At 29.1% G+C, this 72089-nt stretch overlaps 8 protein-coding genes across 12 annotated transcripts in view; 6 read left to right on the top strand and 2 right to left on the bottom strand.

The window, feature by feature from the left end:
* LOC114190714 (Zn-dependent exopeptidases superfamily protein) overlaps positions 1–2434 on the top strand; it is a 6951-nt gene extending 4517 nt beyond the window's left edge. The window contains exons 7-9 of the mRNA XM_028079696.2: positions 284–465; positions 1550–1662; positions 2050–2434. Coding sequence (XP_027935497.1) covers positions 284–465; positions 1550–1662; positions 2050–2158 — 404 coding nt within the window. The 3' untranslated portion in view covers positions 2159–2434. The remainder of the gene's footprint in view (positions 1–283; positions 466–1549; positions 1663–2049) is intronic.
* Positions 2435–4169: 1735 nt separating this feature from the next.
* LOC114191535 (uncharacterized) lies at positions 4170–10114 on the bottom strand. 4 transcript variants are annotated; one of them, XM_028080756.2, is made up of 5 exons: positions 9604–10114; positions 8062–8764; positions 6313–6682; positions 4847–4996; positions 4170–4440 (listed from the first exon to the last, which is right to left on the bottom strand). In XM_028080756.2, exons 1-4 carry the CDS (start codon positions 9869–9871, stop codon positions 4922–4924), a joined length of 1416 nt encoding a protein of 471 aa, XP_027936557.1. In that variant the 5' UTR covers positions 9872–10114; the 3' UTR covers positions 4170–4440; positions 4847–4921. The 4 variants fall into 4 exon arrangements, with proteins under 4 accessions (XP_027936557.1, XP_027936558.1, XP_027936559.1 ...); XM_028080757.2 differs by having other exon boundaries at positions 6313–6679; positions 9604–10112; XM_028080758.2 differs by having other exon boundaries at positions 4847–5238; positions 9604–10111.
* An 8541-nt stretch (positions 10115–18655) lies between these two features.
* On the top strand, positions 18656–24052 carry LOC114191397 (uncharacterized). Its single transcript, XM_028080568.2, has 14 exons — positions 18656–18962; positions 19502–19613; positions 20535–20647; positions 20726–20848; positions 20951–21123; positions 21227–21302; positions 22040–22126; positions 22312–22392; positions 22485–22517; positions 22754–22807; positions 22911–22952; positions 23429–23507; positions 23593–23663; positions 23748–24052. Exons 1-14 carry the CDS (start codon positions 18762–18764, stop codon positions 23853–23855), a joined length of 1353 nt encoding a protein of 450 aa, XP_027936369.2. The 5' UTR covers positions 18656–18761; the 3' UTR covers positions 23856–24052.
* A 1564-nt stretch (positions 24053–25616) lies between these two features.
* LOC146884864 (RNA-binding (RRM/RBD/RNP motifs) family protein) lies at positions 25617–28235 on the top strand. Its single transcript, XM_085675706.1, has 9 exons — positions 25617–26026; positions 26106–26203; positions 26409–26649; positions 26732–26829; positions 26903–26968; positions 27258–27347; positions 27655–27723; positions 27810–27916; positions 28057–28235. Exons 1-9 carry the CDS (start codon positions 25707–25709, stop codon positions 28150–28152), a joined length of 1185 nt encoding a protein of 394 aa, XP_085531832.1. The 5' UTR covers positions 25617–25706; the 3' UTR covers positions 28153–28235.
* Positions 28236–33036: 4801 nt separating this feature from the next.
* LOC114192581 (GDSL esterase/lipase At5g03610-like) lies at positions 33037–35208 on the top strand. The gene is made up of 5 exons (XM_028082343.2): positions 33037–33180; positions 33277–33471; positions 33816–34078; positions 34190–34499; positions 34830–35208. Exons 1-5 carry the CDS (start codon positions 33120–33122, stop codon positions 35039–35041), a joined length of 1041 nt encoding a protein of 346 aa, XP_027938144.1. The 5' UTR covers positions 33037–33119; the 3' UTR covers positions 35042–35208.
* Positions 35209–36572: 1364 nt separating this feature from the next.
* Positions 36573–38789, top strand: LOC114192354 (GDSL esterase/lipase At5g03610-like). 2 transcript variants are annotated; one of them, XM_028082053.2, is made up of 5 exons: positions 36573–36849; positions 36951–37124; positions 37228–37496; positions 37678–37987; positions 38416–38789. In XM_028082053.2, the coding sequence occupies exons 1-5, from the start codon at positions 36723–36725 to the stop codon at positions 38634–38636; spliced, it is 1101 nt and encodes a 366-aa protein (XP_027937854.2). In that variant the 5' UTR covers positions 36573–36722; the 3' UTR covers positions 38637–38789. The 2 variants fall into 2 exon arrangements, with proteins under 2 accessions (XP_027937854.2, XP_027937853.2); XM_028082052.2 differs by having other exon boundaries at positions 38413–38787.
* A 1924-nt stretch (positions 38790–40713) lies between these two features.
* On the top strand, positions 40714–43523 carry LOC114192100 (copper transport protein ATX1-like). The gene is made up of 3 exons (XM_028081683.2): positions 40714–40942; positions 41803–41878; positions 43095–43523. The coding sequence occupies exons 1-3, from the start codon at positions 40934–40936 to the stop codon at positions 43256–43258; spliced, it is 249 nt and encodes an 82-aa protein (XP_027937484.1). The 5' UTR covers positions 40714–40933; the 3' UTR covers positions 43259–43523.
* A 2164-nt stretch (positions 43524–45687) lies between these two features.
* LOC114190797 (serine/threonine-protein kinase D6PKL2-like) lies at positions 45688–48440 on the bottom strand. The gene is made up of 2 exons (XM_028079836.2): positions 47878–48440; positions 45688–46752 (listed from the first exon to the last, which is right to left on the bottom strand). The coding sequence occupies exons 1-2, from the start codon at positions 48336–48338 to the stop codon at positions 45954–45956; spliced, it is 1260 nt and encodes a 419-aa protein (XP_027935637.1). The 5' UTR covers positions 48339–48440; the 3' UTR covers positions 45688–45953.
* Positions 48441–72089: the final 23649 nt, after the last annotated feature.

Below are 72089 nucleotides of genomic sequence, written 5' to 3'. Positions count from 1 at the left end.
ATATATATATGTGTGTGTGTGTGTGTGTGTGTGTGTGTGTGTGTGTGTGTGTGTGTGTGTGTGTGTGTGTGTGTGTGTAGTAGAGAGTTGGTTATGTCAATTGTGTGTATTGTTTCTTTTAAGTATGGACTGGGAACTCATCTCTGTAAGAGTCTGCTACTCTAGGACAGCAACTACTGCTGTACCATTTGTATTTTATGTGATTTATAATATTATTCACTATGTATCTATTGGCTTTATATTGGGGATCACTAAAGTATCTTTTGGATTCTATGCTGAATAGTGTCCGCGGATATGGCCCATGGAGTTCATCCGAATTTTATGGATAAGCACGAAGAACTCCACCGACCAGAGCTGCAGAAAGGATTGGTAATTAAGCACAATGCAAACCAGCGCTATGCTACTAGTGGAATCACATCTTTTCTTTTTAAAGAAGTTGGAAAAATCTACAACCTTCCTACTCAGGTTATTCTTCTTTTTGGTTGCATTAATTTATACCCATGAAACACCTATTTATAAAGTCTGAACTCTGAAATGCAAATTATTTTATTGACACGTCAACAATATGAAATATAGGAGCATCAAACTAAGTTTAATCTATTAACTTCTCCTCGATTGAGTAATTTTTCCTGAATTGCTTCTCTCAATGTTAGTTAAAATTCTCTTGAACTACCTTAGTTATTTGAGTTACTACTTTGGATAATTTGTTTGGTTTAAGTTATCTTTAGTTATTTGAATTACTGTATTTAAACCTTTTCACTTTACAACCTAACTCCATCGCCAAGAATAATAGACCAAGTATCCAATGAAATTATCCGAGAGTATCTTTTACCTGTCTTATTATATCCGCCACCATCGGTGCTAGTCTTAACATTAACAATCTTTGTACTTTGCTCAGTGTTGATTAAAATTAATCTCTCGATATATATTAGCTTAAAGGTTCATCCATTACAAATTCATGAATCGGACATATATTTTAAACTAGAACTTAATAAAAAATAAAAAATTGCTTTTTAATTAAATCAAATTAAAGTAATTTTATTCATCTACGTGTACGATGCACAGAAATAAAAACAACAAATAAGAAGACTCAAGTTATGCTTGGTGGGGAGTATATACTTCTCTCTTCTAATTTGTTTTAGATCTAGAACTTCCTAATACGAACAAGTTTGTATGTCTGCATCAACTCCTGCACTTTTCACTAGCATTTTGGTGGATAGTTTAGATGTGCATGACAGCTTAGCAATATATTACCGTCCATTTATGAACTAGCATATCAGTTTCCATTACATCAATTATTTTATACTATAAGTAATATTGTTAATCACAGACCATTTGAGATAACTTACTAATGCTACTGTGTTAGTGTACTCTTTAGGAAGCTCTTTCTCTTTGCGAAAGGAACTTTTGAATCACTACAGGAAAACAGACAGTAAAGCGCATGAATAATCGAAAATGTAAATTAGTGTGTCGACGAGGAGAGTGTTGTGTCTTCTTTTCTGATTTGTTGATCGTTACATTACGTAAATTTTGTTTACTCAAATTGTAGGACTTTGCTGTTAGAAATGACATGGGATGCGGATCGACCATAGGTCCAATACTTGCTTCTGGAGTTGGCATCCGAACTGTTGACTGTGGAATTGCTCAACTTTCAATGCACAGGTATCAAATGATTTTTGCATGAAAACTTCTTTTAGAGGGACAATAAAATAAAGCATGTATTCAATTAAAGCCTTTGTCACCATGTCAAAAACAAGTCTGGTAGTCAGTTCAAATACATATTGCATATGAAATGAGCAAAGATGAAAGTCAGACCATAGGATTTGTTAGTACTTTTAAACAGAGTGGGGGGAATCAATTTGTGGTATTCGGTATTTACATTTAAGGCATTAATTTCTCTTTTAGAATAAAGTGCAAGTTGTTGGTATGTTGCCTATAATTATTGTTTTGTTATCATCCTGAGCACATTAGCTGTTATTCTAGTCACATTCTTGCCGCCTTATTGAAATCCTATAATTATAGTCGAGTCTGCTTTTACTTGGATTGCAGTATAAGAGAAATGTGTGGGAAGGAAGATATCGACATTGCTTACAAGCATTTTAAAGGTTTCTATCAAAGCTTTTCAAGCGTAGACAAGATGCTGACTGTGGATTGCTGAGCTATGTTTTATAACGTTTTCCCGAGTAAGTGCTAAGCACTATATTTTACGATGGCTTTGCTTCCCTGCTTCAATCTTTAGCACAAAACTTTGTTTTCCTCCTTGAACTCAAGCAGATGAACTTTCTTACCAGACTTTTAGATGGATTATGCCAGGTTTTTCTTTTGCAATTCTTTTTAATTGCCCAAAAAGGGGTACTTGTAAATACGTTAAATTAAAGCATGGCTTTTCTTGTCAGCGGTTCTTACAATGTCAGAGTAGATAGTTAGAGTGGCACCTTGAAATCTCAAAGTCTATTCTCATATTTAACACTAGTAGTCCTGTTTTTCACTTGGAGCCTAGTCAGTAATTGTTTTCCTATGAAATGCATATTATTTCTAATGAAAATGTTTCAAGCGATGCACCAGCAACACAAATGTATGGTGAGGGATAACTTTATTTTCTGGTAGAATTATAATGTGCTAATGAAATTGCTACCCGATTATGGATATTCGAATTTTAAACCTAAGAACTCAGACCTCTAACAAGTAATTACATCATGATATCCTGAGTCACCGACTTGGAAGCTACTATTTTGAAATAGGCTTATTTTATGTCCAATTAAGTGCAGACTCCATTGCTCTAACCTCAGTCGTTCATAAAACACAGGACAGTCTCCTAACAATATCGTTCTTTGTCCGTTATCAATAGTGGTTTAACTTTATTGCGGAGATCAATTTTAGGAGTCCCGTATACTCACTGATGTGGTATTTAAGTTTGAAATTTTTCTCAACTGAGACTAGTATTTTCAGTTTCACTTTTTTCTCTTTTTGTTTACATACTCGTACATTTTTTGTCTATGAACACCCAAGAACACTTTATGAGGGCACTTTTATCAAAATATAGTAAAAAAAAAAATCTTATTAGAAGTTATTTGACAGACTTTCAATACGTAAAAATGATTAAATTATTAGAAGTTAGAGGCTTTGATTGTTTAAACTGCCAAAAAAAAAAGTTAGAAATGTTGTAATTGTTTATGAAAACTTGAAACTGTTTCATTTTATTTATAATTATAGAAATACAATTAAATGGTGTCTAGAATTTCAATTTTTTGAGAAATTACTCAATAGAGCCTAAAATAATCAAAAGTATGCTGTCAATTCTTTTCAAAATCTCAAAATCTTGAACTTCATAATACGATAAAATATTTAAAATATAATATTATTTTTTATCAAAAGTATCAAACAAAGGGACTCTAAAATATGTACTTAAAATCAACTTTACTCATCAAGATTTTCAAATTAAACCACGCCCAAACACAGTTGGTGTTTTGTCATTTTATATAGTAAAATGATTAAATATTGGCTACCTTACAACTAGTTACTACTTGCAATCAACCCGGCAACACTTATCCCTTTGTTTGAACTATGAAAACAAGAAAATGTAAAGATAAATTGTTTTAGGCATGCTCTCCTTTTTTTACTTTCATTTTAATGAAACCAAAAAATAAAAACTTCTATGAATTCTTTCTTTTAGCGAAAAACTCAGACCACAGATAATCCTATATACGTTCCTGCTTCAACATGTAATACTGTAAAATGAAACACCAAAAGACACTTGTGAAAAACTAGTAGCAATCCCGCCACGTGGAGGAATCTTATGACGATACCTGGTTGTGGGTATGGACAACTCCTGGTTACACCTCCAATTCTGCAAGTTGTGACAGATGTGGCAGCAACCGAACGCGTTGAGCCAAACACACTCCGCATTCCATCACTGCTTTTATCTTTTATTTTATTTTACTTTTGAGGATGATCAGCAAGTTAATTTGGATGTTTCTTTTGATGCATTAATTGTACTAACTATTAATCTCGAAAACAATGAATGGGTTTTTTTTCATAAACTACATTGTAAATAAATTATCTATAAGAGACATCGCCAAGTTCAACATTCACCACCCCTCTCACTCCCACCAATACGGGGCATCGGTTATCTCATTGAATGCACATTAAAGAATGTAGGAAATAGGCGATACTCTAAAAAATTGATAATATATGTAAGATAATAAGGAAATCCAGAAAAAGAAATGTTAGAACTGAGTGAAATATACAAACTCAAATCTATAGTTAGTCATGTATTATACATGAGGTCAAGGATAATTCACCAGACGATATTGTAAATTATAGCGACTCATGACTAAAGCTTGGAAAATTCAGTTAAATCTCAGCATCAAAAGTTGCTGCAACCTCAAGGCAAATGACGTACTACTCTTTAACTGAAACCCCTAAAGCTTGTTGAGGGAGCTGTAGCCAAAACAACAAAATCACAAAATATAAAATTAAATAAATTCCTTCAAAGGTCGTTTTAACAAATGCTTCATTTGCAATCATCATGTGCTTGACAAGCGCTAAGCTAATGTAAAATTTGCTTTGCACTGTTAACTATAAGAGATTAAAGAAGATGAAAGAGAATGAAACACTACTTTATGTTTAACTGAGATGTATTACAATGTATTGATGCGTTCATAAAATCAAATGTTTACTTGCATTACACATAATCTTTAGCTAATTAATTAGAAAAGCAAATCATGGCACGATAAGTAAATATGATATCTGGTCCTGACAGATTATGAGGAAATAACGAAACTTAGAATACTCTATAAGAATTTAAAAGATATGATAAAATATTTTTATATATACTAACACATACCTTCATCCAAGTCAAGAACAAACTTTTTTGGCTCCGTTTCCTGTGAAGAAGTCCTCATGATCAACAGTAGACGCTCTAAAAGCTCCTCAAGAAATTCAATTGTCTACAAGAGACACATTCACGGACTGGTGGAAGATGCAGGAAGCATCCCTGTAAAGCCGAGATTGGAAGGATAGATCAATGCTGGTAGGATGATCTTTCGGAAATATGCAAATTCATTCCAACCAAACTCAGCCTATATGCCTGCACTCCAATCAGCTAAAAGAAAATTGGAGCTTCAGCAGCCCAAGATCTTACATCTTGTACCCTGGCTGACTGGGTGCAGGCATGGCCCATGCCCCTCACCGGGGCCGGGCCAATCCAAAACTTGCATCAGGTGGGGGCTGATGAGACTGCAGTATCAAGTAAATGAAAGAGTGGAATTTTCAATATCCAAAACAAAGCCAAAAAAACGACAGATTTCTACGCTATTAACACACGATGTGTAACATAAACATACATCATATTAGTAAAAAATCACATGGCATTATGGCAGCGTAGATGGAATTAAATTGAATTTACAACACATAAGAGAGAGGTGCTGCTCAATACACTTCTTAAAAGGACACCAATTAAGAAGACTAAACAGACAATTTTCAAGTGTAATCCAAGAAAAGGTAAAGCAAAAACTTGCTTTGTAATGCAAGATAATACATAGTTTAAATTGCAGTGTAAAAATCCTCGCAGTTTTGGGGATCCTTTAAATAAGTACTTTGACAGAACTTACCTCCAAAGTTTAAAAATGCCAAGTGTGATTGAAATTATATATGCTAGTACTGAAAGTTTTGTAATTACTAACATGATACATGGCTAATATCATTGTTCTAGTGTCATGTTGTGATCGATATCTGTGTACATAATGTAATATACAAAAGTTGCACTACCAAAGTTACTTTGAAATGCTGCATATGTCTATGAAATTTGCTTTTTATTTAAAAGGTTCAATCTGTTTACATGGTTAAATCAAATAAATTCTCAATTGAAAAGAAACCTCAACATCTTAAGGTTACTATTTAATTAGAAAATACAGTATCACTTTTCAATAGAGCTTTATTTCTCTATAACTGATCAAATGGTTCTATTATAATTTTATAGAACATTAAAATTTGCATAATTATGTCCATACATGTATATCAATCAAATTGGCAGACTATGGAACATAACTTGCATCACGGTTTTATAGACACTCATTTATTATTAGAATGCTGATCTACATCTCTATATAACTGCCATCAAATTCCTTTAATGGCTTTGAACAACATGGACATTTATGTAACTAAAGCTTTATACAATAATTTTAAATTGCTTTCTTTTTGTTCATGTTAGAACAAAACATATCACAAGCAAAACATTAAGCAACTAACAAGAAAACTATTGACCATATCAAAACACGGTACATAGATTGGAGGTTATGGTTGTCATTATACCTGTGCAAAGGGTTGGTGAACATGTTCGTGATGGATAAACGGCATTCCAGGGCGCTGACAGGGATACTGAGATGAATGCAGATACATGGTTGATGATGAGTGTGCACCAACTTGATTAGGATTAAATGGGGGCATCATGGTCTCAGGATGTCCATATCCAAGTCCAGCAGGTGCTGATTGTGCAGCCCATGGCCCGGGTATATGCTGTGGAAGAGGTCGTGGTTGGTGTTCAGCAGAAAGCTGGGGTCTGTGAGAGGATCCAAGTTGTGGAAACTCAGTGTTGTAATTCAATACTGCCGTATACATTGGCTGTATAGCATATGATCCTCCATTGAACCCAAAACCAGGATCAAATCTTTGCATGTACCTGCTATACAAGTTATAAGTAGATTACTAGGCTAATTCATGCATTAAATATAACTCAGTTTTTATCTTGCATACAATCACATGCTAAATAACAAAGAAACTGACAAGTTCCTTGGGACATCAGCCTGCCAAAAGGTTGATTATTATGATAGGTGATAGACACAAACGTGTTGTCCTGGAGTTGGAAATGGAAAAATGGATTCAATTCAACCCATTGAGTTGGCCTGTTATAACTTAAGGAATATCACTCATTGGTTAAACAAGGCAGGCTGAGTAGAATCACTCAACCTACTGACCCATTACAACCCACCCCGTGTACCCACATGCAAATAGCTTTGAGATGGGTTGGATTGGGCTGATCGCTGACCCATTATTAATTCATTTTTAGTTAAGTATGGCCTTTGGTATTTGCTTTATGGTTTATTGGAGAATTATGACTTACTTTTGACAATGGACTTAGTGTGTCAATGAACTATAGTATTCATGTATCTTTGACCTTGTAATGCCATTGGTGATGTTTCAAGAATTAGGATGTTTTTGATGAAATAATTAAGGGCTATGTTTGGATGGTTTATATTTTTTTCAATTATTAAATTTACATCTCTGAAACTATGGTCTATAATCAAGCCGGATGACATTGTGTGACCCATGTAGCCGACCTGGCCTGATGGGATAAGACTTTCTTGCTATTTTTGTAGAAGGGTCACCCTTCTGTAACCCATTCTTAAAAAATTATAGTCAGACAATTCAACTCACCCAAAGGTTGGATTTTCAGCCCAGCATAGGCCCAACCCAACCATTTGTGGCGGTTGGGATGGAATGAGTTGGCCTGTTCTGAAACCCCCCACCCGGAATACAGTCCATATTCAATAGTCACCACATTATTTCAAATTAACTGCAGAAATATTTCAGATTCCTGCTATAATAATATTTTAGTATCAAAATAATAACATAACAATCATTCAAATCTTTCTAGGTTTGAAGAGAACTTGCAAACAAACAGGGAAGTCTGAGTATTTTGTTGACTATACATCAAACTAAATCTTCAATACGAAGGAGGTGCTAGCTGTATGCATAGGACAGTATATCTTAATGTGAGCTAACTGCAAAGTCCAAATGTCGTGGTTATCAATTATTAATTATTCATTTGTTGTGCGGAATGATAAATTGACATCAGATATTCTGTATAAACTCCATAACTACAAGATAAATGAAAGTGTGGCCTAAATATGAAAAAACATACAGAAATTTATGATAATTTTGCGTGAAATCATTTATGCCATCAAACTCAAACCATTTCCATTTATTTTTTACAAAGAACAAAAAACGAGATCACAAAACATAGCAAACAAGTGTGACAAACAAGGTAAAAGGCACAAATACCTATCATAGCTCCTGTCATAATCAGGATCTTTGCGATCAACCTCACGGTCCCGAAATATAGCCACCCTATTATTTTGCCTATACCTACCAACTGGCTCCTTCTCTGTCCTACTTCTAGCCCTATTGGTATTAGTTGAAGACTCAACCAGCCCCCTACCAGAAGTGACATCAGATACCGAAGCTGATTTGTCTTCAACCCGAGGAACCCCCAACGAAACATGCAATGAGTTATCCTGCTGTCTTGACTCACACTCTGGCTTCCCAGCTAGAGTTCCACCATTATTGCTTGAACTAAAAATCCTAGCGCGGGCCCGGTTATATTCTTCTTTTCTCTCTTCCACACTTTTAGAGTTACTATTCTTCATTGAGTTTGAATTTGCATTACTAAGTATCTGTGTTCCCTTCTGTGGCCTCTGTTTGATTGCAACCTTCATGACAGCACTGTTTTCTGATGATAATTTCACTGGGATGTCAGCAAGGCGAATAACTGGAAGCCTACATTCAGAGGTTTTGCGAACAATAATTCTTGAGCCAGAACCATCTGGTAAACTATTATCTAGCAAAACCATCGACTGTAATGAGTAGTGCTGAGCCACCCGATGTGCAGCAAGCCTCAAATAGGATGTTGGAAGCTGCTTAAATTCAAGCTGTTGTTGAGTTGGATCACGTATAAAGTTTTCAACATCTTGCTCCATCCTCAAGACTGAATATCAAATTATAAACCTTAATCAGTGAGGAGCAATATAAAATTCTATGAAAACAACACTTATTAGATCCAAACAAATGATACATGCGTGATAAAATAAAATCATTGGAAAAGTAGCAAGCAAGTGAATCACGTGATATAAATAGAACATTTACGTGAAAAAATTTAAAATATAAATAACTACGTTTTTGCATCCTCAATTTTTATTTTAGGGAGGTATCATCACTCTCCCAGGAAAATATATCTAGAAAGTCCCCGAAAACTCTAAATCTGAAAGGCACAGGAAAAGGCCTCTGCGCAAATCCAGTCAAACAAAACACATTATCTTGCGATCAATAAATTAGATAGTTGAAACTCAAAATTAAGGTCAAGAAGCAGCTTGGTTGAGTTTTCATATGATTTGACTCCTCTCAAATGAGGCATTCACTACAGACGTGAGGAATAAGGAATTATATCTCCTGGTGAGAAGGGGGCAGAGAACGAGAAGCACATTCCAAATAAGAATCTTTCACTTCAAAAACCCAAATCCTTTCATAAGATAGCTACACTTGAAAATGCAGAAACTATGACGGAATTGTTTCTCTAACTACACCGCACAGGCGTAAAATTAAACTGGCATTTTAGCTAATTACAGCCCAGAAATTTTAACAGTAATCAGAACCTAATAAACTCCCTGATATACCAATATAACACCCAACAAAAGAAAATCTAGGATTTCAGAGTCTATTAATTCACGAAATATTAACAAAGTAAAAGTTTCTCTAAAAACGTTGAAACAAACAAGAGCTTATAAATGCATTCCCCCAACTAATTGATGTTTGTAAAGGTAAACCTACTTGAGAGTCGTTCGCGAGGGTTCTGAATGGCTTCCCGAAGGAACTGATCGACTTGATTGACGACGTCATCGGAAACCTTGTCGCCACTGGCTGAAGGGAGCGGAGGAGGCGGTGGCGGCGGCGGAACTTCATCGTCGGAGAGACGTTGATGAGGATGGTTGGAATCCTTGCTGGAAGAGAGCATGAGGTTCAAGCGGTTCATGGACTCGTCCAAATCCGCAACCTCCCATGACTCGGGGGCTCCGAGATCCTCTGCAGAGCCCTCCATGGAGAAACTGCGAAGAGATGAAAGGGGTTTGTTAAGGGGTTAGGGAATCGAACCTGATTCTGAAACCGTGGAGTATGGCGTGTCGAGTTTCATCAGAAGATTCGGTTTTAGGGTTAGGGTTGGGAATTTTGGAATTGGGGCAGAGTGAATGAGAAGGGGCAAAAGCGAAGCTAGATAGGGTTTGGGTTAGAGTTTGACGACGACGATAGATGGATGCACCCTCCTTCCCTCCCACGTGTCCCCCTCTTCTAATACTACGCTATTTTTTACGTTATTTATCATCATTCATCATCCATATAATATAAATAAATTAGATATCAAATTCTATCTACACTATTAGTTCATCGATAAAATATGAGTTTTCTAAAATTAACAAAATATATACGATGATTTTCATTAATAAAAAATTTAAAAAATATATATTTTTGGTCAGCAAAATTTTATTTTGGTCATCATGAGAAAGTTTTTATACTCTATCTCTTTAAAATTAAAAATATAAAAAAAAAATTATTTCGAAATCCATTCACTTTGCCTTCTAAATCCATTCAAAAAACACACAAATTCATTTATCCAAATCAACACAAATCCATCTTCACACTCTCCCATATCTATACCTATAAAAAAACACAGCCTTAATCTTTAAGACTAATATGAAACATGATATACAGAAATTAAATTAACGATTTTTTTAAATATCAACATACATCTTTTCAATTGAATGTTTTGGACTTTTTTTTCATAAAACTGATTTTATAAGTGTGGGTGGGAATCTAAAACTTTTGAATTGAAAGAAAAAGAAAATAACGATGTAACAGAATCACTTCCTTCGAGTCAACTCATTCCATGTATGTGTATAATTTTTTTTCGATTATACGAGATACGGGTAACTAAATTTTAAATAATAATAATAATAATAATAATAATAATAATAATAGTGATATATACTTTTGTTTTTCTCATATTTTTTAGAATATCAACGCATAAACTAATTTTTTTATTTTATTTTTAATTGCACTATCTAGCGACAATAACCAATCCCATCTTGTAACATCATCACAAACTCAATAATAATAGTGATATAATGACACGTATTAGTGATAATAGTTGTTTTCAATTTAGTTCTCTATTTAAATTTTTTGTTCAATTTAGTACTCATATTAATTAAAACGATCAAATTTTGTCATTTCCAATTTGATATCAAATTAGTAAAAAAGTTTAATTTATATATAAATATTAAAATAATTGTTTTGAAATTATATATCAAATCACTACACTTAAATATTCAAATTATTTTATTTTTTACAAGTGTAAAATTTCAAGTGTAGAAATTACAAAAGTAAAAAATAAAATAATTTGAGTATCTAGGTCAAGTGATTTGATATATATATTAAAAAAATTTGTAACATGTATATATAAGTTGTAATTAAGTTTATTTTTTAAATATTTATATTATATTATATTATATTATATTATATATATATATATATATATATATATATATATATATATATATATATATATGTGTGTATAAATTGATTAAATTAATATATAAGAGAGAAAAATGAGAATATAGTAGTGCGTGAATGTTTCCCGTAAAAAACTACAAATATAATAAAGAAATATAAAAGATAAATTCGTCATAATTTTATACAAAATATTTTAAAATAGTGGTCATTTCTAAAAAGTTAACGATTATATTTTTTTAAAAATCAGTTAATAATTATATTATAAAGGGTATAACGAGATAAAAATTGTGTATATAAAAAATAAGTTTTTTTATATATAAGTTTTTTTATATATAAATATAGATAATAATTGAAAATTTATGCATGAAAATGTATAATTTCAATATAAATAAATTAAGCATTTAAATTATTTAAATATTATTGAACGAAATTTTAGTATTTAAAAAGATTAAATTATCAATTTATATAATTATTAATATTAAATAATTATAATTAAAAAGAATTAAAAATGGTAAAAAATAATAATAAAGTATTTTTGTTCATATGTTACATGATAATCCGATTCCAATTTGTTTAATATAGTTAAATAAATAAAGGTTTAATTAGTCGGATGATACTCACTTTGGTAGAAGTGTGTCAATCGGATACCTGCTTTTAAAAAAGTGTCTAATGCATCCAAACTTTTGAAGAACTACTTCAATTAGGTCTCTTTCTTTTGGAGATGAGTGATTTTTTTGACTTTTTTTTTATTTTTCAATTAGGTCCCTTTCAGACGGAGATGTATCCAAAAAAATAAAAATGTTTCGGTCCCTAGTGTGACACGTGACAATGCAATGCCACGTGTCAATATCACCATCAGATGTCATTGTGTTGATTTCCTTTTAGTCCTCATATATGTTTCAATAATTCAATTTAGTCTCTACTTATGTATCTATGGTTTTAATTATTAAAATTCATTTATTTTATAAAATTAAAACTAATTAAGTATCAAATTTTTACAAAATTAAGTATTAGATATTTATATTAAAATTTAGTGGTAAAATTCATTTTAATAAAAAAAATTAGTATAACATTCATATAGTAGCACTAACAATGCGATGTGTCACACCAGGAACCTGATACGTGTTTTTTTTTTTTTCAAAAACTTAAAAAAAAAATTACAAGCTGACACGTGACACGCCGTTAACGATGTTAATAATTTATGTCTGGAAGGGAACTAATGAAAACATTTTTTCAAAAGTTGGGATGCAATTGACACTTTTTTAAAAGTGGGTACCAAATTGACATACCTCTCCCAAAGTGAGTACCATCTAAGTAATTAAACCATAAATAAAATTCAATTCAACTTACATTTTAAAAAAACTAAAATATTTTTAACTCAATCCAACTTAAATCCGTGATAAATTATAATAGTTCACAAAAATTATAATTCCATGACAAGCTTTAGGCCCTGTTCTTTTGAGATGAAGGATTAGAAGGAGAGGGAGAGGAAGAGATGAGAATGATTAGAAAGTGAAGTTGATGTTATTCTTTTTAAGAGATTAGGAAGTAATTTTAGAGTAGATTAGATAGTGAAATTCGTGAAAGTTTGTAATTGAATTGAGTGATGTGACATATTAAAAAAAATTTAATAGATAAAAAAATGAGAATGTCAAAATATCCCTAATGTTAAGAGTAATATAAAATGTTATATAAATCATTTAGAGTATTTTATTTTATTTCTATTAATTGTATGAAATAATAAAAGTATATTTATAAAAAAATGAATAATCAAATTTATTTTGTTTAAAATTAAATTTGAAATTTATCAATTTAATGTTTACATGAAAAATAATTTATTTATGTTATATATATATATATATATATATATATATATATATATATATATATATATATTTTAAGTCTTTGAAATATAATTTTTTTTTGTTTATTTGATACGAACTTATTTTTTAATTTGATTGTGTTTGTAAATAATATAGGTAACATTTTTTAATATATTTTTTTTCAAAATTTATAGAATTATATATTGTTTATATATTTTTAACTTTTAGATTTTTAGATGTTTATTAATAATAAAAATTTATTTATTTATATTAATAAATTAAAACTAAAATTACATATATTTATTTACTAAAAAATTAAAATTGGTAAATATTAATAAATTAATAGAACGAGGATAAAATAGTAATTTTGTATCCATTATCCTCTTATCTCTGTTCACACGTAGAGGGATGAAATTTTTTAGCCATCCCTCTATTCCATCCCTGTCATTCTCTTGCACCACCCCAAAAAAAACAAAGTAAATCAGCTTTCATGTCTTTCTCTACAATCCTCTTGAACAGTAGATTTCCTCAAAAAAATAGGATCTCAGCAGATATTTTTTAGAACATAAACAAGTTGTTAGAGTGAGTTATAGAAGATTTTTTTTATGATGAATAGCGGGTAAAACATTGAAGGTCAAGGTCAGAATTTTGAGAATTGAAATCCATAAATAGACTTTCCAAAAAATCATTATCAATATTCATAAGTGTTAGAGGTAAGATGCAGTTTTTTGGGATTCTTATTTCCGAAAGAGTAAAATTTATGATTCCAGAAAGATTAATGTGGAAGTAGTTGAGGTGAGCATGACATCCGGAAAATGAGTTTCATATTGTAAAAATATCGAATGTCTTCAGGAATATTAGTTCCGGAATGGATACGTTGTGGTCCCGAAAAGTAAACTCTGGAAGCATATATGTGGAAATGTTCATTGTGGAAGAACTTCATTAACCTTGCAGATGCAGATTCTGATTCAGGGTTTGGTCTACTAATGAATTTGTCGAATATTTTCCGGAAACCTTTTCTGGATTAAAATCCCTATAAGGTTTCTTTGAACATTCACATATTTGATGGGAGTGCAAGTTGAAATTTGAGGGGATGCAAGAAGTAATTACTAAAATTTAAATTTTGACCCATTTAAATATTTTACATTTACAGATCATGACTGTATAAATCAAAGATTGCAATGGATTTGAGGGATCTTCGAAGTGTGGAATAACTCCTATTCAACTGTTTTAATTTGTGATTAAAAATTATAAGTGAAGTAAAGAGACATACGAGTTTATGCACTTGATACATGCATTCAGATTAAAATTCACATATCATTTGATTTTTTTAACATTAAATAATGAAATTTCATGTAATCATCATCCATGGGTCTCCTAATAACAATTACATCAATATTAAATCATCTAAAATCATAATATCATATAATTTCACAATTCAATAAAGAAAAACAATACAAGTATATAACACTTGAAAAATACAACTTGGGCTATATCAGAAATAAGGATCGGTTTTTGTATGATTTTTATTTGAGGGAAACCTTCTCATTTGAAAGAGAACACAATCAAATTAAAGCCAAAAAAATAGAGAAGATTTAGCTCTATCTCACTTCTTCCTTAGTGAGAATGAATCCGAATAAAATTTTATGCATAAAATAAAATTATTTAAAAAATATAATAAAACAACTTATTCTATCAGTGTTTAGCTTTCTTAGCAAGATTTAAAATGTACAAATACAATTCTTCGGTGTTAAAAAACTTTACTCTAATCATTTCAACCGAAAATCACCATTCAAATCTCAATATAACATTCACTTTCATCGAACCTACACTTCAATACATAACACGAATTTATAAACTACAACTAATAATTTACTTGTGTTTGATTTAAGAAGGTAACTATTTTTGTTTTTAGGAATTTAATATGCTTTCTAAGAAAATATGTTGATTGCGTAAGGATTCTCGAAAGAATTTCAAATTAGAAAATTTCATTACAATAGTTTGGATTGCTTCAAATTAAATAATTTCAAATCCCACTAAAAAGCAAAATTTTAAAATTACTTTTATTCTCAAATTCAAATTTTGGTATTCATAATATGGATCGAGTTATATATAGGAGGATTTAACTTGACATAAGTCCAAATACATTAACGTGATATGGAATTAACATAACTTAGTTTGACATGACTCTAACTTGATATCTCGTCCCAAGACAATTTGACCAAATGTAGCTATTTTTTTTTGTTCCACTTGGATCCATCCCAAGTTAGACTCAATTGAATTTGACTCTGTATAGGCTTAGCCAAACACGGTTAAATGGGATCTTACCCTGACTTGGACCATGGTGGACTCAGCATGACCGGTCTGACTAACTCAATGAGATCGAATATGGGTTAATTTAGCTTGACTTAGACCTTAATCGACTTAACTTGATTTGGTCGTGAAAAGACTTAAATTAATATGGGTGAGGTTCGACTCAACTTGACCTAAGTTTGGTTTAACTTAGTCTTAATTGGACTATGATCCACTTGAACCTAGTCCAACTAGAATTAACATTACCCCACCCTAACTCTGTTTGACCTAAACATGAATTGACTCAACTTGACCTAAGCCTATGCCAACTTAATTTGACTTAGTTCGCTCGACTCGATTTAACTGAACTTATATGAACTTGACTCAACTAGGTCCAAACATAATTGACTAAACATAACTTGATCTAATTTGATTAGGCTACGACTGATTTAATCTTAATTAGATCAACATGGTTTTGATTAGTAAAAATAAACATTTATTTTCACATTTAAGAAAAAAATTACAATATTAGTAGAAAAAAATATTTAAGAGACATTTTAGACTAAAACTCTACTTACTCCAAAATAAAAATTGTTCTCATAAGAATCATTTTGAACAAATATACTGCTACACTAAAGAAGTGAAAAATGAATTAAATTTTAAAAGAAAAGAAACTTATGGGGAGAAGGAAAACTTTTGAGAGGAAGAAAATAAGAAAAAGAGAAGAAAATAAAAGAATTGAAAATAAGAAAAGAAGTGAGAATGAAAATGAAAGGCAGAATAGACGAATTGGACTCTAAAAAATCTGTATCGATATTTCTTAGTTTTTTCTAAAACACAACGCTACAATATTGTGTTGATTTTGACATTTCTTTTGAAAAAAGTAAGTTTCGCTATTAAAAGTTTAATTCTTAATCTTTCACAAGAAATTGAAGAAATTGACCATTTTACCCTCTCAAAACATTAACTGTCTTAGAAGGTGCATCTTTTTTTTTTTTTAAAAAAAAAAACTAAAATGGACTTTCTTTTTTAATTTTATCTGAGTATAATACCACGTACTAAAGACATTCTTAAAGCATTTGTTGTCTTGTATTTATTCTCACTTTGTCGTAATACATTAATTCTACCTCCTAAGCATATACTTAAACAAACATAGATTAACAATGTGAGAAAATAAGTCTTCAATAGAACTTTCTTTGAAGCTTACTTTTAATGTTATAAGAAATCATCCAAAAATTTCTCTTTCTATTTCTTTTACTTTATTTGTTTCAGAGAAAAATTAAGAGAGAATATTAGTTTTTTCTCTAAAAGAGGGGAGGTTAGTTTCTTTAGTTTTTCCTATTTCTAAAAGAGAGATTGTCATTGTTTTCTCCTCAAAATTAAAGATAAGAATATATAATTTTTCTTTTTCTTAAATAAATTAAATTCATTACCTATTATCTGTTTTTGTCCTTTTATTTTCTTCTTTTATTTTAGTTGTGAGTACTTGTGCTAGTAATCTGATACCCAACAAACAAAATAAAAAAATATAAATTGTGTAAAAACTGAAGTATGCAAAATCAATGAAAATGAGAACAGAAGGTTAGTTAGAGCATACAAAAGTAAATTGAATATAAGGAAGAAAAAAAAAACTGCAGTTTTCAGTGTGCATATTAAAATATGAATTTTTCATGTTTGGAAATTATACTCTGCAACAAGTTTTTAGTAAAAAATCACTTGAATCACGTTATAGTTTTCAAAATGAAAGGGTGTTTCTTGCTGTGTGTTGCATGCAAATGGGAGTGGCATTGAGTTTTGTCAACGTACGTTTAAGAGAGCATGTTTCTTGCTAAACGATTTTTAATTTACTAAGTTATATCCTCCATTATTATATTTTTTAAACAAGTAACTTCATACGAATAAAAGAAAAGAAAACAAAGTCTTATATTTATCAGAAGAAGTATAATAATTCAGTAAATAATAAAACTAATTAATAGTAAATACTCTATTCAGGCATTCTTCGTTAAAGCTATTATTTAATATTTATAAATAAATTTCAGTATATTGATTCGACTGTTGTGCAGAAATCAAATTAATTCAAGATAAGGTCATCAATTTGTTTCTTCATGTTGAAACTAAACCAAATTAATCCAAATAAGTTTGGTTTTTTTATTGTTTTAAAAAAATTGAGCAAACTCAATAACGCCATCAACATTTTTTTTTTATTTCAGGTTAATTATATTAGTATTTGTTACTTAATTTTCCTATTTATGTTTTTCTCCTTTTATCCGTTTTAATACCATCTTCTTATGATTTTATACTTTATTATTAAGTGTACTGATTTTTTCCATTTATTTCGATATATTTTGAGGAAAAAATAACGAAATTTATATAAATTTTGGTAGGAAATAAAAATTTTGTATATACACAATAAATTGGGAGAGTGACAACTAAGATCCACCACACCACTGAGGAGAGAAGGTTTCGAAATTCAATATGATTTCATTTTAAATTCGAATAATAAAATAGTTATCAATTCTTGATAAAAAAAACATCTTGAGTCCATAAAATATATTTTATGTAGTTACATATTTTAATAAACTTGAATCAGGAGTGAGTTGGAACAATAGTTACTGAAAAGTATATTTAATTAACTATATTTTTCGTAAATATATAAAATTTATGAGTCACATAATACATTTATGAAAATTAAAGTTATGGATATAAGTCACATCATAAATTTATAAATAAAAATAGACGTGTTTAGTTAAACTTATTTTGGATCACTCTCTTAAATTTCCAAAATTTTATTAATTTTAATAAAACATTGTTTTTAAATTTTTATTTATTTAGCTTTTAATGTTAGTTATATGGGTCTTTCCGTTGGAGTGACCACGACAAAACTTCTGAAACCAAAATGCTTGTTTGTCAGGTGCCACCCAACTACCAACTTTCTTCTTCCTGCAATTCGTGTTGTATCATCTATTTCAATCTCATAAAATCAATCAATCCATAAGATAAGATTTACAATTTATATGTTTTATTTCATTAATATTTTTGTAAAATTTCGAACACTACTTTTGAAATTTCAAAGATGCCGCGATACTACTTTATAACTTCAAATTATTTTCACAAAAAAGTTAATGTGACAGCTTAAATAATTTTAGAATATTAAAAATGATTTAATTCTTTAAATTTTCTCCAACAAACTCATGGAAATTATAGTAGAAGCAAATTATTTGAGAATATATAACAAGTACCGGTGTTGAGTTTGAGACACAACCATCCACTTTCTTGCATGCGGTGTCCCAGAACAGGGTACAACGTTTGATGTTGCAGAGCACAGACATGCCATGGCTGAGAGGTCTCAGAGAAATGAGGCCTTTGCTTCACTTGCTGCTGCCACTTACCATCCACTGGATTGCTGAGGAGATGACAGTTTCTGTTCTTGTTGATGTTACAACCTCTGCTTTGTGCCCTGGAGACTCAACTTGCTCCAAAGCTATTTATATCAACGGCCTTCAACAAACGGTACTCATATCCTCCTCCTCATGCATCATCTCTTGCTCTTTCTGTTTTTTCTTCCGTGATCTTCTGGGTTGGTGGGGGAATTGAACGGATGAGACTTCCGAGGCCTTGGAATCATGCAAGTGAAGAAAATTGGTATTACATTAAAGTTTGCAAGGGTTTTCTTGCTGAAATGTTAGTGAGTGGCAATTTGTCTGGTGAAGCATTGCATAATTTTACCCAAGTTTTTGGGAAATGTATGCTGAAATTGTCTGCAATTAAATATGAAGAAAGGGGAGAAGGGAGATAGTTTTCTGAGCTCTCATTTCAACCCTATATGTATTGCCATCTTTCTAGTTGAACCAAACTGTGACATCTGCTTCACATTTTGACTATGGCAGTTTCACCAATAATCGGTCCATTTCATTTCACTGATTCTTTATTTTCCCTAACATCGTGCCCTACTTAACACATTCGGTGTGTGTGTGTGAGGGGAATATAATGAAGAGGTCTGATTTCATTTTTAATGAGTTTTAGATTTAATGATGTAATTTCTTCTGCAGATTGTTGGAGTTTTCAAGATGGTGGTAATTCCACTGTTGGGTCAACTTTCAGATGAGCATGGTCGCAAACCCTTGCTCCTTTTTACCATCTCCACCTCTATATTTCCCTTTGGTATGCTCGTTGGTATCAAATGCATTAAGACCTTGACAATTTACCGCCTCAATATAAACTAATCGGCAAAAACTTTAAATTTCGTTGTTGATGAAGCCCTTTGTTATGCTCCGCTTTCAATCTCCTTTTGTTGTGTGTTCACAACATTGGTGCCAAATTGAACTGACGAGGCATTTATTTCATGTCATGTTATATGCTTTGCTTAAGTTTTGTCCGTCAAAGTACGGAAAATTATTTCTTATCGTTGTATTGTTCTAGACTTCTTGTAGTCTGTATTGTCAGCTTAATGTTGATTTAGTCACAAATGATCTCATCTAAGTATAGTTTCACCTTCTCATATTCAAAAGACATACATAAAAATATGTGAACTCAACATTTTTCTCAATCTAACATGTTGGTGATGTCAAGTTGTTATACTTTAAACAGTGACAGAACAAAAGATCCAAAAAATGCTAGAAGGTGAAAAAGATAATGTTTGACTTTGTGATCCTTTTTCTGTGTTCTCCGGAGAGATAAAATACTTCATTAGTCAACATAGCCCCTTCACAGGCACCTCAAAACTAGTTTCAACCAAGCTTTATAGACCATTGGCACATAGAATACTTTCCATCAACACATTCCAATGTTTATAATATAAACCATCAAAGTGAGAGTTTTTAGTTGAAATCTTTTGGTCACTCATGTTTATATCTCACCCTCTTCTCTGTTATATAAGTTGAGGCTTGACTGTTATATAGCCTTTACAAAAACATGTAACAACAAATATCTCTTCATCTCTTGATTTGTAGCATATTATTCATTACTTTGTAATGGACCTCCTCAGTAAACGTATTGAAACTTGTGATGATTTCTCTACTTCCATGGTAGTGTGTTTGCTTATGGATTTTCATGTACTCTCTTCGTTGTATATGCTTACTGCAGCTTTACTTGTCTGGCGTCAATCCGCGGAATTTGTCTATGCTTACTATGTGATTCGCACAATTTCAAACATAATAAGTCAAGGCAGTATTTTTTGCATTGCTGTTGCATATGCGGTAAGATTTTTTCTTAACTAATTATCTACATAATTCGGTAAAGGATTTTATTTGCACCTTGTATACTTTCTCTGTCAGGCAGATGTTGTCAACGAAAGCAAAAGGGCAGCAGTGTTTAGTTGGATTAGTGGTCTTCTTTCTGCTTCACATGTTCTGGGGGATTTACTGGCTCGGTTTCTTCCTGAAAAGTACATTTTTGCTGTATGTTTGTGTTGTCAATACTACATTAATGCTCAGATCATTCATAAATTTTCCATACTTGTCCTTTGGGAATGAATCTGATTTACAGTTCAACGGTTTCAGGTTTCAATAGTACTATTGATCATTTGTCCAGTTTATATGAAATTCTTCCTTGTTGAAACGATGACACTAGCTCCGAAAAATGATCAAGTGTCAGGTTGCTGGGCTAAAATTGTTAATGTTCCCCAACAAAGATTCAAATCTATGAGGACAGCTGCGGAAATAGTAGTTTTCAGGTTCCCTTTCTTTTTTGGATGTTAATCATTATTTCTTTATTGTCACACTTAATTATCTGTATAGTTTTCTTCTGTAAATACTGTGCTGTATTTCAATTTTCAGTCCCACTTTAAGGGGCATGGCTCTTGTCTCCTTCTTTTATGAGCTGGGAATGTCAGGCATAACTAGTGTTTTGCTGGTATGTTTCAATGCCCTAACTTATTGCCAAGGTATTTTATCTATTATTTTTGAAGTCCTTATGCTGAGTCTTTGGTTATCTTGACAGTGTTAGAGTTTTTCTAGCCATGATGATCCTTCTTTTAGGTTAACTGTTTTTGGATAGTAGCTTTTTTACTCAAGACAAAATAGGGGCTTTTTACTAAGTTGTTAAGAGAGTGATTAATGATAATTCTGTACTTTCAATTTAAACTATGGTTTGAGAGCAAGGTCGAATGTGTCTGTGATTTGTGCACATTTCAAGACTAAAGAGACTTTAAGCAAGGGAGCTTGTTCCAGATTTTGCTGAAACCCATTATTTGGCGTTTTCCTATTAACATAAGATTTTGGGATAAAAAATTCCTTGACAGATAGTGTCTAAAGTACACTATGCTTACCTTGCATGTGTTAATCTAACATAATTTTACCCTCAGCTTTGTCATTGAGACAGTATCAATTATTTTCTACTGACAACTGCATTGTTTTTGTTCGTATGTATATTTATATTGATCAATCAAGTACCTTTCTTTTTGGAATGTCACCATGGCATGGAGTACTTGTTCAAACGAAACAATAAGGGTAGCAGATCACATATTGAACAATATATATTGATTAAAAAGGATGCATTCTATCATTTCAATTCTTAATTTTAGTGTATATTGATTAACAAATTTCTTTTTTCTGATTCAATAGTTTGACAGTCTCACAATTCCCGTGCAGTACTATTTGAAAGCTGTTTTTGGCTTTAACAAAAATCAGTTCTCAGAACTTCTGATGATGGTGGGAATCGGTTCAATCTTCTCTCAGGTATTATATTTTTCCCAAACATTTTTCTTCTTTTAATTCCACCGTATCAAAATTGTATTTTTATTGTGCAATTAATATTCTGCATGGCTAAAATTGTTTGACTTAGTTATATTCTATAAGTGTTTGATAAGTTGATTATGAAGAGTCTTTATTTTTTTAAGAGCTTACCCTGAGTTGGCTTCCAGATGTTGCTGCTTCCAATACTCAATCCATTGGTTGGAGAGAAAGTTATACTCTGCTCTGGCTTGCTTGCATCAATAGCATATGTAATTTATCTTGTGTTCCTTTCCTTTTCTCTTGCTTCCTGAAAGCAAACTTGCAGATACCGTTGTGCTATTCATATTTCATTTCTGTGTAGGCTTGGCTCTATGGATTAGCATGGGCACCTTGGGTACGTAAATTTGATATCTTTTTATTTAGCTATACTGTTTATTTTTTTGACTCTTGTACTTCAACTTTACCACCTTATCTTCTTAAGATAAAAAAATTTATTACTGGAGTGTATCTTGTGTCAGGTGTTTGTTGCAATACCATACAAAATTCATATATATGTCTTGCTAAAAATCTTACAATTTGCAGTTAGTTCCTTAATGACTGTAATACAAATAAATTAATGCATCAATGCAGGTATCATACTTAAGCGCCTCTTTTGGTATCATCTATGTCCTTGTGAAACCTGCGGTGAGTAGTAGATTTAGTTTCCTCAAGTTTGACAAAATTATCCCACTTTTATTTCTCATTCAACTCTATGATCCTGGAATGGCTATTAATTTCTTTTTTGCAGACTTATGCTATTATTTCAAATGCGACAAGCTCAACCAATCAGGTTTTCTCTCCCTTTTATGCATCCAATTAGTATTGAAATATTCATCAAAGCTATACAGTCATAAATCAGTCAACTAAAGCAAAATCTTCTCAATAATATGTAAGTAATTAGATCTAAAATTAGAAACAGTCATAAGCTCGATTTAGTGAAGAATGAAAATAATGTCATTTTCAGACAGACATTTTCAAACAGACAGACAGACATTATTCCTTCTTAGGAAAATGTGATAGATGAACACTTTTCAAGCTAGAGAGACAACACTGGAGGACAATAGTATTCCCATCCCTTACATAAACTGTTTATATGCTCTTTGAGGATAAAATTTCTGCAATCTATTAGGAAAACCGCATGCTGAGTTTTTTTTTTTTTCATAAGAAAGCTAACCACTATAGTATGTAATAAAAATATCTTGGTTAGAATAATTTTTAACACATTTTATATGATTTTCCTTTTCCGATTTTATAACTTCATCGCAGGGAAAAGCACAAACTTTTATTGCTGGGGCACAATCTTTATCTGATTTGTTATCACCTATTGCAATGAGTCCATTGACTTGTGAGTTGAATACTGTCTTTGGTAGATGCTTATTAGGCCATTTGACTACTCTGAATGCTCACAACATATGTAAATATTGTTTCAGCATGGTTTTTATCTAGCAATGCTCCCTTTGAATGTAAAGGTTTTAGTATTTTATGTGCGTCCATATGCATGGTAAGCTCTCTAAATTTCTTCTCTTCTCTTCTTGTATTGCGCAGTCTTTCTCTTACTAACTTCGAAATCTTTCAATTTTTTCAGATAATCTCTCTTTGTTTTGTTTGCATGCTGAAGCCAGATAGTAATTCTAGTAATGACATAGAGGGGAGCACAGAAACCCCTCTTCTGAATCACACCTTGCCTCAATAATTTCTGCTCCAAATAGCCATCGTTTTTCTTTATTTTTTTCCTTTTATTTATGGATATGGCAGAAGTATAGGGAAAGGGTTGGAGAAAAAAGAAAGTGATGATGTCATAAGCTATGTTGAACTTAAACGAGGCAAAATCATCAAACACTGTTTATTTTTTGGCATAAAATAATAATATACAGTGGAACTAGTTTGTTAGATTTGAACAAAATGTAATTTTCTATCAACGTTTATTTATGATGAAAAAAAAAATAAAAAAAAATTCTGGAGTATTTTGTGCTTTTCCAATTATAATAATATAATATTCTACTTGTGTAAATAAACAAATTAAAATAAGTAGGATCTTAAGTTTTCTTTATAATTATGAGCAAAAACCAATTCATCCTTATATATAAATCTGGGTTTTCTTACTTCCGGTAAAGTCTTTCGATGAGTCATTTTATTCTTTGTAAAGTCACATTCATGAGAGGATACTTTTTCTTTTTATATTTTTTCTAAAATAATATATATTATTTAAAGTTACTTAAATTCAATTGGATTTTGGTACTTAATTTTTTATGAAATCTGAATTTTGATACATTTTTTCAAATAAAAAAATATTTTTCTCAGATAAATTATATTTTAAGAATATTGTAATTTTATCCCATTGCGATTTGAGCTTCATTTGTAAATTTTAAATATTGACATAATATGTCATTGATATGATGATGGGTATTAATTCATACAGTTTATTTTCATATTTACCTTTTACTTAAAATTTTCACATTCTAATGCACAGTTGTTTAACATTTTTACATTATTAATTGAAATTAATTTTATGTTTGAGTTTTAATTTTATACATTGTTAAATCATTATAAAATATTTCAATATATATATATATATATATATATATATATATATATATATGTGTGTGTGTGTGTGTGTACCAACTTAATTATACTTTATTATCATTATTTCAGATATTTTTATAAATCTAATTTAAATTTTAAATACTTGTATAATTCGTATAATATTAGTAGTATATTAATTGGAAAATAGTTTTTTATGCCGAGAAGAAAATACTTACATTGTGTGTAGGGTCCCGACATTATTAATAATTGTTTCCTACTATGATAATGAATAAAAAAATAAAACTTATATTTTTCTAATTTTTAAATGAAAACATTTAACACGAACACTACTTATTTTTTTCATCTTTAGTTTTTTATGTGTCAAATTTTAAAAGCTTTTATTTTATTAAATATTGCCTCCAAATTAAGTTAACGTTGCGTGTATCTAACTTATAATCAATTTACATACTTATTATTAAAAAAATTAAGCTAACATATAGTTAAGGTAAAGTATAAGTGAAAAAAACTAAATGGAAATTTTCATAGTTTTTCTGTTTAAAAGGTATTATATTTATTTATCCCACTTAACATCCCTAAATAACTGTTAAAAGATAGCACAATTATTTTACATAAACAACGTTATTATCTGTAGAAGCGATGAACACTCTTTGTATTATTTGATATTCAAAATGGGCGAGTCTGGTTGGTTAATTTTGATCACTTTAGAAATAGGTTAATCCATTCTGTTTTTCTAAATTTTTAAATAATTATTTATAGAATAAATAACTTTTAATGTAATGTTAGTTTAGTAATTAACTAATTTAATAATTTTTTATTTCTTTAAATTATGTAAACGAATAATTATTCCTTAAACTAAAGATACAGTATGTATATTTTTCTCGTAATCCATGGGATTAACAATTTGAAGTGTTCAGTAGTAACAACAGCGCCTTGAGAAGATAAGCAACTGTTCCCAGTCTTTGTAGTTTCAATTTCACATGTGACATGACCCAACACAAACATGGAGCTTCTCTCTGTGTCTGGCACACTCTGCAAAGGCCAAACATTTTCCTTTCACAAACCAAAGACATCCCAAATTATTGAACTTCCAATAAACCTAAGATTACCCAACACAATCAACCATTCCAATCTTTCTTCTTCTTCTTCTTCATGTAATTGGTCTATTACTAGGGTAGCAGCAACAACATACCCTTCCTTCATTTCTTCCACCACACAGAACCGCCATTGGATGGTGGTCATGGACACTCCTCCTCAAGGGCTCAATTCAAAGCCACAGGTCATTGATTATTATGTCAACATTCTACAAACAGTTCTCGGCAGGTACTTGTTTAATGGCTTCTCCCCTTTCTCGGACTCTCTTTTGTTTACCTGAAAACTGCTTTGAATTTGGTTTCAACAGGGAGGAAGATGCTCAGATGTGTATATATGATGCTTCATGGGACACCCACTTCGGGTTCTGTTGTGACGTTGATGAAGAAATATCCTCCCAGCTGGCCAGTTAGTTTTTTCTTCTTCTCTGATGGGATAGTCTTAGGAGTAAGGATGATATATGTTCACAATTTCAGATATGCTTTTTGCATCCAATGTATTATACTGTTAATGCAAAAATAGGTATTTGTTTGGAGTTTTAGTCCTGAGGAAATGATGTCGCATTTACGTTATTTTTAAAATGAATATGATTCTGATACATGCATCTTGCTAGGTTTGCCTGGGGTGTTGTTGGTTAGGCCTGACCCGGATCTCAATTCTTTGAAGAAGGACTATAGTTTATCAAGGGACCATGTAGTTCACCCGTCAGGATTACAAACTGTTACCAATATGTTGTTTCCTGCTCGAAATTCTAAGCATTGGCTTGTTAAAATGGATAAACCTGGGGTTGAGGTTGTTACCAAGGCTCAGATTGTCGATTACTATGCTCAAATTTTGACCAAGGTCATGGGAAAGTAAGAGCTGTGAATTCTAGTTCTTTTGCAATTGTTATTGGATTTCTCCTTTCCCTAAAAGTAATGACCATAATGTCTGCAGTGAGACGGATGCACAAATGTGTATATATCATGTCTCCTGGAAAACCAGCTTCGGTTTTTGCTGTGAACTTGACGAGGATTGTGCTCAAGAGTTAGCTGGTTAGCCTTGTAGAACCTTAACCCATGTGTCAAAGTTTAGAATACCTCATCAAAGTTGCTCCTTGTGGTGCAGGTGTGCCAGGTGTCTTATCAGTTCAGCCAGATAACAGTTTTGAGTCTGAAAATAAAGATTATGCAGGTTAGCAGTTTTGTAGATTCCCCCACATTTTTTTACTCGGGAACATGTTAGTATTATAGTGTTGCTTTAACAGAACTTCTTAGAGTTATGAGTGTGATTAGTGTCAAACTGGTTTTATGCATGCTCAGTAAAACTAAGTTAAAACTTGTTGCTAGACTAAGATTCCTGCGGTAATAGATGAAAATCTGGTTTGGTTTCCACTGATGTTCAATTATGCCATTCATGTTTTCCTGTACTTCGGTGTTGATCAATATCCAGTCTCTGATTTTCTACTAAACTATACATTCAGGTAGTACCTTAGAAAATAGTTGGAATATTTCCAACTCTTCTGAAGCAAGTCATGAAGCGCCCTTGAAAACAAAGAAACTGTTTGTGACAGGTTTGCGCACAACATTTATTCAGCTAAGAATTTTATATGTGAATTACTTTGTCAAGAACAAGTAATTTGTCATGTACCTTTACCAAAATACTAAGTATGGTACAAAAGAAAAAAAATACTAAGAAAAGTCAAATTTTAAAAAGCATTTTCATTTATTTAAAACTTATTAGGTTTCAGATGGTTCCATGTTTAGTTTAATTGGCCAACCTATTCTTTAGTTTGTTGGAGCTTTACTTATTTCATGGGACTGTCATTTTTGTTTCTTGCAAGAGATGATACTAATTGGAATTATTTGTCTCTTCAACAGGACTATCGTTTTATACATCTGAGAAAACCTTGCGTGCAGCATTTGAAGGCTTTGGTGAGCTAGTTGAAGGTAACTCATCTTCATTGCTCATCAATATTTAGTGTCTCATAACAGAATCAAATTCATCCCAGATTTTTCTTTTAAATGCTTGACAGTAAAAGTTATTGTGGACAAGATTTCAAAAAGATCCAAGGGTTATGCATTTGTTGAATACACCACAGAGGAAGCTGCCAGTGCAGCGCTCAAAGAGATGAATGGCAAGGTAGATCCATCTTTCTCACTTTCTTGAAAAAAGTTGTTTTGCTTTTGAATCAGCTCTGCTCCATAACTGTCATGGAGAAAGAATAAAAATGATTTAATAATTCAGAAATGATGGTTTTTGAAATTTTAATCTGTGTGCAGATTATTAATGGCTGGATGATAGTGGTAGATGTTGCCAAGCCTAACCCGCCAAGATACAACAGGAATAGCGCTGGATCATCAAGATCTGCTGTATGAATTTAGTTAAGTTTCTGTTTGTCAATCTTTATGCTATATCTTAAAAATTTTCACAATTAAGTTTGTGCATTTTTAGATACCAATCTTTATTAGTATTATCATACTATTCTATTATCAAGATAAAATAAATAATGTAAAATAGAATAGTTACATCATAACTCCTGTAGAAATGATAGAAAGTAAATTTTATAAATATTTAAAAGATAATAAAAGGGCAAAATACAATAAGCTAAATGTTTAATACTAAAACACTATTTGAAATAGTATATTACAAAATATCATGTTATTAAAATGAGTTTGTTAATCAAATACTGTTAATTCGGTCAAACAAACTTTTAGTCAAAAAATTGAGAAACGAAAGTAAAAGGATCTCTTTTATTTGTATTAGCTTGCTTTGTAATATTATTTTAATGCCTCTAATGGCAGTACTAAGTTGACATACCCATATTAATTATATAAATGTTACAGTAATTACTTTCTTTTTATTCTGAATTCCTTTTAATGCTCAAATTTTATTTCATGATAACTAATGCTCGTGTATAATCATCATACACTTTTTATTAATATTAGTCGATGTTCGTGCTTCTTTGAACACCTTTTGTAATCATATTGTATTAATACATATTTGACTTGAGTTTACTACTAGACAAAATTGATCATTCCATCAAATTTCCCTGTCACATTTGACAGCAATCGCAAATGACATTGCAATCTCAGCCATCAAGGATGTTTCTCCAATAACAAATAATTAATTTTTTGTGGTGTGAAAGATCAAACTAAGTTACAATCACATAACATACTAAACCATAAGCTCTTATACTTACTCTAATGAAAAAAAAGAAAGAAAACTGTTATCTAATGACAATTAGAAAATAGCATTATATAAATTTTATACAACACAATTTAACTAAACCTCATAACACTTTATTATGAAGAGTATAAAAAAAATTAAATACAAGTCTAATGTGTTTTTGATTGAGGCATTTTAACATCATGAATTTTAAGTCCATTATATAACTATTATCACTCATGTCATTGTTTATCTTAAGTGATATGAAACTTTTCCCGATACATTATTTTCATTAATTCAACTAGATAATAACACAAAAAAACTCATATGAGTATCTTGCTAAACAAGAGAGGACCAAATATATAAGATAATTAGTATAATTTCTTTTCTTTAAGCTAGTATTTTTACATAAATCTGCACAAAATATGCTAGTTGGTCTTTTATTCTGATTTACTCTCTTTGTTAACCTATTTTCTTTTATCACCAAAATTACAGAGTTTTCTCTTTTTTTTATCTCCTTTTTGAATATTCACATACAAAGATTACATTCTTTTAAGTTATATAATAATTAAAGATTAAGTATGTTTTTAGTTCCTCAATTTTAATATGAGATTGGAATTTGTTTTTGTTCAAAACATTGATATATTTTGCTTCCTAAATTTTAAAAATGAATGAAAATCATCCTTTTAGCCAATTACATTACATTTTTTTGACATGTCAAACGATGTTTCATACTCGTATTTGAATTGTTTACACAATTTGACACGTTTTCGCATATCTGTTGAAAAATCGTTTGACACGTAAAAAAAATTTAATGTAATTGGACTAAAATGATTATATCAATTCATTTTTAAAGTTTAGGGACCAAAATATATCAAAGTTTCGAATAGAGGCAAATTTCAATTTCATATCTGCTAAAAAATGCATTTGACATGTCAAAAAATTTAATGTAATTGAACTAAAAAGACTATATCCGTTCATTTTTAAAGTTTAGGGACCAAAATGTATCAAAGTTTCGGATAGAGGCAAATTCCAATTTCATATCTGCTAAAAAATGCGTTTGACATGTCAAAAAATTTAATGTAATTGGACTAAAAGGATTATATCTATTCATTTTTAAAGTTTAGGGACCAAGATGTATCAAAGTTTAAGACAAACTAATTCAAATTTCATATCTACTAAAAAATGCTTTTAACATGTCAAAAAAATGTAATGTAATTGGACTAAAAGGACTATATCCTTTCATTTTTAAAGTTTAAGGACCAAAATATATCAAAATTTTGGACAAAGACAAATTCCAATTTTATATCAAAGTTCAAATACTAAAACATCTTTAATCCATTAAGTAAAGCTAGTATTTTTTCATAAATTTGTACAAGATATGCCAGTTTCTCTTTTACTCTATTTTACTCTTTGTTAACTTCTTTTCTTTTATCAACAAAATCACACAATTTCTCTCTTTTTATCTCCTTTTGAATATTTTCATACAAATGCAACGTCCCAATTTAATAAAATAATTCTAATAAATAGAACTTCACATGTTTATAGCATAAAATAGAATACCGATAGAAAGTATATAAGAATCAACCTTTACAATTATCCTTAATACACTGAACAAGAAACTAAGGCACAAAACTTATGCCATAACCAAAATCTAAACACAGATTAGATTAGACTGAAAATTTGCTCACAAAGCAAGAAACTTACAAAATAAAACAGTTTAACAAAAAGGTACTCAAAAGAGCAATAGCTACCCGCCCAAAATTAGACAGTAGCATCACCACCATTTGAACGATTCCCATGAATCTTCATCTATGCTCGCACCAAGTATTTGGTAATCATTGCAAAAGGAAAAAGTCAAACAGAGAACACAAACAGAAAGAGAAAAGATAAGCTAATTACAAAAAGAAAAAGAAATATATATATATATATATATATATATATATATATATATATATATATATATTACATTATATAATAATTAATAACTCAGAAAAACATCTGTATTTTGTTTCTCTTTAATTAAATAAGAATGGACCTAATTAGTGACCCCGAAATATTAACATCAAAAGTCGAAAATTTGAAATATGCCTTGGAATGATGCTTCTTATTAGGATGTTGCTCTTGATGTTGGGTCCCCTGATCAACTCCTCTATTGTAAGCTTGAACATAACATTAACCCACAATATATATACATGTAAGAAAAAAAATAATTAGAATTACATTTTACGTAAACCTCAATCCCTTTAACTTGTTCCCTCTTACCGCATAAACAACGAATTTATGCATGCTAACAAGGATTTGGGTCCTCTTCAGTTCCCTGTTTCCCTGTATTGTTCGTTAGAAAAGAAAAAGAGACACAATTCACTAATATTTTAATATTTTTTATTGAATTGCTAAAGTTTCCTAGGTAATAACAAATATGAAATAAATGTTATTATTTTTTTAATTTAGTTAAGCATAAAATAAACTCATACTATTAGAAGATATTATAAATTTTTATGATAAATTAAAGACATTATAATGTATTATTTGACTTCTTTCAAATCAATATCTATTTTCAGATTCAACTTCTTCATTTCGAAAGGTAAGAAAATGTTTTAAAGATTCTAAATTGATGTAAAATTAAAATATAAATGGAAGGTTAAGTTAAACATAAATATTTTTGTCAAGAATTACGCTTACCTATTTTCCTTAAGAAAGAATTAGAAGATAAGAAAGAATAAGAAGATAGAAAATCCAATTGAAGGGAGAGAATTGAAAAAACAAAAGTTATTAGGCTTTGTTTCACAAGCTTTCAACAATAAATACTATGACTAATATTAACAATAAATTAAAAATAGTTGGTCTCACCCAAAAATCTTGTCTTTTAGCATCTTTCCTCTCACTATCCGGTTAAATTAATGTATAAGCGAATTGCAGTTAATCTATTATAACTTAAGTATATTTATGTGGCTTTAGTTTTATTTAATGCAATACACTACTTAACTATAATCAGGTTATTAATTAGGACTTGGATTTAGTTAATAACCGTTAATGTATGTATTCTTTATAAATTAATGTAACAGTTATATCCGGTCAAAGAAATTAAAACAATAAACTATAAAGCAAATGAACTCAAATTCAATATTGAGTGTTGAAGCAATGACTCGACACACCTTGATGTTGTGTGTGTATGTTAAACTTTAAATGGTAAATTTAATATAAAAATTATGATACAAAGTTAATATGAATTATAAATTGTGCGAAAGCAACATAGAAAATATGGCAAATAAAAATAATAATATGAAAGATGATAACGTTTTCATTAATAATTTGTATACCTAATTAAAATTTTGAAAAAAAAATCCAGACATTAAAATGGAATAAGTAATCAGATTTAAGAAATACATTGAAAATAACATATTATAAATATTATAATACTCACAAAAATAGAAAAAAGAAGAAGAAAACTTTCATATTAGATTGCTACTCGCCATATTTTCCATATTCATGTGAAGCGATCACATAAGATATGGTTCTCATATACAATGTCATTTATGATGCAAACAGATAGAACCTATCACATGAAACGTAACGCTAGAACTTAACTCATAACACGTAACGTAAGATATAAAACATAATTTAACGAATCTTACCTTTAACCAACTTTTTCTAACCATAACAATCAAAAGAAGTTCTTAAACTTCCCTATTAACTATTAAATAATTATTGTATTAATTGCAAATAGTTAATGCTCACAAAATCAATTAATGATTTTAAAAAAATAATAATGAATGTACCATTCTCCATGAAAAAGTTGATATATTTTCGAAAAAAAAAATCGTACTTTTTTGTGAGTAGGAAAGTTTGTCCATTAATAAAAATGTAAATTCCATGAAAAAACACTTTTAAGTGCTATTTTATATAAATTTTTAAGAAAAGGTAAATTATTAAGATACAATGACTTCTATTTTGTTCCCTAACCTGATATAGTAGATAAATGACACTTACTTATTATGTTCAAAGTAATATATACATTTTAAGACATTTAAAACTAATAAAATAAAAAATGTTAGAAATTCCAAGAACCCAATTCATACCTTAAATCTGTCTCTGCTTCTGAGTATTTATACTTTACCTTGCTTTACCAGCCAAATAGAAGGAGTCAATATTCCTCACCTAATAAGGATCATCAATGGCAAAGCACATTCTCTGCATAATCTCTATTTTCCTTTTACCCTTCATGATTTTCACAGGTATGTGGGTAAAATAACATCACAATCAGAATCTATTCCCTTTCATGTTTAATATCGGTTGGTAACCATAGCTATATATGCATGTCAATGTTGCAGAAGTGAAAGGGGCTAAGAAGTCATATGGGATTTACGACAGCAACACTGCAAGAAAACTGTTTGTTTTCGGGGACTCCTATGTTGACACAGGGAATTTCGTGCATTCAGAATCATACAAGCCTCCCAATGGAATGACTTTTCCTGGTACTCCTGCTGGCAGATTCTGTGACGGTCGCATCATCACTGATGACATTGGTAGTACTCTTTTTTCGTTCTCTCTGCATAACTTTAAAATTGAAAACAGAACTCAAAGTGGGTTAACATGGCATGTTTGGATTTGAATCAGAGAAATTTCAGTGTTAATTGCGTGACTGACTCGTACTCTGAAATTTTGCAAACCAGATGTTCTTTCTTTTGATTCATTGCGTGTTTGTCGTGTTCGTCAGATGGATCCTTTCACTTAGACTACCCAAATGTGGAAACAACATTACAATAACACCAAACTTTGCTATATAGATTTAATCTGTGTGCATTGTTGTTGTATGAAATGTGTTCATTTTGTGATGTATTTATCTTGACTGATATCATGTTCATTGCAGCTTCCTTTCTGAAAATCGAATCCCCTACACCATATGCGTTGAGAAATTCGTCTAATATGCAGTACGGCATAAACTTTGCCCATGGAGGAACTGGTATTTTCAACACTTCCATTAATGGACCAAACATGACTGTCCAAATCGACTCATTTGAGAAGCTAATCCAACAAAATATCTATACCAAAATTGATCTTCAGTCCTCAATTGCTCTCGTCAATGCTGGTGGTAATGATTATACAAATGCACTAAAAACTGGGCGCATTTTAGTAAGTGGTTAATTATGTTTGTATTTTGGCAGATTTGGTGTTTCTGTTCCTCATTCTGCAATGTGATTCCAATTAAATAATTATGGTTAATTGTTTTGCAATGTGTTACAGGATTTGCCAGCCTTCATGGAATCACTTGTGGAGCAAATGTCAGTAAATCTAAATCGCATTCACAACTTAGGGATAAATAAGGTAGTAGTTGGATTATTACAACCAATTGGGTGTTTGCCTGCGTTGAATGTGATATCTCTTCGTACCAATTGCATTGGCCTTTTGAACTTAGTCTCCAAAGATCACAACAAAAAGCTGCTCCAAGCCATACAAAAACTCAACAACCAAGCAGGAAAATCAGTGTTCATAACACTGGACCTCTACAACTCCTTCCTCTCTGCAATTGAAACAATGCAGAAAAAGCGTGCTGGTTAGTTCTCATTCTGCTTTCACCATAGCACTTTTAGGAGAGAATTTAATATTTGGTTTTAAAAGTTCTCTTTAGGTAAAGAAATGCTAACAACACATTCTTTATTATTTGGTTATGTGGGAAACACAAACAAAGTTAGACCCGCCTAGTTATTAATAACACTAGATAATTTTTACTATGTAGACAATAATTTGATGCTACTCTGATCCTTATTTTCCTGTTACACTAATAATGACAGATAACATTAATTGATTTCGTGCAAGCAATTAGTTAACATAAGAATAAATTGTCTTGATGATGTCTTCCTTTTTTATTTTTTACATTATGCAGCAAACTCAACGCTGATGAATCCATTGCAGCCATGCTGTGACGTAAAGAATTTGGGAGACTCATGTGGAACTGTAAATGACAAAGGAGAAAAGAAATATAGTTTATGTGAGAACCCAAAAGTTTCTTTCTTTTGGGACAATGTTCACCCTTCTCAAAATGGTTGGTCTGCAGTATACACAATGTTGCAACCTTCTCTTGTGCAACTTACATAGAGAACTCATAATTAATAATGACGTATTCTAATTTCTAGCATGCTGAGCTTAGTAAAACATTAAATTACATGTCTGTACTGTGGAGTTCTAGGTCATGAACATAAATAAATGAATGGTTGTTAAGGCTTCTACCGACAAGATTGTGACCGAAATTCTTAGACACTTATGTTTTTTCATAATTATCAATTTTTAGCCATGAATCTGTCGTAGTTTTTAATATGAAATATTTATTCAAAAAACACCTAAATTTATAAAAGAGAAAGTTGGAAAAGTCTGTAAGTTTTACTAATTATAAGCTTGGATCAGGATTTCAAAATTAGTTTGTACCCTTTAAAAGTGGAATCCATTTATATACCAATTTTTTAGGATTACTGTTTCATTTGGAAGTGAAGAAAAAAATAGAAAAAAATAAAAGAGAAAACTTATGATCTTATATTGTTTGGATGAAGATGACATGCAAAGAAATGAGATCAAACAACTCATAGCGTATGATTGATGTAATTTTATTTCTTACAATTGTCTTTTAAGTACATAAAAAGCTATACCAATAATGTACATTGGTGGATTGTAACAAAGTATTGTTTTAAGAATAAACAATGAAAGAGTTATAGCTTTATTTTTAATTTAAAAAATATTTTTAGGGGTTGCAAGGTCTTAGCAACAATCAAATGAAAAGAAAATGATGTAACTTTTTTTTCTTCTAATTGTCTTCTAAGTGCATAAAAAGCTATACCAATAATGTACGTTGGTGGATTGTAATAAAGTGGAGAGTGGTTATTTGACATACAAATTTTCTTTTACTTTCAACTTACAATTTAAAAAATTATTATTTTATTATAACATATTCTTTTTATTATATTAATATGATATTTATTATTAAAATTTGATGTATGTAAAAAACAAAAGTGATGTTAAATTTAATTTGAATTCTTTTGTTAATTTTTTTATTATACTGATTATTACTTATTTTAATGTTTTAAAATATATTAAAAAAATATTTAAAACAATATATTTTTAATGTTCAGTAAAATAGAATAAAAAACAATAAAATATTTGATCTCGTATCAAACCATTGTTTTAGGTGTTACAAGTCCCAACAACAATTAAATAAAAAAAATCCCAAATAGTGCCGATTAACAACTCTTTTTATAGTTTTTATGAAAATATTTCATATTACACAGAGCATTAGCAAAAATTAAATATAAAGAAGGCACCCTAAAAAATTGTTTACATTTATTTTTCATTTCCCAATTACTTCTTGAAAATCCGCAACCGTTCTTGACAAATTAGTAGTTGTTGATGAACAGACAAAACCATTTAGTGATTAGTCCCTGAAGCTTTGGTCTTGTCCAGTGCGACTAAACATGGTGGATTGAGATTGTTGAGTACTGGTGGCCGACCACTTTGTTTCAACAACCATTTGAACAATATAGTAAAACCTAATTTTTTTTAGTAAGATTCAGGGTGCAAGGGTTCTTTTATATGTGACATTTTGGTATAAAATCACTTGTATTCAGAGTGATCAATAAAGTTTCCCTCATCTGCCACTCCTTTCTTTTTCCACAATGTAAGTTGTGGGTAAAATTACATTGACTAGCTAGCTAGGCCTCAAGTCACTTTTCGCACCTAATTAATCTGATTCAACTTTGTATCTCATAAATGTATCAGCCAATATATATATATGGTGTTATCTTTGCAGAGTGAAAACTTATACTTTGTCATGTCCGTATCAGCCAAGATATCATCAATGGTGAAGCAAATTCCATCAGTGACCACTCTGCTCCTTCTCTTCTTCTTCATTTTAAGAGGTACACTACACTACACTACACATCAGAATCAAATAAAATAGTTGATGGTTTCATTTTTTCTGGTTCCTGACATATAAAGCTATTTCATAATATTGTTGTAGAAGTGGAAGGGGCTGAAAGGTTAGGTGAGGTAAAACTATTTGTTTTTGGAGACTCTTATGTTGACACGGGGAATTTGGTGAACTCAATTTCGTATAAGCCTCCCAGTGGAATTACTTTTCCTGGTACACCTGCTGGAAGGTTCTCCGATGGTCGTGTCCTCACAGATTACATTGGTACTTTCTGTCATAGATTACTTCCTCATTTTACAGCATCATTTGTACTCATGTTAATGTGGTCATTTCTTATGTTTCACTGATATGTTATATCTACATGCAGCTTCATTTTTGAAAATAAAATCCCCGACACCTTATGTATTTAGAAATTCCTCAGAACTACAATATGGTATAAACTTTGCTCATGGAGGAACTGGTATTTTCAACACTTTGAATGAAGGACCAAACATGACTGTCCAAATTGACTGGTTTGAGAGGGTAATCCAACAAAAGATCTACACTAAAACCGACCTTGAATCTTCTGTTGCTCTGGTCAGTGCTGCTGGAAACGACTATGCTACATTTCTACAAAGAAAACAAGGAAGCATGCGAGTGAGTGGTTCAGCTAATTACTTTCTTTTATGCATAACCTCTGTTTCACGGTTTGCTGATCCAATCCTAGTTTTTATAAATTTGTGTCAGTTTTCCGAATTCTGCATAACCCTTCTGCTAAATGTATATATTTATTTTTCCAATTGTAAATGTATGTTTTTCACATTTCTCTGTGTGGCAGGACATACATGTTTTTACTGCATCACTTATCCAGCAAATGTCTATAAATCTGAGACGCATCCACGGCTTGGGAATAAATAAAATAGCAGTGGGGTTATTAGAGCCTATAGGGTGCATGCCTTTGCTAACTGCGGCATCTTCCTATGACAAATGCCTTCAACCTCTTAATTTCATCTCCCAAAATTACAGTCAAATGCTTCTCCAAATTGTGCAAGAACTTAACAAGGAATTGGGAAAACCAGTCTTTGTGACATTGGACTTATACAACTCTTTCCTCTCTGTACTTGCAACTATGCAGAAAAGGCGTTCTGGTAAGTTCTTCTTTTTTCAAAAGGTTTTTCAAGTTTCAATTAACAATGCTAAATTGTTAAAACCTTTTTGCCTAAATTGTAGACACTGCTATTTTTCATTACTTTATTGTTTATATTTCGATTCCGACTCAACTTTCGTCCGGAAGTCATGGTTAGAACAACTATCGCGTTTGTTTTGGTACACTCAATAAATCATATATCTGCTTAGGAGCCGACGTCGAGCGAAGTTTAAATACTTTAACTCTTCACTCTCGATACGTTTTTTAAGAATAAAACCGTGACAGAATTCAAACACTTCAAAGTAGACAATACTGATCGTTGTTCCAAAAAACGGCTGCCGAACGAATTTGGTCAGAATCGAAAAAGTTTAAAAGAAAAATAAAATATCTTGATGGTGACTTTTTTTTTTTTTCTCCATTTGTCAGAAGACCCAACATTGATGAATCCACTGAAACCATGTTGCGAGGGAGTGAGCACGGAATATTACTGTGGAAGTGTGGATGAGAAAGGAGAAAAGAAATATGGTTTGTGTGAAAAACCAGAGTTTTCATTCTTTTGGGAGGGAGTTCACCTTTCTCATAATGGTTGGTATGGAGTATACACCATGTTGTATTCTTCTCTCCGCAACCTTATTCAGACAAAACTTTGATCTTTAAGGAATTTATGCTATCTTATCCTTACAAACATTACAACTGGGTTATTCACAGATAATGACAAAGGAAAATAAACATGTAAGTTTAAATATGTTTTTACTACATAGTTTTTAAATTATTAATCAGTTTTAAATAGGTGATATTATTTTTTAGTTTTGTTCTAATAACAAATGAGTAAATAATAAAATCAATCTTCCTTTAATTGCTCTTGCGATCCCTTTAATTTCTCTTATTTTCATTTTTATATCACAATCAATATATAAGTTCAAATTAAATGAAAATAGTGATATAATTCAAAACAATTAATGTCTTTTAGGTTTTAACAATAATAAACAAATATTTTTGTAATAATAATCAATAATTTAAAAATACTAGACGCTTCATTGTTTTCAGCCATTCTTTAAAAAAATAAAAACTTAAACAAACTAAATGACGTTCTCAACAAAAATAAAAAACACATGCATACGATATAAGAAAATTAAGTTTTTAATAATTTTATGACTGTGACTCTTGATAAGCGACATTATGCTACATGCGAATTCTTAGCGTATAAATTCAATCCAACTATTAAAAAATACACAATAAAGTTTGTGGAGGTGAAAGAGAAGTATTGGTTATGTTTGCTAAAAGTAGACAAAAGAATAAAATCAAAAAACGGAGTTATTAAAGAAGTAAATAATGTATAGAGACGCATTTAATGCACATATGCGTTACATTAGGATTAGATGTTTTATATATAGACCATGTACTACACATATTTTTAAAATGTAAATTTGTGGTAGATTGACCAGGAATTTTGCTGTGAAAAAAAAAGTATAAATAGGTTAGATATTTAAGTATCTCTATTTATTCTTGTTGATTTTAAATGAATTAAGAAGCAAGTCTTTGATGTTTTGATTACATTAAGCTTAAAATTTTGAGTTTTCTCGTAATATTGTTTTCTACCTAACTTATCTAACATATTTAGTTCCACTTATTGAATCAGACACAAAAAATAAAAGTTTTTCAGTTAGAGAAATTTCACTTATTTATTTAAGATAAAATAATCAATGTTTGTTTAATTTCACTCCAATTTTTTTTATCTAAAAAACATAATTTTAATTATTTATTTTTGTAATTTAGAGAGTTGTTGTATAAAGTTCCAATTTATCTTGTCATTTATACATTACTACAAACAATACATTTTACACAAGTCATATATAAACTTATTCATGTAAAAAAGTCATTGACTTGTTAGATAGGTTGCACAATCCATGAAAAAATGGTTTGATCTTTCAAAAGAAGATCATTGATGAGATACAATATTAATGAATTGGATTGACATCATCTTTAATTCATTAAAACAATAGGTTTATGGATCTTTATCCTTATATGATGTTCAACTTTCTCATCTTTATTCAATATGAGACTTAGACTCATACTTGATTGATATAAAAGTGCTTTAATTTGAGAAAAAGACACATATATTACATAAGTTATCAGCTTCAATCATGTAATGTCACATTTTGAGAGACATATTACATTGATCTTCAAATGTAAGAGATATAATATATCATGATGAGAAACATATTATATCTCTTGTAGCTTAAAACCGATATAATATGTCCCAAATCCATATATTATGAGTCCATAATTCATCGAAATAAGTAATGAGTTTTGATAAACTAGTGAAATCCTAGTAATTCATCACCAACATGTAATTACTGATCAAAACAATTCCAATACACTGGAGAAATATTTTTTGATAATATATGTGACTATTAATTCAATCTACTATGTACAAGACAATGTCTAAATGCCATAAAATATTCTAGATCATAGAATTACTAATTTCTAATTGTAAAGAAATATTTGGTTATTTTTTACAAATATTTTCAAATTAACTTTTTCACTTTAAAAATACTTTAATTTAGACGTGTCATTTTAGCTCAAATTTTTCACAATAAAATCGAGTCAACTTAACACAATTTACAAATATCCATTTTTTTTAAATGACCATTTTAATAAATTAAAGAAAATACACTTTGATAAAAAAAAAAAAAAAAAGTGTAGCATTGGGAGTTGACGTAGCGGCAGAGTTAATGCGTAAGAGTTGACGTTGCTCTACAGAAGAAGGAGCTTTGGTGAATTCAACTAAACCTTACCCAACAACCCAACCCACACCACCCAACTTTCTTCCTTCCTTTTCACCTCTCTTCCATATTTCCCTATAAAAACAACTCACTCCCCCCTTTCTTCCCATTTTCCCTCTTCTTATTCATTTCATTTCCTCTTTTATTCTTCATCTCTAACCATGTCTCAGGTACATCCACACCTTCTCTATTTTAATTCTATCTTTCTCTTGTCTTTTCCCTCAATCCCCCTTTTCTGATTCGCCTTCTCGTTATTTGACCTAGACTTTATACCTGGGATTTTATCACATATCTCGAATTATTGTTTATGCATGCATTTGATGTTCATCAACCATTGCTTTTCTCTGTCAACTATCGCAGAATTTTGCATTCATCTCTGTATCTGTCTTTGAACTCCATGTTCCTGATTATATTATCTGTCAATTAATTTCGGGAACAGTTGAATTGAAATACTATCTGTTATTGTTGCCCTAGGTTCAAATCTAATACTATATATGATCGGCCCTTTCTTATTTGCTTAGAATTTTGGATTTTAGCGTGTTTTTTCTTGTTTCCTGTCAGCTATGTTATCATAGTTCATGAGAGATTTTACTTGGTATGAAGGATCTTCTCAAGCATTTAAAAGTATTTGTCCGATGCAATCATGGTCAAACTTTTTCGTTCTGTTTTTCTGTTAAAGCTTGTAGACTTAGCGTTCAATTTGTATTTGCAGGCTTTATACCTGAATAAACGTGATTTATGCGGCTACTTTTACCTTGTAGCAGCAAAGATGAAATGGATGATTTTTCTTTTGTTGTATTAGTGGGCATGTTACTAGTAAATTTGCTATATCTGTATCTGATTTCCTTTTCTGCTCTCGTCCTCCATGCCCCCACTCCCGTTTTTCTTTTTTTAATTGGTTATATTCTTTCTTAAATTCAAAGTATAAATATATTTCTTCTATGTTGGGGTGTTGGGGGTTTAAGAATTAAGATGGTTATTTGTTCTTTCATCTGCCCCCTTAATCTGTGCTTTTTCATTTTGAGTACAGACCGTTGTCCTCAAAGTTGATATGTCATGCCAAGGATGTGTTGGTGCAGTGAAGAGAGTTCTTGGAAAATTGGATGGTAATCAAATATGTTGGATTGAAAATGCATTTATATTTTGCTTAGCAGCATTTTAATTAACTGTTTGTGCAAACTTCTCTAATATACTCAACATCGACCTGAAAATGTTTATCTTACACAACCATTTTGCTTTGTAATTCTGTGCCTTTTTGTCATTTTGTATCAATTCTGATGTCAGCATGACATGAAAGTATCGTATCAATATATCTTAAGCTATCCTCTAGGATTAGTTTTCCTCTTAATTCATTATCTCTTTATAATGGTTACGATCTATCCTTATATTATCATGAATTGTTGTTGGTTCCCCTAATTTGCTTGGATTGTTACTATTATAAACAGGGTTAGTGGTCAAAGTTACACGATCATATCAAATACAAAAACATATTAATACATTATGATAAATCTTGTTAATATCAATTCAGCTTTTTATTATCCTTTAGATTACTCTAGTGTGATAATTTTAGCTCAGGGATAAGGTTAAATAACTCAGTTATTGTTGATACTCTTCTATCTTAGTTCTCTGTCCTGTTGGACTGTGCTTGTTTGATCATGTGGGCTTCATGTTTGTGATTTATTCTTGGAAATCATCAATGGTACCTTGTTTAGGTTTTTCATGATTCTGTTACTAGAATGTAACACTGAATTTGACGTTGTTTACATATAGAAACATTGGCAGCCTTGTTTAGGCGATATCTCATCGGAATTCATTCTATTTATGATCCTGAAACTAAAGTTTTCATATTCTGGCTCTATTTTATGTACTTCATATGTACTTGTTTTGGGTGTTATGATTTAGTTTTGCGGCAGTTCGAAATGATTTTCTAGAAATCCCTTCATGCCGATATGTGCTGTTTCTCATCTTCATGCCAAGTGGCAACTTATCTAATAATCCTTTCATTCACTTTTGAAACATGTTTGAATATGTCACCAAGCAAAAATTGAATTTTTAAATCAACTCCTTCTCTAACATAATAAAAGCTCTATATTTCCTATAGAAAAGGTCTTAAAGGCATTGCTAAATTGTATCCAAACAGATCCTATATAATGCTAGTAGTTTCAAAGCCTTTATGTTTCTATGATTTCCCATGGTACAGGAATATGAAGTAAACATGCGAAGACTAATTGTTATTATGGATTAAAGTCGTTGTAGTGACAGCATACCAGCCATAGTTCCTCTTCTAATGTTGTAGAATAATAAGTGTGATCTTATTTGCAGGTGTGGAATCATATGACATTGATTTGAACGAAAAGAAGGTGGTAGTGAAGGGAAATGTCCAGCCAGACACAGTTCTGCAGACCGTGTCCAAAACAGGGAAGAAGACAACATTCTGGGAAGGTGAAGCAGCAGCATCTGAAACTAGCACAGTAACTGCTACCTAAAACACTTGGCTCTATTCTGTGAGGACGAAGTAGCTGCGTGAATCAAATACTATTTGGTGGACTTGAAATAACGATGAACTCCTCGTCGTGTCACAGCAAAGACTGCTGATTATTACTGTTTTTCTCATCTGTGATACTGTATTAATGTGGTTTTAACTTCCTTTGTCTTCGTTCCCACTCATTTTCTTCCTTCTGTCAGTCAATTCAAACCGCAAATATTTCCAAAGCCATCCTTTATAGTGAAACTATGTTTTTTTTTTTCTCATTGATATTCTCCTTTAAAAGCAATTAAAAACATTATTGGGTTTGGGTCCATTTTCTTACCTAAGTTGCATGTTACACTAGCTCGCGCACAGACTATGATTTATGGAGGACGTTCAAGTAAACAGTTAAAAAAAAAAAACAGAAAAGCTGGAAGGTTATCAATAGAATGGGGAAATACCAGAAAAAATAACCCTGTAGCTGAAGACCCAGATATAGTTTATACATTCACGTCCTCGTAGTGACTGAACCGGTCTTAAACTTTCCGAAACACGTATTCCACTGATAAAAAAATGTTCAGTATTATCGAGAGGTTCGGTAACAAAGGGCGGTAGCGCATAAAGATAAAGATATTTAATATTTGCTTTAACGTCACACATGAGTAGAGAAAGAATCGATACTTTTTATTATTCCACTCTTGCTGCCTTTGATTGGGTTCTATTGTTGACTCAAACAACATACGCAAATGTAACTTTCCTGGAAAAAAAATAATAAAGGGTAGCTTATATCCTGTTATTTCTTTTAACGGACGCAAAGACAAATAATAAACATAAATCTCTACGAAAAACTCTAATGAAACAAACTTCCGTCGTTCGACTAAATTATGTAAAGTTTTCATGCATGTAATGGCTAATCAAATTTCAGAAAGGTAATTATTGGGAAAATCTCTGTCGAAAGTTCTACTGGCTTTCAAAAAAATTCTTCTGAGGAATTAATATTCCTTTAAAACAACAGTTAACCTATATGTCACATATAAAAATGCATGAAGCGATAAATTGGTAGTAGATTAAGGATTTTGTTGGCTGATTTTATTGTCAGCTAAAACCAGTTTATTTTTTTCATGATATTAAGCACTCTCATCCACTCTTGACTAATGCATTTAGAGATAGTAATGGTTGGACACTAAAAAAGTTTATCCGGTGCAACAAAAATGTAATGTAAGATGAGTTTTTAGCAATGAAAGACGAATTTACATAGAAAAACTTTACGTCCATAAAGTATACAATCCAAGAATTTATATAAAATGTTTTAGAACTATAAAATCATAAACTACTGTTAAAAAAATTCCTTGAGAAATTGTAATATTTAGATAACTGGAACGACTACTGTTCTTTATTTCTTTAATCCTTCACTTAAATTAGTCCTTTTTCTTTTAACTTTGTAATTCCTAAATGCACCGCAATAATAGAATCGATCATAATTCATTTTAGTTTAAAGAGTACTAAAACAAAGCTTTTATGGATGATGGAGAGGAGTGGTTTTCACGTCACAAAAGAATGATTCACAGCCTTCAATGGAAGAACCGCAGGATTCTAGATGGACAATCACAGGCTGAGAAAAAATTGGTACTTTTCATGGCTAATTTTTTTGTTGAACTTTACATTTCTTAAATTTATGCAATTTATTTGTATAACATTTGTACTGTAAAGAGAGCCGTAAGAAGAGAAAAATAAAATTAATATATTGATGAAATATAAAGAGAAAATGTATGTTATATAAATTATTGTGTAAACAATAGAACTAATTTTATGAAAAGTAATCCTTTTCTTTCTAAACAATACTTTATTCGAAATGTGATTTAGAAAAATAATAATACTTTCTTCTATTGAAAACCATTGATATCTAAATATAGTATTAAACATTCAACTAATTCGAATATATGTAGCTAATTCAATTTCAACCAATAACTCAGAAAAGTATTGCAGTTTTATTTTTCCAACAACATTTCATTGCATAGTTTTTTTTTCTCTCTTACCAGAATTAACCTATTTGGTGATTGCAACCATCCCAGATAAATCAAAACAAGAACACTGAGATTAAAAAAAAAAAAACAAGTAAAATAGATTTGGCAGTTGAAATGGTTGGCCCACCAACCAACAACAGCATCTGTTGGAAACAATAATTGATGTGGACAAGCGAACAGGAGGAAGTGAGAAAGAATTGCCTTTCTTATATTCGAATCTTCTTATGTTCCCTTTCATATTATCAGAAACAACATTATAAAAAGCAAACCAAGTAAAAAATTAATGATGACAGGTTTTATATTCCATAATTATGTCTACGTCTTTTACTTTTATAACATGAGAAAAGAATCGTAACGGGAATCTAATTCCTTGTCCTTCTTTTACTTTTCATAACATCAACGAAAACTGGCATATATCCAATAATGAATACCTGGAAATCTTGTCCTCCCCGTTCCATAAATTAAATAAATTTGTTATAATTACACCAACCCCAGTTTTCTGCACATCAGATGCAACTGCAATTAATATTAATTACTTAATTACAGAAAATCCACAAACACTTGTAATTTTAGTAAAATCCCACAGTTGTCTGAGTTGAAGTTGTAGCAGTGAGTTGTATGCATGGTGATGATATGTGTGTATATATATATATATATATATAACTGGGATTTTATATATGAGAGAGAGTTCTAATAGAAGTCTATGGTATTGGTTGTGCAATTATAGAGTCGAACCAATTCCTTGCACTTGTCTGATGCAGGGATGTATGGAGGGGTAGCACACCTTAACAATGCCCAATTAACTCCATTGAAGAAGGGGTGGTGCTTGATTGCTAGAGCACCCATTGTTGAACCCAGTCTCATTGTTGAGTCCTTCACTAACAGTTGTGAGATCAAATCCCTAGCTGCACCTGGGATCATTGGTTCCTTAGGGAACTCAAGGGCACGTGCCACTATGTTCGCTAGGGTTAGCTCGTGCTCAAGCCCTTTGAAGGGTGTCATCCCGTAGAACAGTTCAAAAATGAACACTCCCAGTGTCCACCAATCAACGGCGTTACCGTGACCCTCACCGGAAATCACTTCCGGCGCCAAGTACTCGTGGGTCCCAACGAACGACGTCGATCGAATCTCTATTGGCTCCGCCACGATCTCCACCGACCCACACCGCGAGGACCTCTTGCCACGACCGCGTTTCGGGTGGAAGCATGGGACAGATGGCACGATGCAATTGGGCAGCATGCAGGATGACATGGCGGGCGCGCATTGGTTCCTGGAATGGTCGTTGGAACAGGCGTTGCCTGGTGGATCTTGATCGAACACGATCTGAGCCGTTGATGTTGTGTCGTCGCCTTTCAGTGAGAGGTCAAAGTCTGTGAGCATTACGTGACCGTCCGATCTTATGAGCACATTTTCAGGCTTCAAATCACGGTATATTATCCCCATCATGTGTAGATACTCCAACGCAACCACAACCTCAGATGCGTAGAACCTGTAACCACAACCCTCAAGTCAACATAACATGGTGGAATTGTTATTATCGGCATGTATTATTTTGGCATATCAGCATCATAATTTTATTACCATCAATTTCTCCAATAATTAAATCATGCAGGGTCCACTTTTGAATAATCATACCCATTATTTTAAAATTTGACCAAGCAAAACGTCATCAACTCTTATTTTGCATACATTTCGAAATATATTTTGATGAAGACGTAGGAGCACTATTTGTAATTTTATGGAAATAAAACCTTTTGACTACACCCAAAAGCTCCATTACTTGTTTATGCAATAGTTTAACATGGAGGTTCCATCCCAGAAGTATTTAAATCTGTTCGAGTTCAGAAACGCTCTAAAATTTGTTTATTGTTTGGTAATCCGATAATGGTGACTGGTTAAGTGGGGGAGGCACTAAATTATTATTTGGTGCACGACGGACACACCAAAAGCCTTCGTGGGCTCACCATCAAAGGCATCAGAGGAGACATGAATTGAATCTAATGGCCCACAGCCAATGAAATTATGAGCAGATTAAACCAACTCAACTCAAACCCAAGGACCTATCCCAACTTTCCCATCACAAACTGCATCACCAACTCATCCAGAGAAGCCAAATAAACATGCGCGCTCTCTCTCTCCACTACAATATTTATAAATTTTCATTTTCGTTACATTAATAGCGGTGATGTATGCAACATGAACAAACCCAATTACCCATTGTTAAATGAGTTACAAATCCCACTCGCATCTTAAACAGTAACTGTTACCTGTCAAGTTTCTTTCTATTTATAACACACCAATTTATATTATAATAACGTATAAATAAATAAAAGAAACAAATTACTCGACCAAATTATTCTCTGCATGCATGTTGTTCGTTCATCATCTAAAACTGTAATCACTTGCGTTCAATAAAAAACACACACAAAAAAAAGTATCGCATAATACAAAACTAAACATATTTAAGGTTTCAACTAATTTCTGCATCCCAAGTAATGTAACCATTAATAGTTCAGACCAACATGTGATCATTTTTGTGACCACGCCGCTTCAAAGTGTAACAGGATCACATGCAGATTAAATAGGAGAGTTAAAGGAGAGACAGACGACAGACCTAACGGCGGCGTGGTGGAAGCGTTTATCGGGCTGCCGCTGGCGGAGGACGTGGAGGTCGCCGCCGGGGCAGAACTCGGTGAGGAGGCAAGACCAGCGAGGGGAATCGAGCGACGCGTAAAGAGTTGGCAAAAACGGGTGATCCACCGCTTGCAGAATCTCTCTCTCAACCTTCGCCCTCGTGTCTTTGTTCCTGGCAACGAGTTCCTTCTTGTCCATCACCTTTGCCGCGAACAGGCACCCGTTCGAGCCCTTCAGCTCAACCAAGTACACGCTTCCGATGTCGCCGCTCCCCACTCGCTGCACGAACCGGAGGTCGCCCAGTCCCAGGGTCCCGCCGCCGCGCTCTATGGCTTTCCAGCAGGGGTCCGATGAGGGTGCGTGGTTCCTCGCGGAGAACGTCCACTCGGCGCCCGCGGTGGTGGCAGGGTTGTCGGAGTCGTCTTCGCCGGAGGAGTGCATTGTGTCGCTAATGATTCTAACAGTAATAATAATGGAGTTGGAGTTTGCTGTGTTGTGCGTGAGAGAGAGAGAGAAAGAGAGAGGTGTGTGCGTGTGGGTGGAAATAGAGAGTTGAGTTTTGTGAAGGGAACGAGAGAAGGAGGTGGGGGCATAATGGGCCGGCAGTTTATTATTGGGCCATCTGGTGCCTTTACATAAATAGGCCACTGGGTCAAGGGGCCCATCTGCTTCATTTTTTTTCATTTTTTTTTATGTTTTTTGTCTTTTTATAGTTTTCATCATCAATCCTCATTCACGTATGAACAAAAGTAGTAACGTGGGGGAGACACTCCCAATTGCGAACGGGAGAACATGTTGATTTTGTCAAGTGTCACTGAAAACGCATCGAAAGAGTTAAATTTTACGAATCTTAACTGTAACTACTTTTATTCAACTGTAATTATTACTCTTAACTCCCATCTAATTAAAGAGTTATTTTTCATATTTTGTAATGTCCACTAGCAATTTAAAGAAAATCGAACTACGACCCTACGACATCATTAATAGATAATAGTGGTTCTTTACTTTAAACAACAACGATTGCATACCCGATCTTCTTTTATTCGGAAGATTATAGATTATTAAATAAAGTGAGCGCTTTAACTAATTATATTTTTAAAAATAGCCATTAAAACAAATAAATCTTATTCAAAACACACGCGAATCTCTATTGCGACAGACAGGGGCCAATGACACCCACGAAAAAAAATATATATTTAACAAATCTGTCGAAGGAAAAAAAAACAATAATACTATGCAAATTGGAGATAAAAATTATTAAGGGACAAATAAAAGAGTCGGTTTCTTTCATACCTTTCATTTCTAATTTTATTTTTAAATAGTTTTTTTGAAATTGTAGTTGATTTAACTTCTTTCCTAAAAGAAAAAGGAGAGGTAAAGAAGATTAAATCAAATACTGAAAATTGTGGATTAAATTGGATCTCTTTCTCTTTCAATGTTTTGGTGCTTTAACTTAATGGCATGCAAAGTTTTTATCCCGTTAAATTACTTTTTAACTTTTATACTTTCCATGTGTTGTTATTGAATGGTTCTTATGGTTGATTGTTTTTAATAGGCCTATATCTTCGTATAATTACAATGGATTTTTTTTTTTTACCGTTGATTTTTTTGAGAACATGGAATCACACAATTACTACCGTACTCGTTTCAAATTTGAAAAAAAATAAAAGTTGATTAAGTTTGAGTTTGAATTTGGAGGGGAAGATGAAAAGGGTATTCCTTCTTTAGTTCTCACATTAAATATTTTATCTTCCTTTCTTTTTATTCAAGTAAGTCATTACTCCTTTTTTCTTCTTTTACTTCTTCACTTTTCTAATTCTCTATTAGTTAAGGAAGTATTTAATTCTAATTTTTATTTTATTTCATGCTTCCTTATTTTGTAGTGGACATAAATAATCACCAGAAAACATATAGTCATTTTCATTAATTTCTATTATGATATATTTTGTGAAGAAGAACGTTAAATATTTCTTTTCTCATTCTAAACTGGTTTTTCTTATGATATATTCTATATTCCATAGAATCTTCATTATTTTTTGTTTTGTATTTGTTTTCACTTCTTTTTTATGGGATATCTTCAACTATTTTATAAGATTTTTTACTTTGCATATCAATTTGTTGTTTTCTTTAATTTATAAATATTTTAAAATCTTTTTCTTAATTTATTTATGTCAAATGTGTGTGATTCATTAGAGTACGACGGTATTCATGTAATCAAGATATAAATATAATTATTGAAAACACATTATTCAAATTATATTGAATTGATAATGATGTCGTTTGTAAGGACCTAGAAAATAAGTTAAAAGTGGTAGTGATTTAAAAGATGATATTTGATTATTTTATTAATAAAAAATTAAAATATAAATAAAATTTTTACCAACTCAATTTTATTTGATAAAAATTGTTATCTCTCTAACAAATCTTTCTCTAAAAGTTTTCTTAGTCTTCTTTCTAACCTTTTGACTCCATTGCTCATGTATTCAACAATTAAAAACCATTAGTGGAATCACACCAGTTAACTCTACATATCTACCCAATTAGAATTGAAAATAGGGCAGGTTCATATTTTGCTTTATTTTAGAGTAATTTTAGTGTTTTAATAAGGTGTATGTAGTTCTAGGATCCATGCGTGTGTCTCAAAATAGCTTAAAGTGAATATCTATCTTGTTCTAATCATGGAAATATGCTCACTTATGTGATTTGATGTGTATGTAGTTAAAGTATTTTGTGAAAATTATAGCTTTACAATAACCTTTTGAGTTAGGGGTTTCAACTCAAGATAAGGGAAGCCAATTAATTGTTTACGCATGATTATATTTTTGACTTGAATGACTTAATATGTGTAAGATTAGTGAAACTGTCTATTGAATTGATTTATTGGTAAATTATAATTTTTATTACTAACAAATTTATTTTGCCTTGGCTTTTGACTATTCCATGATTAAATCTCTTAATAAATCTGTCAATAATGATTTTTTTAAAATCTATTTGTAATTTAATTTTTAAAAAATTTATCACTAAATATATCGATAACTCAATTTTTTTGAAGATTTTTTAGTGAAATATGTGTCAATTTTCTTATCAAATTCGACAAAATATGTTTATAAATTGATTGGAGATAAATGAGAAGGAAAAGGAAGGGAAAAAGAGGAAATAACGAAAAAATTGTTTAATAAAATTTCATTTCTCTCACTTCATATGAAAATTAAACAGGAGAGACCGAATTGAAATATATAATTTTCTAAGTACTAAGTAAATCATAAAAACTTAATTAAAATTTTTTAAATTTATCTAGAATTTGAAACTATTTTTTCATTAATATATTTATTAAAAAGTATTTATTTTGTTTTATTTATACGTACGTGACTTGATTATTTTAGCATTGAGGTTTGGTTCACTAAATTTTGTAACCCCATTATTTTTTTCAAACTAACTATCTATGTCTAAATGTTATGACTGTTTTTTTTTTTTGTATCTAGGTTAACTTTTATTATTTGTGTTTTCTTTTGTTAGAAAAACATAAACCCTATATATGTTTAGGTCAAGTTATACTATGAAAAGTAACATTTCAATACTCAATAAAAAACAGTAATTTGATAATTAATATCCATTTTTTTAAAGTTTAAAGTACTATTATATATTATTATGTTATTAAAATAAGTTATAAAGAGGGAACTTTTTTTTGTAAGGATATGAAAGTGTATTTGTTTCAAACATACTATAAGTCGCATTACAGTGGAAAAACATATTAAAATATGGGGCTTCTCCCTACACCTCCAAAGGGTTTTATTGCACCTCCAAAAGAATTTAATTTTCTATAGTACCCATCTGAACCCTTTGACTGTTAAGCGGTAAAAGTTAAAAAAAAATTCTCTCCGCTCTGCTGTGAAATTATGGGTTCTTTCATATTTTGAAACCCGGTAAAATCCTCAACCGACTTTCGAAATCTGGTAAAATCTTTAATCGGCTTTCGAAACCCGGTGAATAGTGCCAAACGGATTTGAAATTATGAACCGGCATTTGAAGTCCGGTTAAGTGATTTAACGGAATTCGAAATCTGTTTTTTTTGTATACAAACATTCAAAGCCCGGTTGAGCCTTTAACGAAATTCAATTTTTGTTTTTAACCGATATTCGTAGTATAGTTGGTGATTTTAATTTTCTAATTTTTTTATTTGATTTGTTTATAAGATTTAATTTCAATTGTTTTATAATTTATGTATTAATTATTTAATTTTAGATTATTTATAAGTACATTAAATAAAATTTTATTAATTTAATTTTTGTAATTATTTTTACCGACAATGGAAGTCCGTAAATTATTTTTTTTATTTAGTTTATATTTATATACCGACATTGAATTCCGTAGTTTAATTTTTTTAATTTATTTTGCATATAAGATTTATTTTTAATTACATTAATATTATTAAGTTGTTGTTTTGTTGTAATACATTTTATTAATATTTATTATTTTTTTAATTCTGAACTTGAGTTTTATTTATTTATTTTTATTATTTTTGTTTTAATTTGTTATTTTTTTATTCATTTTATTACTTTATTGTTTTATAAATTTTTTTATTTGCGATATTTTGTATTAATTATTTTCTACACTTTTTTAATGTTTTATTTATTTGATGAATGAGTTTTTTATTTGTTTAATAAATTAAAAAATAAACTTTTAATCTTATTTGTTTTCTTCAATTTTCTGTATTCATTTTATTTATCTTTTAAATTTATATATTAAAAAAAATTAAACTAATGAACCGTACTTCCATTACTGGTATATAATTTTATTTAATGTAGTTATATATAATGTAAACAATCTAAAATTAAATAATTAATATATGAATATAAACAAATTAAAATTAAATCTTATAAACAAATAAAATAAATAAATAAAAACATTAAAAGCTAACAAATAATAAATAAATAAAAATAATTTTAAAATAATTAAATAAAATTAATCTAGATATTATAAAGGCAAATATTTTAAATAAAAATTTATCAGTATTAATAAAAAATTAATAAAGTAAAAATAACTACAAAAATTAAATTAATAAAATTTTATTTAATGTACTTATATAAAATATAAATAATTTAAAATTAAATAATTAATACATAAATTATAAAATAATTGAAGTTAAATATTATAAAAAATCAAATAAAAAAATAAGAAAATTAAAATCACCAACTGTACTACAAATGCTATTTAAAAGAAAACTGATTTAGTATTTCGTTAAAGGTTTAATCGGACTTCGAATGCCGGTAGACAATTCAATAACGGGGCTTCGAATGTCGGTATACAAAGAAAACGGATTTCGAATTACGTTAAATCACTTAACCAGACTTTAAATGTTGGTTCACAATTTCAAATCCGTTTGACACTATTCACCAGGTTTCGTAAGCCGGTTAAGGATTTTATCGGATTTCGAAAGCCGGTTAAGGATTTTACTGGATTTCAAAATATGAAAGAACCCATGATTTCACAGTAGAGCAGAGAAAATCTTTTTTTAGCTTTTACTGTTTAACGGCCAAAGGGTTCATAGAAATATTATAGAAAATTTAAATTCTTTTGGAGATGTAGGGAGAAACTCCCTTAAAATATAGCAGGATCTTGTTGGTCTAAAATGTAACCCACTCCTTTACTACTTAAACAATTGGGCCGCTTCATCTTGTAATTCCACAAATTTCTCTCTATATTTTCATATCAATAAATTTTCAATTTTATCTGCATTATGAAATTTAAAAATTAAATAATTTTTTATGAAAATTTCATTTCACTTAGAGGTGGAGGGAAAAAAATATAAAAGGTGCAAATAAAACCTGTCAACGAATTATAGCAAATACTTTTTGCACCTCATATTTTATTCCTGCACTCCATCATTTTATTTAATTCCGCTTTTGTCCTTGAGTGTTTTATTACAAACTTGTCTTTATGAAGGAGATACGGTGAAGGTTTTGTGTGGCTGTTCCGTTCATAGAAAATTATTATTACAAAATATTGTTTCTAATCCTTTAATTGGAGATAATTTATCTCTTTGCGGTGAGTATTTTTATTCACACGGTTTAATTCACTTAGTTGTAGCATGGTATTTTGCTACCGCAGAAAATTGTGTTCTTTAGTTACTGTAATTTTGCTTTATTTCTTTACTGTAAAATTTGTCATGAAATTCTCATATATCTGTTTTTTTTTTCTTCAATGAAAACTATAGTTGGTTTAAGAATTGTAATTGTTATAACATATTAATTTGGACATTAAGTTTTACTACTACAACTACTTACCAAAACTTCTTATTAATATAATAACAATAATAGTATATAAATTTAAAATTTTATTATTATATTAATAAAATAATTTGTTAAGCAGTTATTTTTCTAAAAAGATTGCCAAAAAGATTATTAAGTTTCACTACTATACCTGCTGTCACTGTTTCGTGGTCCAGTAAGAAAATAATTGGTTTCTATGTTTGATGTGCAGGGACGTTATTGTTGAACACCAGCACGCGAAAACGTTGATTCATGGAGGAAGAAAACGGAGTCGAAGTAAATTACACATAAAACCCTTGTTTTAGTCGAGGAAGAAGATACAGAGACTAAAAAGATGTTAATGAAAATTGAAGAATTGAGTTTAGAATTCATGGGGCTCTTTCAAAATAAAACAAAGCAATCACCCTTTTCATTCCCCTTCTTTTTCCCTTCCCCTTCTTCCTCTCCATATTTTGTACTTTTATGGTGATTAAGTGTGCAAGATTGGATATTGACCGTGACAGCCATCTATTTTGTGATTTTTCCAAAGTAATCTCCTATTTTTCTTCATCTTTTAAAGAAAAGTTTTAAAAAGTATATGCATGTAGATTCTTGGCATGCATAAACTCATTTAAAATGTAGAGACACTTAGGCTGTGTTTGGTTGGAGAGATAAATTTGAAAGAGAGTGTAAAGATGAATTTGTGCAGATTTAAGAAGATGAATATCTGTGTTTTTCTGAGTAGATTTAGAGAGTAAAGTGAGTGGATTTTAAAATAAATTTTAGGAAAGTTAGTAAACGATTTGATTGATATAATAAATTAAAAAAAATATATAATAAATAAAATTTTAAATTTACCAAAATATCCTTCATAATAAAAATTTGGTAAAATTACCACCAAATAAATAAAAAAAAATTAAAATTTAAAAATATTGTAATTATATTTTTATATATTAACTATTATATATATATATATAAAGTAATAATAATAATTAAATATATTATTAGTTTTTAACAATATTATAATTATTATTAATTACTATATACTTTAATTAATTAATAATAATACTTATTTTACATATATTACTAATTACTAATTACTATATTTTTATTTATTAATCATTATATTTTTAATAATATTTTAATTATTAATAATTATTATATATTATTAATAATAATAATTATTATATATATATATATATTAATTATTTATTATTATAATTTACTATATATATATATATATAATAAATTATATAATATATGTATATATATTTCACAATTAATATAATAATTATTAATAATATATATTTAAAAATATTTTAATTATTGTAAATATATTTTGTTAATAATAATAATTATTATTATTTTTCATATATATTATTAATAATTATTTTATATATATATATATATATATATATATATATATATATCTATATATATATATATCTATATATATATATATATATATATATATATTTATTTATAAAATGTATTGTGAAATTCAGTTATTCTATTATCATGAATTATTAGTTTTGTTTTTTTTTTCTTAATTATGAATCCGTGTAATTTAGTTTTTATTGTTATAGAATTAAGGGTATAAAGGTAAAATACATAATAATTTGTGTAAATCATCGTAGTTTGAGAGTATGAAATTTTTATATTATCTCGCAAATTCATCTTCGCATTTATATTCATATCATCTCATTGGAACACGAATTTGAATCACTATTCGTCTCTCCAAATCAACAGATTTCATAAATCTCTTCAAACGAACACGCACTTAACGTGGCTTGATCGTTGGGTAAGTTTGGCTTCGTTGAGTGAATTAAATTGGTAAGAGACCCCAAATACTTAGTTGTTAGGTGATTCAATTCTTTCGTTGAAAGAAATTCATTTTATAAAAATCTAGAGAATTCATAGGGATTCGTCAATGAAGAGTCATATTGTGTTAGGTGAGTATACCTCTAAAAGTAACGTGCTAAGCTAAATTTTACAAACTCCTAGAGTTGTTTTATTAAGCAAACAAGTAAGTCTAGTAGGCAAGAAAATATTTTTCTAAGAGATTAAAATTAGCAAATCTAATTTAAAAAATATACTTTAATTGTTTTAAGTTTAAGGACGATTGTGTGATATGAATATATATATATATATATATATATATATATATATATATATATATATATATATATATATATATATATATATATATATATATATATATATATATATATATATATATATATGATTGATGATGATAGGTGAGGTCGAGCAAAGTAAGGATAAAACAATAACTATTGTTTTTTGGTGTGTGTATGGCGTAGTAGAGTCAGAATTTTAGTCATAATCTATTGTTTTTGTCTATATGTGTATGGTTGAGTAGAAGCTAGAAATTTAGTTATAAGCTACTACTTGTGTATGTTTATGGTCGAGTAAAGCCACATGATGTGTTCATAATCTAGTATTAATTGTTAATATAATATTTCTGTGTATGAACATGGTTATTTTCAAGGAGGAAATATTATTTTAAAAGGTTTTAGGTTGTAAATTAAATAAAGATTTCGTAAGAGATTATTCTCACTCCACTAATATTGGATTATCATAAAAAGATATATTAGATTGTGAGAATTGTTTAAGGTTATTATATCCTAAAGTGTGATGTGAAAAAAGATTGTATCTAAAAAGTGGTAAGAAATCAAATATGAAGAAGACATAGTTCTTCGTATATAATTCTATATGAACTAGTCCAGTAGTATGACAAATGCATAATTAATTCAAAATACAAGTATTTCAAAAGTAAAGTTGTAATAATTTAATGAGTTTGATTATTATATTAATTAAATAATAAATGTGATGTGGAAATTTGTTACTTTATAAGTGTATTATATTTTAAAAGAATGCTAGTTTGTAATGAAAGCAAAAGATATTTTAAGTGAGAGTGTCCAACAATGATATTTAAGTGTTGGAAAATATTAGTAATAATCTAACTTACAACGTTTCAGACATAATTAGAATTATACTATAGTGATGCAATAAAAAGTTTATTTTTAACTTTAAAGAAAAGGATAAAGAATAATTCACCGTATTTATAAGAAAATAACAGTTAATTTTCCTATCGAATTTTAAATAGTTTTCTTCATCATTTAATATAAAATACTAATTATATATATTCTTAAGATATTAACTTCAATTGTCAAGTATTTTTACTAAATTCTAAAAATAGTTACTATCACAGCACAGTTGAAAAATGTGTAATGGCTGGTTGGTTCAGTAACCAAACTTCGCTTTTCCTTAAACCCTCGTGCACTAATAGTTAGCCTTGTCCTAATTTAATTAATATCCTTAAAAATACTAGTGATTGGTTAAGTATTACCTAGTCGTCTATGTCTAAGGTTTAAGGTTTATAGCATAATTAAGTCATCTTTTTCCATAACTGGTATCTTTGAATTTTTGTAAATTACAAAAAAATATAAACTATAAGCTAATATTTTAAAAATATATTAGTGATATTTAATACTAAAAATTAGTTACACCATTAAATTTAAAGCAAGTTGTTTTTATTGAGTTAGGTTAAAGAAACTTAGGTTTTATTCACCTAACAATTTAAGATTTAGGTCATTTTTTGACGTTTGATTGAGTATCATATGCCAAGAAAGAGGCGTTGATTGAAATATAGTCCTAAACGTTCACTTGCATAAATCTAAATCGGTAATTTTTTCTCTTTTTTTCTTGTTCAAATATATTATAGAAAGTGTTGAAAACTCTCTTTTTCAACACAATTTCACAAGATAGTTATTCTAAGCAGTAAAAAGATGGTATACTTTGCTAAAATTGTGCGATTCTTTCAAGAAAACAATAGTTCCAAATCAAGTTATATTGAACATCATTATGAACTTTGACATTTTAGTTACGTTAACACACTAAAATTCATCAATAATTTGTCATTAAATAATTTTTTTTTAAGAAGAACAAAATAAAATAAACAAATACAAAGCATGAGGAGACCACATCAAACTTATGATAAAAAGTATACTTGACAAAATATAGTCAAACTATAAGTATTATGAAAAAAAATCTAAATGAATACATGGAGGTAAAATATTAAACCACTTATATTGTTCTCTATTAACTAAGGCTAAATTAACTAACTTATCGACAAAATAATTTCCTTTACAAAAAATATAAGAAACTTTGAACAACATATGCTTACAAAAATGCAAGTATCAATGTCATCTCCATCTAAAACTTTAAGAAACTACTCATTGATCCAGAAAATCCTGACACATAAGAAAAATCACTCTCCAACTAAAGCCTTTGAAAGTACTTCCTCCAAACATTTTACCTCCAATGCATAAATAACCCTCATAAATCTAACATAAATAAAAGTTTGTATCCCTAAAAAACCTGAAAAATTATTCATGTATTCACCTCGACTAATTCATATAAAAATACTAGCACATAAAGTCAAATCAGGACAACAACTAAATGTACTATTATTATCACCTTTTATTACTTTTCCTATTTGTACACTTATCAAGAATTTAATAGAAATTTTTTGGAATTCAAAAATTTTACTCTTGACACGGTGATTTCTAAAAGAGAGTATCCAAAGACTAACATTTAATTTTAAATTTAGACCTTAAGCGAAGTCTTAAAAAGCTAAGATTTGACTCAATTACAACCACTTATAAAATATCTCAAACAAAAACCTTCATCAACTTTTCACCCCTCTAAAGTGGCTTAAGTATTAATAAAAATTAAAATATATTATCATTAATAACCCTATACTTAATAAACATTACATATAAGTGAAACCATTACCACCTTATGAATGATATTAGTTCAAGCAATACAAAATTTTACAACTCACTTCAATAGTCATTATAATCATTTCTCAATTAAAAAAAAAAAACTGAGATATCACGTTCTTGCAATTATGAATCATTTTCTAAATAAAAGTTTGAATTAACTTATTCCCTTAGTATAATTATTGTGTTTTAAAAAAAAATTACTCCAAAACAAAAAAAAAAGTTGTAAAATATCATAGTTTATCTTTCCAACCTGATTAAAATGTCAAACATATATTCATCTTTCTAAGTCCTGTATAATGTGATCAAAGAAAGAAAATTAAATAGTCTAAAAAAAATATGGAATAAAGTTAGTGGTTACTAAAGTTTAAAGAAACATTAGAAAAAAATGGATTTGTTATATGTGGTGTATAAACTTCATAAGTTGTAAATAATACAATATTCATTTTTATTTAATTTGTCTGTTTTCTAAATGAACGTATACAATTAAAAAAATAATAAATAATATCTTTTATGATATTTATATATTTTTGTAAAAGTTTATATAGAAATGTTATAAAGTAATTTATATTTGTCTAAAATAAAAATTTAGATATGGTATTATCTAAAATTTATAGTGTGTATAACACATAATTTGACATTCCCACTTTTCTGACTTGAAACCCACCGAGGACAACACACCAACTTGCATTCACAACAAAAGCTAAGTGTACAATTAATCTTAGATGTGCAACAAAAGAAACAGACTAAATAATTAAAACAATTGTGACAAATAACATTTAAAGCTACTCATTGCCTCACATTTTGGTTTCATCTAACTACATAATTGTTAGTGAAAAATCAACAAGTGCACCCGTAGCACATAACAACTAATAAGTATTTTATCGTTGTCTCCCAAAAGACTTGTGCAAAGCATGACAACTCTCGCAATTCACGACTCAATTAGACACAAAGTTCACACAAACACAATGAAAACTCTTTTTGTATTATATGAAACAGTTGGTGTGTAACAAGAAATTAACATAGTGTATTTACAATTTGTCAAGATTAGACTTCAACCATGCATTCTAAACTATCGCAATTCCATATTCATGTTAAAATCAATTCACAAGAATACTCAAATCCTATTCCTAGAGCCTTTGAGCCTATGATTACTCATCAAGTTTCAATTCCTTGAATCCTCAACAAGTGAAATCATGCATTAGTTTCAAGAACCTAAGATTACTAATGAACCAAGTTCTATTCCTAGATACAAGCATCCATAGGTATTTAATTTCAAATCTAGATTCTAAATATGTTTCCCAACACCTCAAGAATCACAAATCAAGCATGGGAACAATCCACATCAAGCATTAAGCATGGAAATCAAATACTAACATGAATTGGAAAAACATATAAATTAACAACACAATTTTACACAAGAATTCAATGTTTTACATCTAATCTCAACAAATAGAAATTGCTCTCCATGGTGGAGAACCTAGGGTTTTATAAAATTGAAGAATAGGGAAGAAATTGGAACCATAAAGTAGAAACAATCCCTCTCCCAAGGTTCTTGAATACTGCTCATGGTTCAATTGCGTGTCCCATTCGCATCTCCGTTCAATTTCGTAGCCCATCATCCTCTCCAACCCAAAAGGGGTAAAACCTCCATGGATGAAGAAGGAAATCCAAGAAGAAGAAGGGAGAGTTTCCTAACACCCTTAATAGCCTCCAAGAGTCTCTCCCAAGCACCCAAGATGTTTCTCTTCGTGAAAAATGAGGAATCCCCCAATACTCTCGTAGAAACATGATTAAATAACCATATTCGCGTATTGAGGTCGATATTCTCGCCCAACGGCTTCATTCTCGCCCAGCAAAGCCTAAAAACGATGTTCTCAGACATGTAACTCGCTGGGCGAGCCATATTTTCGTCCAACGACTCGAATACTTCAGTTCTGGTCTGTCATTTTCGCCCAGCGAGCCACCAGCTCACTCAACGAGTGACCCTGGCACCCAATGGTCGTTTTTTGGCCTTCAAAGGGTGGTCTAAAGCAGTATATACATATAGGTGAGTCCTTTTTCCATGTTTGCAGTGCTGGACTTGATCTCCGTGCCCCTCGACATGATTATTTGTGTAAAAGTCAATCTTTCATAACCAATCATGTTTCCTTGAGTTTTAACTTGTTTTCCTTCACCAGGATTTTTATTTCACACACTCAAAATAGATATTAGAAGTAAAAAAGTATAAAACAACTAAAATACGAAACAATACAAAAAATAACATAAACTAGAGGATTAAATAAGATAAAAGTTATGTAAGAGTTGATTTTATTCACGAAACTTAACATCGACAACGTTATCAATAATTCATAGCAATCAATGTCTTAATACCTCTTTTAGTCTCAATATTTATATTAATTATTTCATATTTTTATTTAATTTGTTTTTACTTAATATGATTACAAAAATGAGTTAATATTGTCTCTTTAATTATATGAATTTTAATCTAATTAAAGATTATGACTTGACAGAATGATTCTAAAAAACATCTATTGAAAAGAATATAAATATTAAAATATATCAAGTTAGCATCCTGCAGCTGCAAGTTATGTAATAATAAAAGAGACTGTACTCTTTCTAATAAATATTAGAACTACTGTTATAAATATTAAAACTAAACAAATATATTAAGCGATAATCGATTATGTAAAAAGTGAAAAAAAAAATTGTAATGATTACATTAATTAGGGTTTGTAAAATGGTATTTTTTAAATTTTTTATTACTTGTAATTTATTTTCTCTTTATCTAAATGATTCTTATTTTTTCTACTGTTTACCTAGTTTTTACTCTATTTCCTTTCTTGCTTAAACAAAACGATAACTAAGTACTATTACGTGTTTGATTAGTACTGTTGTGAACCTTAAACAAGAAACCATTATTTTATATTTTATACTCTTCTCTTCATGACTTAGCTAACCAAGAAATCTCTCACCAATCACTACAAACTCTGAAATGGAACCAATAATTGTTAATTTTCCATGCTCACAGGGTTGGTATGCTAGGAATAAAATATATATAGGACACAATAATATAATATATTTAAAATATATTTAAGTAGGAGAGAAAAGATTGTGTATCCGAAATTAATGAAAGATTTATGGAAATACCTAATATGATATGTTATTGTTCTTTTTCTGATATGTTTTACGTTGTTACTCTTAAAACTAAATAATGGGATATTAGTTTTATAACCTCTCAGCAGAGCAGAGACCAGTGACCTCTCAAAAAAGTATCTTATTGTTCAAGTCCATCACAGATCACTTATTAAACAATCCAACTCATCACGGATCGTTTATCAAAAACTGAAAATTATATATTATCTAGATAATAATAAATATATACAATATAATTAATATTAACAAATAATTAATTTATTGATTAATGTTAATCCATAATAATAATAAAATAGAAAATAATAATTTTATATAATAAAATTATATAAAATATAACATGGTAACTAAATTTTTGGCCTACCTGCTGTGTTACTGAAAACTATAATTCTGTTATTATATTGAATGTTTAAAGAATTTACTGTATCTGTATATGACGGAAAGTATTAAACTTCGGTTGGTCACTCTTAGTTCATAAGAAAGCATTCAAGTTTGTTTGTTTGTTAGAAGTTGAAGTGCGCAAATCCAGAAAGAAAAGAAAGAAGGAGATGGTAGTACTTTGAATCTCCCAAAAGTAAAAGAAAGCTTAGGAATGGAGGAAAAAGTACACATAAAATCCTGTTTACCTAAAATGTAAGACAAGGACGTGAAAATGTATTGATTATTAGGATGTCAAATAGAGTAAATTTAGAATTATTTCATTACCGGTTGAACTAAAAATTATTACTAGTTAAACTAAAAATTGAGTCGGATCAATTCAATTTAATTTGTAGTGACTAAAAATTTTGTAATCTAATTTAATCTTTTATAGATAAGTGGACTATTAAATTAGTATTTAAGAATGTTTTGTTTGTCTAATTTATTTTACGGTTAAATATATTTTTAGATTTTAAATTTGGACGTAAAATTGGAATTATCCTTGTTCTAAATTTTGATCCATTTTAGTCTTTAAATTTAAAAAATTAATGAATATAATTCTTTTACCTAATGACATTAACTTTTTGGACTTGTTAAACTGTGTTTTAGGCTAATATTAGTTGAAATATGTCAAAACAGTGTAAACAACTCAAAGATCATCCTAAAACATGTTTGGTATGTCAATAAATTTGTAATGCAATTGAATTAAAAGAACTATATTCATTTACTTTTAAAGTTTGAGGACTAAAATGTATTAAAATTTGAGATTGATGAATTCCGAGTTCACATTCAAATTTAGCGACAGTTTAACGACTAAAACATATTTGTCAACCTATATAATTTGATAACCAAATAAATTAAAAATCTAAATTATTTAAATATTATTAAATAGTACTTAAAAAGACTGAATTATCAACAAGTAGTAAATAATTAATAATAAACTATATTAAATAATTGTTGCCAATAGATTACAAGTTAATTTATCTTCAAACTAATTTAACCCATTTAACTTATAGATGAAGTGAATCATATCTAATTTGACCTACATTTAAAAATAATATTTGATTTTTCTAATTTAACTCAACTTGAATACATATCGAACCAAGTTGGTCCATGTATTAAAACTCAATTTTACATCAAATTATTATATAAAGAGTAATATTTGTAGGACAATGGGTTATATAATGTTTTTTGGTGAAATAATAAATTAATAAAAGATTGTTAATGATAGATTACAAATTAATTTGTCTTCAATTAAATTTGACCATTTAACTCGCAGATTAAGTAAATCATGCTTAATTTGATCCATATTTAAAAATAATATTTTTTTCTAATACATATTGAACGAGGTTGACTCAAGTATTAAAACTTAGTCTTACATCTCAAATTATTATATAAAGAGTTATGTATGTAGGACAATGGATTATATAATATTTTGTGGTGAAAGTAATCGGTGTCGTACAGATAGTCTAGTTAACTTTTATTTTAATAATAGATTGAAATTTTATTTTTATAGTAATTTTATTTTTATATTAGTTTTTTTAGTATTTCTTTTTATATTAGTTGTACAAATAATTCTTGGAGAAAGATTGTTAGTATGTTTTTTCATATGAGTTAAGTTTAGTCTCATATTTTTGTATATTTTTTTTATTTCTCTTATGCAGCTTATGTTATAGCATAAGATAGTTGAATTTTGAAGGGTTAAATAAGAAATAATTTTTTTAGTAAAAGAAACAATAACGAATTATATGATACAAATATTAAAAAAATTATTTTAAAATAAAGAATGTAATTAATTAGGATTATTTTTAATATAATAATAATAACAATAAAAAATAAACGCTACTATTTTTTTAATAACAAATATTTATGTCCATTGTCTTTTTATTTATTTATCTATTTATTTAATTTTATTAACTAATATTTATTTTTATTCATTTCCTATATTTCTACAACCAAGCAAAATGACTATAGATGGAAATATTTGGTTGGAAATAAATGGAAATGAACCCAAACCCACCGGGATTGGCTAGGATTATGGATAAAATATTTGCTATATATTTTTCAGTTTTTGTTAAAATAAATCAAGTTTTTCTATTATTTTAAATTTTAGAAGTTTTGTAATTTTTTCATCTTTCAGCCTTTGATCCATTCGTGTGAAAGTAGGTGGATTGGACATATATAAAGAAAAAACGTTTGTTTAATAAGCAAACATATATAATCTATTTAAAGATGGATCAAAATAGAAGATTACAAAAATGGAGCATTTTGTATACCTACTTATATCTTCAAACTGAAGCAGAGTTTGTACAAAATTCTAAATTCTAAATTTATATTTTTGTTATTGGCATTGTTATACAAAAAACGAAAAATAAATAGTTTGAGTGGAATAAAACTAAATAAAGTTGATATTTTTGTTATTTATGTATTAATATAAATAAATAAAAAATATTTATTATTTTTATTTTAGGAATGATGATTACTTTGAATATTACTTTTATTTACATCAACGATTTTTTCCCATACGGTTAACAGTAGATAAATTTCCTTTGATGCATAAATCACCGAAACAAATTATTAATACAATCTGTGAATATTTTCTTTTTGCAAAGAATCATTTAAGTTTTAAAATTTCAAGTATATTTTTTTTTTCAAATAAACTTAAATGTGAATGTTTGATTTTAGTTTCTTCAAAGAAAAGGTGAAGATTAAAAATATCAAGTTTTTGTTTTTGTCTTTTATAGGATGTGACATGACTAACCAGTTACGTTTTGGTAATAGATAAACTAAAACATCTCAAGTGATACTTATTATTATTAATTGTGATATAACTTCAAACATATGATATCTTCAAAATAAATATATCATTAAAATAAATTTTATTTTAAAATTTTTACATTCATTCAGGGTAAAATCAATTCATTATTTGTTGTTCTTTAGATTTATTGTATTGCCTATTTACGAAAAATTTATTGTTTCATTTACTATTAAGTTATTATTAGATTACTACTGAACCATTCACTTATTTTTAGTTTAATGTTTAAGATAATACCTTCAATTCACAATATATAATATATAAATAAATATATAAATGAATGTAAAATTCATTATTTTACATACTAATTTTATGAAGTTGAGTCAAACTTAAAATTTATTTTTTAACAAAAAATAACTTTAAAAGATAAATCAGTGATTCTATTTTATTTATTATTTAATCAATTATTTTCATGCACATACATTTAAATCAGACAATAATATAATAAATTAATAAATAATTTAAGCTTAAATATTTTAAGCAATTAATGAAAATGGATTTATTCAGTTTTTAACCAGATCGATTGTTCAACGCTAAAACGGACAGAAATAATATAATTAAGAGAATAATTGTCTAATTTATTAAGTACACAATTTAAAAAAAAATCTTGCTTAATGTAAAAAATTTCATAGTAGTATATACAACTTATTTAAATCAATAATTTATATATTTTATTTGAATATAATACGTTGAAAAATGAATTTTCAATATATTTAAATTTAATAAATAGAATTCTAATTTCTACAACAACAATAATAATAATTTTAATTGTATCGTTTACTTTTAAAAGTAAGTTAATTTGACCATCGTGGAAGTACGTTTATAGCATTAAGTTTCGTCGGAATTAAATGTAGTTTGAACAATTTTAACGTTAACCTAATTCAATCGTAGTCAGTCTTTGACTTTTATACTCATTTTTCATTCGCTACATGACAACCAACAATAATAAATTTTGACATTATCTCCAGACCTGCACACCAAATTAATGCACAGAGACATGACATTGTAAAATACAAAAAATAAATAAAGTTGTTACGATTAAAGAATAATTTAGTCAACATGTGTGAGTTAATTTTACTGTTGAGTGATAAAGATTTTTATCTAATTTGAATGAAATATGAAATTTGACCTACATAAATGAAAATGTTTTTCTTGAATAGTTTAGTTTCCTTTTAATAAATTTACTCACCTTAATTCAAACTATATTAACGGTTTCTACGCAAATTACTTTTAGCTATATATTATTGTACCTAAAATTTATATTTAATTCTTTTAATTTACGAGATTATTTAGATAAGCGTGTAAAAGTTAATTAAGTTGAGTCTAATCATTCTTCTTTCGATAACATTTTTTAAACTCAACTTCATAGGTGCAGAGAGGAAAAAATTTTATGGGATATACGATACTAACGAGACCTGAACCTAATTATATAAAGTATTGACACTATTCTCAACCAAAAATTTTAAAACAATAAATCTATGAGTCTTTACAGTACTCCACTTTCTTAAATCAATATGAAACTTAAACTCACATTTAAATTACTAACTTCCTAACAATTGCATAGTTTGAGAGTTAATCAACAAGATATAGTCCTAACAATTGCATAGTTTGAGAGTTAATCAACAAGATATAGAAGTAATCAATGTTTTACATTTATTGACTTACGTATGAGTTTAGAACTTCGTAGTAACTTTTTATTGTTTTATATGTGTATTTCTGACTCATCTTAAGAATAATTTTAAAAATAAGTATAATTTATTTAATAGCAATTTGAAGTCATAAAAATGGGGAAAATAGGAGACTTAATTAGTATTATTAATGGAGAGGAGAAGGGTTGGTGAAGGGTTATTAGTTAAAAGAGAAAGTTGGAAGTGGCAGTGATAAACAAACAATGAATGCAGTGGACAAGAAATGAGGTACAATTGGATTCTTCTAGCTATCACCATTTTCTGTTTCGTGTTCATTTCTCATTTAATTTGCTTTGAGGTGTCACCTTTTCTCTCTCTTAATTTTCCAACTTCTTTTCCATTTTTTTTTTCTTTCCCTTTCATGAAACATCATATAAATTAAGATGTGTAACGCCCGCCTTATTTAATATAATTATGCATGTAAATATATATACACATTTATTTTAATAATATTATCTCTATCAACAGAATCATATATAAATTTTAAAAAAATGAAAATAAACAAGTATATAAAACCTCCAAGCATGTCCATGAATGTTCTTCGGACTTCATCTCATAACAATAATGATCATGGTAGAAAAAGTCATGCTATTAATCACAATAAAAATAAGTTAGCATTTTTTTAATCAAAACAACAATAATTTAACATGAAACAATTTAAAATCAAAATATAGAAATAAATCTATAATATAATTCGTTACTTCACAATCTTATTATAAATAATCATACACATGGTCTCAATAAAGGTTTGTATGAATTTTATTCCATATTATATTCATTATTCGATTATAAAAATTGATTTCATATTATAACAATTTTATTCCATACACATGTTCCACAAAATATTAACAATTGATTCCTGAATCAAAAATGTATTTGCGTATCGATATCACCTTGATGCACCAAGTTTTGTACAGAAATTTCATGATTTAAATAATTTAAATTTATTTAGATAAATAAATAAATGAAAATAACTAAATTCAATTTAAATTTGTATTTTTCTGAGGCGAACTAACCTGGTTTATGAATTTTCAAACATACCTATCTATGGATCAAATCTTTGACGATTCTACCATACCAACAATTTTGGTACTTTATGGTCGAAAAGGTAAATTTCTTTCACTAAGAAATTTAAGAGAACTAAAACTAACAAAACTATTGATATTACTGAGAACAATAAAAATCATGATTTATTTATTCTGAGAAAGACTTGCAATAAATGATGGAGTAATATATATATATATATATATATATATATATATATATATATATATATATATTGAACTAATGTAATAATAATTTTAATGTGACTAATAAGAATACACATTTCAACATATATATTACACACTAGACAATAAATATGAAAACTTATTATTGATTTACATTTGTAGAACTTTTCAAGCCGATGACTCAGAATAATTTGTGGCATTCAATGTCTTTCAAATGAATTGTATTAATCATGTTCTGACCCATTACATGTATAACATCCACCAAAATTGACCTAAGTTATTATGTTTGGCTGATTACTTACATTCCTTATAGAAAACAGTAATATAATCGGTTTTTACGTTTTATCATATATTATAAAAAATTTAGTATTTACCGACTGAATTTTATTAAAGTACAATAATATGTATTTACACAAAAAAAATCATATAAAGAAATATAAGTTTATTAATATTTTTCCTTCATGTATTTATTTAGATAGTTTTTTTTTATAATGGATATAGTTTCTTGAAGCGTAAATTTTATATGAATTTAGTGTAGTCTCTTGTGTTTTTGTATTTTATTATTTTATTTTACTTTTAATAAATTATAATATGATGACAAATGATTAATAAATTTTGGAGTGTCAACACTCAAATGTCAAAATTTATAGTCATACTTAGCATAACTTTATTTTGAATTTTAAAACTTTGTAATCATTCTTTTTATTTAATTATATTTGTTAATTATATTTGTCTTCAATTACGTACCAATCTTTATTATTTATTTATCCTATTGTAATATTGGCTTCAAATATATATTTGTGTATAACGAATAGGTATAATGATAATAATTATTGTGAAAGAATAAAATTTATGAAAATAAAAGTTTTGTCATTGCAATTAGATGTGTAACTTTTAAGATTTAAATGATTAAATTTTAATTGAGGTGAGATATTTTTGGGTTATTCTATTAATTTTAGTGTAACTCATTTATTTCAATTAGTCATGCAAAATTAATTCAAATATTTATTAAGTATGATCAAAAGGATAATATGGACAAAAAGAAGTATTTGTATCTATTTTTATATGTTCTCATTTTATATGATTTTTGTCTCACTCTCCTCTTTTATTGTTGTGTATGAAAAACAAAGTTCAACAATCTCATTCTTTAATCCTTTCATTGAAATCATAGCCTTTTTTTTGGAAGCACATGATAAATAAATGTTGTGAATAATTCCATAACATTTTAAGAATGAGTTTCAATACCTTTAATTTTTTTGTGTCATCTCCAAACTAACCTCTAATCCTAAAAAGGACAAATTAGAATTACATTTTGTATGTACTTTATAATTAAAGTGAATCTCCTCATTAACTTATTTCCTGCTATTCGAAGATCAGTAAAAATTTATTAAGCAAAAAATATAATAGTAAATAAATAAGGAGTGATTTTGAAATAAATAAGGAGTGATTCCTAATATATTTTCAGGAAAATAAATATTAAAGCAAATTCAAGAAAATATATCCATTTTTAGTAAATAATATTTCAATTAATTTTTCGCTTTGAATTTATGAATCTTTCTCATCTATATCATGCTTATTGATTAATGAAGAATAAATAAACACCATTAAGTAAAGTACCGTAATTTAAGCTCCATCTACATATTATTTTTATTATAGTTTTGATGATTTAATGACTATATATATATATATATATATATATATATATATATATATTAATGTTTCTTTCATGTCATACTCTAATAATATTATAGGTAGGGATATCAAAAAAATTTGTGCCCACATGTATTTGCGGATAAAATCTGCAACGAGTAGGAAATGAATATTGAAAATGAATACATGCGAGTAATAAGTACGAATATTTTTTACACTCGTATGTTAACGGCACGGGTATGAATATTATAGTATTTGTACTCATAGATACCCATACCCGTTATACTTTAATTTGAATTAAAAACAAAAATTATAAAACATTAACACATTTATTTTGAATAGGTTATTTTTTATCAATTGATTTTAAAAAATCTTCATTTATTTGTAAATTGTCATTCAATACTATTTAAATGAGTTATTTTCATTATTTGAAATTTATAAAGGTTATGTATTGTATTTTTATTTGAATTTATAGTTAAATTTTTTTATTAGATATTAATTTTTTCTTTTTGCAGATACCCGCGAGTACCCATAGATATTAAAACAATATGCGGGTACTCGCATAACAGATAGCTGCACATATATGAATACGGGTACAGGCGGATATTTATCTCGTAGGTAAGATATGAGAAAGCTACTACATGTATCATACCCATCTTATTGACATCCTTAATTATAGGTGTATCTAAATTTAAAAGATAAAAAAAAAAAAAAAAAACTTTCAACGATGTATAACTTGTCATTTCTTATTCAAATAACATAAACGTACAACCATTTGTTTATCTCAATTTATTAACTTGAGAATTCTTAAGAACACTTTTGGAAAGATAGAAAATCATCTTTCATAATGTAATGTTGATATTGAGTCACTACATTAATCTCAAATTTACCATTGAAATGATCTATTGGCTTGTTAATGATATTAGTCTGTATATCGACCGGAATGATAACCACATATATTAGTGATAAAAATTCGGTTGTTAAATTGATATAGTAGAATAAAATTGTTTATTTTAATCATGGAATTAGAAAATACTTTAACGTAACCAAATTTGTAATGACATAATCACAAATTCAATAACTATTTAACGACTGATTTTGAAATTGATAATTAATTATTAGAGTTATCGTCATTATTTATTTGTACTAACTAATTTGGTGGCTATGGATGTTTGAGACTAATTTTACCTATTTAACGATTAATTTTGTTGGTGACTAAAATACTTTTTTCTTTATCTTGTATTAAGTTGAACATTCATAACAAGAAGATATTTAAAATTTAACGTGGATTAAACCCACTCCAAATTATCACTGGAATTTATGAATATGTATAAAAAAATGCATCGATTTTAGAGACGCAAAACAGTAGACACTTGATTTAAATTTTATATAAAAAATTGCATTGTAAATTCAATTTTTGAAACCAAAAAAGTTTATAATATAACTAATAATTTAAAGAAATTGTTGATAAATTATTGTGTCAGTTAAATTGATATAAAGAAATTAATTTGATATCTAGAGTCTGTCCAGCCGACACTAAAAAGTAAAACCACATTTAACTTTTATTTATAAAAATCGGTGTCAATTAGACCCAAACTGATTAATGATTATTATTATTTATTTATGAAGGGTTAGTGTCGACTAGGTCCATGATAAGTAATAATAAAAAATTAATTATTTATTTATGTAGTGTTGGTCAAACTCACGTTGAGTTATAAAAAGATTAATTTTTATTTATAAAAAAATATGTTGACCAAACTCAAGCTAAATAATAAAAGAAAATATTCTTTTAATAAAGGTGTGATCCTTTCTTTCTTCATAGCTTAATCTCATATTAATTCAAATTTGGTAAGTAATCTCTCAAATTCCTTTGATAAGTGTTTATGTGAGATAATTTTGAATTGAATTTATTACTTATCTTGTTTTTTATTTTAATGAATTTATGTATAAATAATCCTAGTTTAGCTTATTTTGCAATTTTCAATATTAATAGATAGTCAAAATGAATAAATAAAAAAAATAAATGAATTTCAAATAACTTTAGATAAAACTGACATTGATGTAATTGGATAACAGAGTTGAGGCTTGAGTTACACCAACAAATCTATTGCAAAAGGAAATCTCAAGTACTGAATCAAAGGCTAAACCATGAAGATTCCTTTTTAGGAAGTTATCTTAGGAGTTAGA

The sequence above is a fragment of the Vigna unguiculata genome, chromosome 7 (genome assembly GCF_037176805.1).
Source record: "Vigna unguiculata cultivar grain cowpea cultivar isolate G323 ecotype 2 chromosome 7, ASM3717680v1, whole genome shotgun sequence".
Classification (NCBI taxonomy): domain Eukaryota; kingdom Viridiplantae; phylum Streptophyta; class Magnoliopsida; order Fabales; family Fabaceae; genus Vigna; species Vigna unguiculata.
Note: the sequence above shows the minus strand (reverse complement) of the source record. Positions and strands in the feature narration are given on the sequence as shown.

Coding starts and splice junctions, on each gene's coding strand:
- LOC114191535 (XM_028080756.2), bottom strand. CDS start 9,871: ATGGAGGGCTCTGCAGAGGATCTCGGAGCCCCCGAGTCATGGGAGGTT. Junction 8,765..9,603: donor CCCTCGCGAACGACTCTCAA/GTAGGTTTACCT, acceptor TTTGATATTCAG/TCTTGAGGATGGAGCAAGAT. Junction 6,683..8,061: donor TATGACAGGAGCTATGATAG/GTATTTGTGCCT, acceptor TAACTTGTATAG/CAGGTACATGCAAAGATTTG.
- LOC114191397 (XM_028080568.2), top strand. CDS start 18,762: ATGTTGCAGAGCACAGACATGCCATGGCTGAGAGGTCTCAGAGAAATG. Junction 21,303..22,039: donor GCATAACTAGTGTTTTGCTG/GTATGTTTCAAT, acceptor ATTCCCGTGCAG/TACTATTTGAAAGCTGTTTT. Junction 23,664..23,747: donor TATGTGCGTCCATATGCATG/GTAAGCTCTCTA, acceptor CAATTTTTTCAG/ATAATCTCTCTTTGTTTTGT.
- LOC146884864 (XM_085675706.1), top strand. CDS start 25,707: ATGGAGCTTCTCTCTGTGTCTGGCACACTCTGCAAAGGCCAAACATTT. Junction 26,027..26,105: donor CTACAAACAGTTCTCGGCAG/GTACTTGTTTAA, acceptor TGGTTTCAACAG/GGAGGAAGATGCTCAGATGT. Junction 26,830..26,902: donor TTGTGCTCAAGAGTTAGCTG/GTTAGCCTTGTA, acceptor CTTGTGGTGCAG/GTGTGCCAGGTGTCTTATCA.
- LOC114192581 (XM_028082343.2), top strand. CDS start 33,120: ATGGCAAAGCACATTCTCTGCATAATCTCTATTTTCCTTTTACCCTTC. Junction 33,181..33,276: donor ACCCTTCATGATTTTCACAG/GTATGTGGGTAA, acceptor TCAATGTTGCAG/AAGTGAAAGGGGCTAAGAAG. Junction 34,079..34,189: donor TAAAAACTGGGCGCATTTTA/GTAAGTGGTTAA, acceptor AATGTGTTACAG/GATTTGCCAGCCTTCATGGA.
- LOC114192354 (XM_028082052.2), top strand. CDS start 36,723: ATGGTGTTATCTTTGCAGAGTGAAAACTTATACTTTGTCATGTCCGTA. Junction 37,497..37,677: donor GAAAACAAGGAAGCATGCGA/GTGAGTGGTTCA, acceptor TCTGTGTGGCAG/GACATACATGTTTTTACTGC. Junction 37,988..38,412: donor TATGCAGAAAAGGCGTTCTG/GTAAGTTCTTCT, acceptor TCCATTTGTCAG/AAGACCCAACATTGATGAAT.
- LOC114192100 (XM_028081683.2), top strand. Junction 41,879..43,094: donor AGTTCTTGGAAAATTGGATG/GTAATCAAATAT, acceptor TCTTATTTGCAG/GTGTGGAATCATATGACATT.
- LOC114190797 (XM_028079836.2), bottom strand. CDS start 48,338: ATGCACTCCTCCGGCGAAGACGACTCCGACAACCCTGCCACCACCGCG. Junction 46,753..47,877: donor TTCCACCACGCCGCCGTTAG/GTCTGTCGTCTG, acceptor TTGTGGTTACAG/GTTCTACGCATCTGAGGTTG.